This window comes from Dermacentor variabilis, unplaced genomic scaffold, assembly GCF_050947875.1.
Source record: "Dermacentor variabilis isolate Ectoservices unplaced genomic scaffold, ASM5094787v1 scaffold_14, whole genome shotgun sequence".
In the NCBI taxonomy this organism is placed as follows: domain Eukaryota; kingdom Metazoa; phylum Arthropoda; class Arachnida; order Ixodida; family Ixodidae; genus Dermacentor; species Dermacentor variabilis.
This window is the reverse complement of record NW_027460302.1, coordinates 8,446,740-8,518,828: the sequence shown is the minus strand read 5'-3', so window position 1 is coordinate 8,518,828 and position 72,089 is coordinate 8,446,740. Positions and strand designations below refer to the sequence as shown.

Genomic DNA, 72,089 nt, shown 5'->3' with positions numbered 1-72,089 from the left:
GCTGACTTTCGATTTAGTTCACTTAACACCCTCCGGATTTCGGATGTGCTGAAGGGTTGGTCGAGTTCAGGTTGAGCGGCTCCCCTGTATTCTGATTGAAGTGGCTGGTCCTGCTCATTTCTAACTGGTAGGTATTTGTCAATTAGTTGTTTGGTTACTGTTTCGATGGGCTGATCCTTAAGGGCTATGTGTATAGCTCGGGCAAGGCTGTGTCTCTGGTTGGATTTAGTGCCTTTTTCATCCAGCAGATGCTTGATCAAGTTCCACGCCTTGCCGTTCCTTATTTGCCCATCGATTGCCTCACAGAACTCGTCCCACTGTTGCTGGCAGAGGGTGTTACAGTATTGTTCGATTTGTTTATTAAGTTCTGCGATTCTTTTCCTCAATCTACGATTTAGTCTTTGGGCCCGCCACCTTCGGGTTATGGCTTCCTTGGCTTCTATTAAGTGGGATACGCATTGAATATATGTTGCTTCACAGCTTAAAGCGTTATGGCTCTTACGTTTGTGCATGCAGCCGTTTTACCTCTACAAATATTTCTGTGCTGCCACATGGTCCGACATCGCACACGGCCATGAAACACTTAAAATTATTCTCCGTGATATACCTGAAGCACTGGTCAATCTTAAAGATACACAAGCTGTCTTCAATGTTTTCGACAACCTGGCCATGTCATCAGCAGCGAATGTCGCATTGGTGCTACTATTTTCTCTTCCATTGGAAATACTAACTGCGGATTTTTCGGTGCGACAGGCCGCTCGTCACTGGGATGGGTGAGAACGGTTTTTCTCCTGCCAGCACAGCTTTGTTATAACTTCAGATGATTTCGTGAGGTCTCCGTTTGCCATTAGTGCATTAGCATGCATTCGCGCGCACGTGCCTACGAAACGTATGGGGAACTACCAAGAAAAATGTCGCGCAAGATGTGGCCAAATCGAAAGGGCCGAGTGTGCGCCGTTTGTAAACTCGAATAAAAGCTGATATGGTTACTCGAGAGGTTAAGAGAAAAATGGCACAGGTCACTCCCTGCTGGTAGGCTTTCGTGTGCATCTGGCCGTCTGTGTGCGTTACGACCTCTCACATCACCATGAAAGGCGCAGTGGAAACCGGAACACTTCGGGCGCTTGTCATGGTCGGGCGAGCTACACTTGCTCGACATCGGCAAACACGAAATTGGCGACACGCTGCTACCGGCGGTCGTTGTCATCTGAATCACATAGGCTGGAAGCAAGTTTCCATGGTAATTTGCCCTAACGTCCGGTTGCCATCGCCCTCAACGGAGCGCTTTAAGAACGATTCAACAATGAAAACGTGCAAGCATATGCTGCAACAAAACTGCAAAATGGCGCTATGCTTTTGATGGCTTCGACTTTGGATCATTTTGCACCCTCATTACACATGCCCTACTTTCGGTTTTCTTAAATTGCGCTGGCAAAAAATTGTTTTGCACACTGATAATTTTACATCCCGTACACAATGTTCACGATGGAAACAGCCATGAATTTGAAAATGCGCCATCAGGTGTAGGCTACGTTCGCCTTGCGGAAGCAAAATTTGCTCGTCCGAGTGTGGTTACGTCTGAAATGTGCGTCGTTGAGCTTTTGGGGCGTCCTCGAAGTGTGACAAAGACGCGGTGTATTTGCGCTTAGTTCCTGCCGTAAACCAGCTTAAACGGCGTGATCTGTGTTGTTTCTTGCACCGCCGTGTTGTAAGCGAAGGTTACATACGGGAGGACTGCGTCCCAAGTCTTGTGCTCGACATCGACGTACATTGCTAGCATGTTGGCGAGGCACTTGTTCAGGCGTTCCGTGAGACCATTCGTCTGCGATGGTAGGCAGTTGTCCTCCTGCGACTTGTCTGGCTGTATTGCAGAATGGCTTGCGTGAGTTCTGCTGCAAAAGCCGTTCCTCTGTCGGTGATGAGGACTTCCAGAGCACCATGTCGCAGCAGAATGTTCTCGACGAAAAAATTCGCCACTTCGGCTGCGCTGCCTTTCGGCAGAGCTTTAGTTTCAGCGAAGCGGGTGAGATAGTCCGTCGCCATAACGATCCACTAATTTCCGGTTGTTGACGTCGGAAACGGCCCCAACAAATCCATCCCAATCTGCTGGAATGGTCGACGAGGAGGTTCGATCGGCTGTAGTAATCCTGCTGGCCTTTTCGGTGGTGTCTTGCGTCGCTGGCAGTCTCGGCATGTCTTGACGTAACGGGCGACGTCGGCGGTCAGACGCGGCCAGTAATACCTTTCCTGTATCCTCGACAGCGTCCGGGAGAATCCGAGGTGCCCAGCGGTTGGATCGTCGTGTAGGGCGTGCAGTACTTCTGGACGCAGCGCTGACGGTACAACAAGAAGGTAGCTGGCGCGGACTGGTGAGAAGTTCTTCACGAGCAGGTTGTTTTGTAGCATGAACGAAGACAACCCGCGCTTAAATTCCCTAGGGACAACGTCGGTGTTCCCTTCCAAATACTCGACGAGGCCTTTTAGCTCCGGGTTTGCTCGCTGCTGCTTAGTGAAGTCTTCCACGCTTATTATTCCAAGGAAGGTGTCGTCGTCCTCGTCGTCTTGCGGCGGGGGATCGACGGGGGCGCGTGATAAGCAGTCGGCGTCAGAGTGTTTTCTTCCAGACTTGTATATTACGGTGACGTCATATTCTTGCAGTCTGAGGCTCCACCGCCCCAGCCGTCCTGAAGGGTCTTTTAGGTTAGCTAGCCAACACAACGCGTGATGGTCGCTGACGACTTTGAATGGCCTGCCATAGAGGTAAGGGCGGAATTTTGCTGTAGCCCAAATGTTGGCGAGGCATTCCTTTTCAGTCGTAAAATAATTGCCTTCCGCTTTTGACAGCGACCGGCTAGCATAACATATCACCCGTTCAAGTCCGTCTTTCCTCTGGACTAGGACGGCACCGAGACCTAGGCTACTGGCGTCAGTGTGGATTTCAGTATCGGCGTCCTCGTCGAAGTGTGCAAGTACCGGCGGCGACTGCATGCGTTGTTTGAGTTCTTGAAATGCGTCGGCCTGCGGCGTTTCCCACTTGAACTCTACATCACATTTCGTTAGATGAATTAGCGGCTCCGCGATGCGTGAAAAGTCCTTGACAAACCGCCTATAGTAGCCACACATGCCAAGGAATCTGCGCGCTGCCTTCTTGTCGATTGGCTGCGGGAACATTGCGATGGCAGCTGTCCTCTGCGGGTCGGGGCGTACTCCGGAATTGCGTACACCAGATTTGCCGATGACGTGGCCTAGGAACAGAAGCTCATCGTAAGCGAATCGACACTTTTCCGGCTTCAGAGTGAGCCCTGATGACTTGATGACCTCTAATACTGTCGCAAGTCGCTTAAGGTGATCGTCGAAATTTCCGGCGAAGACGACGACGTCATCCAAGTAAACAAGACAGGTCTGCCACTTCAATCCTGCTGAAACCGTGTCCATCATGCGCTGGAACGTTGCAGGCGCTGAGCACAGTCCAAATGGCATAACCTTGAACTCACAGAGGCCGTCTGGCGTGATGAAGGCGGTCTTTTCGTACTGTCATGCCCCGCCGACCAAAACAACCCCCGGCGCCGCAAATCATGCTCGATTTTGTCTAGAATGTCCTTTTCACGCCCGAAAAGACCTTTTAGCGCGAACTTTACGCAATCGGGCTGGATTTCGCGGCAACGCCCATGCACCGGAAGTCACATATTCTGGCGCCAAGGAGTTCCATCCGAGCACAAAGTTTCAGAGGCGTTTGGATGGCGAGCGGGCTCGTCGCGGCATTTCGCGGAGGCCGCAGAATCTATAGGGAGCGCTTGGATTTAAATTATGAAAGTTTATGGGTATAAAGTTTCATAACAAGGAATCTTGCTGTCCGTGCTGCCAAACTTGGCAGCACGGACAGCAAGGTTATACAATTCAAACGGAAAAGAATAATAAAACTATTTCAACCTGAAGAAAAGCAGAAGTTTCACAATGCGCTCAAGCCGCTGTCCACGCTGCCAAGTGACCCGCGTAGCCGTCCGAGCGCCCTTTTATCCCGTGCAAGCACCAGGAAAGAGGCCACGTGGTCCACGTGGTCAGATGAAGGGCTGAGAGCAATGATTAAAATGACTTATATAACGGTATTTTGCTTATATTTCTTGAGTATCCTTTGTACGAAAGCATGTTGCTGTACTAAATTATACCCTTAGCGTACGTGTAAGTGGTTGTACGAGTTACAAAGGCAAGTTTCTGAAGAATGAATGTTGTAAGAATGTTTAAAGAACAGTGTTTCATGAGAATGTTATAAATGTACTTGTCTTTTTTTCGATTGGTGAATATGTGCGCACTTCTTTCTTTTTCTCTCTCTCTCTCTGATTGACAAATTAACAGGAAGTTTTTTGTATGAGTGTGTGTATATTCATATATGTACTCTGAATGTATGTATCAATCTGTGCCTGTTGCCAAGAAAAGGGGCAAGGACCTAGTCAAGCTGCTGTTTTGCAGCTTTTTGTTCTTGCCCTAGTGTTCTTTTTCTGCTGTAAAAAAGGAATGCTGAAATAAAAAATGAAAGTTCTCATAAACTTTTGATGCGAAAGGCGCATTGACATTTCCAAAGTCGGGCTTTACATGTTGAATTCCGGAACTATGCGAGTTTAATGTTGGGGCGCTATAACGTAAAGCTATTCCAAACATTTCTATTCCTAAATTCAGTAATCAGTCCTCTGCGATTGGACAAATACTTTTTTGAACCACCCCCACTTCACCTGTCTCTCACGCGACGTCACGAAAAGCGCATAGGTCCCCATCTGATATGGCGTGTACACAATGATATTCATGATTTGAGCGAAGAAAAAAAATAGTTATTTCTGATTCGACGCCTTTTCTCCATTACCCCTTGGCTACCCGTCAAAAGTTTTCGGGCTGCACGCACTTCACCTGTCTCTCACGCGACGTAACAAAACTGCAAAAACTCACCGCGTCAAAGTGACGTGTACGCATTAAAGGTGCATTATATGCCGAACAAAACTGAATTTTCTTCTGAATAGCAGCAGGCTGCCCCGTTCCGAAATGAATAAAAGATGGCTCCTGCCGATCCCTCAGGCACTGGATTCGCACCTGTCGGAGAGCACGGGTTTATGTGCGAGTAATAAAGGTTTGTGCGTATCCGTGTAACGTTTTTGTGCACTCTCGGCACGTTTACGACCTCGTTCTGCCCACTATTCTTTGCTGACGATCCGTTTTAGCCTCATTGTTAAGCTTCCGTTGCATGCCGCAGCTATTGTCGACGAGCCACCGCAAGCTAAGTAATGGAGAGCGGACCAATCGCAGATGTCGGCACCACCCTCTTCGCCGGTTATCGATTTTCAGTGCAGTGGCTCGGCCCCATCGAATCCCTCTCCACTTCAGCGTGCTCCTCGCCTCTTGTGAGCCAATTAGATAAGTCAAGCTGCTCGATGTAGGCAATGTTATTCGTTTTTCAAACAAAGAAAAGTGACCTCCTATCAACGAGGAGAGCGTTTGATTGGTCTGTTCAGACAACCCTGTGGTTGACCGCCCGCTGCTTGCGTCGACGGTTACGCAAATTTGACGTCAGGAAATTGGAATAAAATCATATTGCGATAGTTTTACATTATAAGGTCCTCGTTATAAACATATGACGCCAAAGGTGCATTGACTTTTCTAAAGTCGTACATCGGACCATACAACGAGACAAGTAAAATCAACACACTATCAGACAAGCTGACAAAGCACGCGGCGAGGTCCGATGAGACGAAGCGTTGTGGTGGATCATTTGTGCTGTCATGCCACAGAAAAGAATATCAGCATTTATTTTCATATGCGCCAAAGCATCCATGTCAAGACACTAAAGGATACAGTGAGCCTCTTCAATTTTCTTGTTCTCGCTACGCGCGTGCTGCCAGAGCTAGCCTGAGCGCATGCGTTTTTCTCGTGTTACCCTGACCACCAGCAACATGTTTATTTGCCTTGTTTGAAGCACCATATATAGTGACTTTTTCTTAGATACGTATATTTATTAGAGACTTATACGTATATTTAAATATCTTGTTGAGAGGTTTTGTGTATATGGGCAGTGAACAATGTTTCCAGTGACACTTTTTTGCCCTTTATCAAGCTGTTGCTTCGTATTTGCATATTCCATTGTATCTTGGCATTTCTAATGTATGAAGGCGAGCTAACTGAAAGTAACGTCACCCACCCTGCGCAATAATGGCTCGGTTCATGATCTGCGAGGCATGCACGTGGCACAGAGGCATCTCTTCTTTACAAAAGTGACACGCAGGAGTGAGGATCAAGGTTCTTTAATGCTCTCATACACTGGGTTGAACATGTTTGTGTGACATAGTGGACACTCCAAAAGTTGAACAGCGTGGTGTCATGAGGTTTTTGACAGATGAAGATGTTTCCCAAAAATAAGTTAGTCGCCGTATGGCTGCAGTGCACTTGGAACATTGCATTTCATTGGTCACTGTGAAGCATTGGAGTAAACGGTTCATAAAGGACGTGAAAGTTGAAAAGACAATCCAAGACCATGCACGTCATAGCCACCGTGCAACCACCCTCAACACAATTGCAAAGGCTGCCTGGACAACAACGGAGGATAAGCATCGATGAATTGGCAGGGCTTGTGAAGATCAGTCACGATTCGGGCCAAACCTTAATTCATGAACATCTCGGTTATCGCTCTCGTGTGCGCAATGGATTCCCAAGATTTTGAACTGCCGCCAGAAGGCGGAGAGATTCGGCGCTCTTGACTCATCCAATCCGGTATCACGATAAGGGTGAGCACCTTTTGTCTGCAATAGTGACCGGGGACGAATCATGGTGCCAGTACTACGAGCCTGAAACACGACAGCAAAGCTTACAGTGGAAAGATTTGAATTCATTGCCCCCAAGAAAAGCAAATGTCGTCATTTCCGCCGGCAAGGCGTTGACTTTTTTTTCGATCGTCAGGGGCCATGGTATCGAATTTGCTAAACCTGGAGAGGCTATTAATCGTTTCCGATATAGTGAAACGGTGGATCGGCTGCTTGTCGCAATCAAGAACAAACGACGTGGAAAACTTGGGAATGGAGTCATCTTGGGCCACGACAATGCCCGTCCCCACGTCGCTGATGTGGTTAATACGAAACTGGCAAAGTTCAAGTGGGAAACGCTTCAAAATCCGCCATACATCCCAGTCTTGTCGCCTTGCAACTTCCACATTTTGGAGCATTTGAAAAAAAAAAACAGCTTAAGGGAATTAAATTCGTGTCAGACGATGACGTGAAAAAGTCAGTTACAGACTTTTTTGAAACAGCAACCCAAGGAGTTCTATCAGACGGGAATCACGCAACTCGTTAGTCAGCGGGACAAATGTCTAAATGCTCATGGAGACTACTTTTGAATAAAGTACCCCGTTTGTCATATATTTGTATTGGCCCACTTTCATTTGACTCGCCCTCACATATTTTGCAGAACTTCTGCTTTCTATATGTGCTCTCTATTGCGACTATAATTTCGGAACAATTACTCACATACACGAGCGGTGGCAGCTGCTCCTGCGCAATACATTCTAACAAAGGACAGCGTCAGTGAGATTTTTCCCTGGTCGTTGCATACGTACGAAAATGTAAACAAGGTTCTTGAATGTCAGCGAGAGAGAGAGAGAGAGAGAGAGAGAGAGAGAGATGTAAATGTGAGAAAGGCAGGGAGGCTAACAAAGTTTTCTTTTTCAAATATTTGTCCTCAACTTGTTCATTTCATGACCTTTGCATTTTTCATATCAGCGCCATGCACTGCTTCGCTGCTTTCAACTGACATAGTTTTAAAGTTCGTGTGATATTTGCTTCTTTAATATACAGAAAACGTAGAAGCATTGATATCAGTTATTACGGGCACAATTTTTGAGACTTACGAGTATATTCTTATATGAAAAATTAATATTTTACTTGTCTTGACAGTGCGTAGCATTCAAGAATTCGTTTGCAATATCTTTGGCAATGGCAACGCGGCTGTTAATAATGTTTAATGTATTTCATCCCTCGATAATTTCTATAAGGAGGAGGCCGAGCTGCAAAGTGAGCCCCCCCCCCTCCCCCCGAACGAAATTTCTGGTTACGCCACTGCGGCTAGGTAATCGGCGATGTCACGTGGGCGCTCGCCAAGCTGTGGACGCGGCGCGTCGACGGCGAACCCTCTCAGACCCAAGTCGCGGTATGGGCATCGGCGGTACACATGGCCGGCTTCTCCGCAGTGATAGCAGAGCGGGCGGTGGTCGGGGGCTCGCCAAGTGTCCGTCTTCCTCGCGTAGGTGCGCTGGGCGACGGGTGGGCGTGCTGGTGGCGGCGGCGGCGGCGGAATCGTGGCGTTACAGGGCCCTGGCGCGGTCGCGGAGGGGTGCCTTGACGGCGTGCGACGGCGGCGTAGGTCATCGCTTCCGGCTGGGGCTGCGGTAATTCTGGTTGCACCTCAGGAACTCCAAGCGATCGGTGCACCTCTTCTTTCATGATGTCGGCGATCGAGGCCACTTGAAGCTGCGATGAAGGCAAGACCTTGCGGAGTTCTTCGCGCACAATGGCCCTGATGGCCTCGCGCAGATCGTCCGTGGCCAGTGATTGAATTCCTCCGTGGTGGGTAGAGCTTGTACGGCGGTTGAATTGCCGGTTCCGCATTTCGAGTGTCTTTTCGATGCTGGTAGCTTCGCGTAGGAACTCTTCTACGGTCTTCGGTGGGCTTCATATCATTGCGCCGAAAAGTTCTTGCTTCACACCACGCATGAGAAGGCGGACTTCCTTCTCCTCGGGCATATCTGGGTCGGCGTGGCGGAACAGGCGGTTCATTTCTTCCGTGAAGATGGAAACGTTCTCGTTAGGCAGCTGCACTCGGGCATCCAGCATGGCTTCGGCCCTTTCCTTGCGCACGACGCTCGTAAAGGTGCGCAGGAAGCCGCTACGGAGGAGGTCCCATGTTGTCAAGGTCGACTCCTGGTTCTCAAACCACGTTCTGGCGGCATCTTCTAAGGCAAAGTATACATGCCGCAGCTTGTCGTCGGACTCCCAGTTGTTAAAAGTAGCGATTCGTTGGTAAGTCTCCAGCCAGGATTCTGGGTCTTCAGTCGCTGCTCCATGTAAGGTCGGTGGGTCCCGAGGTTGTTCTAGGATACCGGGGGACGCTGGGACAGCCATTGGGCTTGTTTTGACCACGATCTTCTTTGTCGACTCAGGTAGATGTCCGTCCTCTGCGGGCAGTCCTTGCAGTCTGCGGCTAGCAGGCTGGTCTTGGGCGATGTTGGTTTTGTTCTCGGGCTTCGGGCTTGGATCGTGGCTTTGCGGGGCCATTCGATACATGAACGCACTAGCAGCTCCACCAGATGTCACGTGGTGGTGACATTGAAGAACACAGTAGCAATACTGTGCACGACAAAACTAACTTTTATTGGGCAAACATGTGCCCACAAAACAGGCTACACTTATAGCACAGCGATAGCGGCGAACACGGTCGGCGATCGTCGAAAATCTGATCAACGGGTCAAGCGCGTCGGCTTTTATACGTCCATCGTCGAATGTTCCAGACTAATCATTGGGACCCGCGTGCCTTCCACAAAGTTCTACACCATTCGCGTCGCGCACACATGCAATCAATTTTCACAAGGTTCGGTCACAGACAGCGGATGGAACCATCGATAACATTCCAGAAACTTCGGATACATGCAGGCGCGTCCCGCGCTGTGCTTTAACATTTGTTAGGCGGCGAAACGTGGTCGCCCGATAAAGATAACTACACGTTTCAATAGCGTGTATTGTCTCGCAGATTTCCATCGCCTTATCAACCTTCTTGAGTTCCTGAATAGCCGCTAAAGAATCAGTGAATGTATCTAGTTGCTTGATGGTAGGCAGTTTAGATGTCGAATCTTGCACAGCGTCGTGGATGGCTTGAAGTCCCATTACTAGAGCGCTGGCTTCCGTAGATAAATAGCGCTGGTGGCCGCTGATGAAATTATGAGTAGTACTCAGGAATGATGTCCTTCCGCCGTCTGGGAGAATGGCCGCATCCGTATAGACATTGCAGGTGTTAGCGCAAACTCTATACGGATGTTGCCATTCTACCAGACAGCATCAGTATAGACTTGTACACTTATATCCGTTAGAACTATACTTACAGTCGGCATTGTTGAGTGCGTGTACTGAACTTAACTTGTTCTTGCGGTGCTCTGTTTAATATCCAGTCCTTTTTGTTTTTAGCTTTACTTGTGATCAGAACCCAGTGCCAGGTTTTCCTTAGCGCAGGAAACCAGCTATCTCTTAAGCGTGTGAGATATCAAGAAACATGGTCAAGGAAACCAATATTTAGAGTTCAATGTCATTGCGGAACATGAGAAGGACGAATGAGTGAGACACGGCATTACAACCACGATGTAAACCCAGAGGGTCTGCTTAAGCCAGAAGCAAGCATAAAGTGGAAGAAATTATCTGGTATTTCTTCTCCTACATTATAATCTTTCAATTGCCAAGACTTATCTCGAGATACAAATCACTCGCGACCTTCCACGACGACTGCTCGCATGCCATGGCGAGTCAGTTGAGTCATGGAGAAGGGTTGACGATTATTTTGTGGCTCTACTCTCACAAAAAGGGGTCTCTAAAATAAAAAAAAGAAAGTCAAGTTGCTGTGACTCAGTTTTGACCACCTTTGTTTTCTTAGAGTGTGCAGAGCTGCGTATCGTACACGCCTATCTTCCTATTATCAAATATGCTAGGCGGAAGAACCTTGGTGCGGACGGGATAATCTTAGAAGAAGGAGAATCTTGGTGCCGTAGCCCACTCCGATGACGTTGAGTGTAGCGAGGCTGAAGGTGCGTTATTCCAAAAAAAAGAAGGCGTTCGGAAGTGGCTGTAGATGTTATGCACGTTGTACATAAAATATTACGGCGGCACTTACATAAGGTTTGAAGAATCGGCCTTCAATATCAACAAAATAATGCTGTAGGAGGCAGCACATCTTTGGAGCAGTTCGTAATAATACAAGTGGACAAGCATATACGCAAGCTTCAGCGTTGGCCGCATCATTGCTCTTGACTATAAAAAAGCCAACATGGGAGTTTTCATAGGATGCTAAATAGCAACAAGTTCATGGATATCGCCCTGTTTACATATTTAATGTGTGCTACAACATATCGTGCAACAAAGATGCATACGATATGCATGCATTTCTGATGCAACTACGTGAAACAAGTTTACCCAGAGATGAAGTACGCAACTACACAGTATTTGAAACTGTGACTCGTCATGCAAGGGTAAAATTATGGAGAACACAGCTAAATATTATCGCGATTGTGAAAAACAATATATAAGTTGAGATTGCAGTTATACCGAAAAGGGACTGTGAAACGAAATTGATAAGTCGGCAATAGTTGCAGAGCTGCGAGACTACTTTCAATCCGATGCAAGCAATGTTAAGGTCAGTCATCAACTTTGTGTCTAATCAACCTTTATTGTTGTTTCTTATTTGCATCCTACACGGTTCGCCCACTCCCGCGGAACATGAACCCCGCGCACCATCAACCCAGAAAGGCTGGCACGCGGATCGTTCATCCTGCGCGAAATACTGGATAAGAAGATCCTAGCCTGTTTCGTGGACGCGGCACAGTAGCCGGCCAGCAAGGCTTTCGTTGCTACCACGATCAATAAGCAAGGTCAAGTCACAAACGCTCTCACAGTCAACACCCACAAGTCCGAGATAGCAGAACAGGTCGCCATCGCACTCGCGTTCACAGACCCGCCCACCACCCACGTCTACAGCGACTCACGATCGGCCGTCAAAGGCTTTCAGAAAGGAGCAGTTGCAAGCCAAGCATTACAAATAATAATATATCCGCACCACTGCAGCATCACACCATCTGCTGGTTCCCGGCACACCTCGGAGAGATCGAGGACGCCCCTCGCAATCTCAATGAGATGGCTCACAGGAGCGCGCGAGACCTAACCCTCGGCGAGGCCACCTATTCTGGTCGTGACCATCCCAGCGAGAATCGGGACCCTCCCTCCACATACAACGAGATCACAAAGCACTTCTATCTAGACCGCATAATATACAGCACACCTCACAATAAGCTCACCAGGCCTCAAGCCCTCACGTTCAGAATGCTTCAAACGCGTACCCCACGCAGAACAGACTACATCACTACATGACTGACCTATACAAAACATTATATTGCGAAAATTGCCATAGCACAATAGACGTACATCACTTGCTCTAGCCGTGTGGTCGGACCCACGCAAACAAGGTTCAAGACTCACCCAGGCTACAAGAAGCATTGCGCAGCACAGACCAGGCGGAGCAGCTCTGGGCTGTCCAGCGAGCCCACGATGCGGCCAAGGAGTTACAACTACCGGTCCAAACGTGGGAGTAGCCCGCTCTACGGGACCTTGCGCCCCGTAGCTCGCAGGACCTTTCATTAAAGTTATTCCATCCATCCATCAATTTGCATCGTTTTTGTCTACTGCCTCCATGAAAACGAGAAGGGAGAGCACAGGACATACGCACGGCTGTTAGGAAGGCAAATCGGGGGACACTGGCCGGGTTCCTTATATTCATGAAATAGTCAAGTTAAATGTCGAGCTCTGTAGTCTCAAAAGAAAGTGTCATTCTGTTTGTGTTCGATGTGCTAATGCGATCTGCATATAGTAATATCAGTCAATGGCGTGCCGCTCTTGATGAGCTACTTCTTCAGAGGTTTTTTATTCTTTCCGTTGAATGCAACGGAGAATAAAAGGATAACTTTTATGTGAACGTGTAATAAGGAAAAAAAATCATAAGTGAATGTTCGAAGACATTGTACGCATACAGTGACAACCGATACAAGACTATGGAAAAGGTATCTCCCGAACAACACTGTCGCTGGCATCGAAGATTCAATGCACATACCAGGGTCCGCCATTCACAAATCTTCCCGAGGTCTGAAAGCCCGCCTTCGTTTTCGCAGTGTGCATTTCTTTTTAAAATGCCGTTTAAGGACAAAATCACCTCAATAGAGAAACTCAAGTGGCATATGTTAATAGAGCTTTGGTCAATATTCAGCATTGCACTCTCTCGCTGCACTGCAGGTAGATACATCAGGAACCTGAACGAAGCTGCCTGGGATATGTACCAATGGTACGGGCCCGCCGTAGGGGAGCAACTTCCTGGAAGACGCATCCTCGTCCATCTCTTCAGCGCGGATGACATTCGGACTTTGTACCAGGAGGAGGGAAGGACACCATACCGCATGGGAGCACTGCCGTTCAAGCTGTACCATAAAGACAGGAAGGAGTACTTTGCAAACGCTGTCACCCTCAATGCGTGAGAATATTCGCTGATGCCTCGCAATTCTCTCTGGAGCATTAATAGTGCATTGAGATTTGAACATGTTGAGATTGTTATGCTAAGATTATAACACAATAACTTACCAGCCGGCCAGTTTTCTAGGATAGTATAAAAAAAGCAAAATGGTAATGGATAAAAGCTGGAGTGTTAACTCGCGCAAAAAACAATAGGAACAAAGATTTTTTGGCTTCTACAATATAATGTTGTTCCACTGCGCTTAGGCCATTACAGTGAGTAAAGTGCCGCACCTGAAGCAATTCCAATAACTTCAAGTACTAAAAGATTATGTTCTAAAAGTATGCGATTATTTCTTAGACAAATGAATGTCTCAAGCAATATATGTGTGTTGAAGGGCCCAATTAACAAATAATTCCGAGCGACGGGCCAGTTGCAAGGAAGTCATAGCGCTACCATGTGCGAGGGTGCTACAACCTAGCTACTTTTCACGATAATGTTTCCTTTCTTTCTGGAGTCGCTGTTGCGTTTTCCTTCCGCAGAGCTTTATTAAAACACTGGTATTACGCTAGCAAGGCGAAGCAGCTCGAAAAGAGCCGTACCTAAACGGTTCCTGATTTCCTTTAGTAATGGTCAACTATACCCACCAGGTTGCCAGCATGCTTGGACACTTTCCCCGACATGCAGAAGTTCATACCTGCCTGCCACATAGAAGCGGAACCGCGAAAAAAAGCTCAAAGTTGGAAACCAGTGCGGTCACGGTTGCAGCTGCGACCGAACCGGCGGTGCGCGGTAGCGCGATGATTGTAATGACGATGATTGCCGTGATTGCGCGACGATGAGCAACGCAGTTTCCTTGCGAGACTGCGTTGTTTTACGAAGCATACGTAGCTGTGTGCGTTATTATTGAGTAGTCTATGTAGCGCCGTGCTGCTTTACTATTAATTGTCTTGGCAAACTAACACCGAAGAAATTTACATATTCTTTCGAAAATTAAACAACCTGTAATAAAACCTAATTCGCATGTTGAAGTTTATAACGAGGAATGGATTGCAGTAATTATTCGCTGCACTGTAGAGTAAGGAGTCCAGATCACACGTTTAGAAAGGGTAGCCTATAACCTATCGCGAAAGATTGTCAACAGCAACAATGCACCAATAACTTCACTGTAGTCTGCTTTAATTTGTTAATATTTAGTGAGAACTCTAGTAATTTGTTGTGCTGCCGCAACCATCGACAGCAAGCCGTGGCACAGAGAATTGGTTAAATATATAAAATGCATGTTTATTATCGCAAAAAACTGACACAGGTTAAACCTGTGTCATTTTGTTGCGCTAGTAAGCATACAACAAAACAGAAACCGACTTCCTGAACCTATTGCCCTTACGAAATCCAATGAGGCAGCGCCGCGTCTCCTGGCGTTCGAGCGTAGGCACCATCCAGTGAACAGGCGGCGCCTGTGAGCAAACAGCGGTGCCGTGCTGCCCAGCGCCGCCTGTGGCGAGCGGTGCTTCACTGGGAAGGTGGGAAGACCGCGAGATTTAAACTTCGTCCACATGTCACCAAAACCCGCACGTATAGCCGTGAATCACCGTTTTTTTTTGGGGGGGGGGGGGGGAACGTGAAGGTGCAAGCGTGGTCCTCGGTGATGTCGCAAATACTTTTTGTGGGTTTAGGCATAATAAAGGAAATGGAGAGTACTTTCATGTGGCTGCGTTAACCAGCGGAGACAAGCAGCACGCTACTTCACGTGTTCTCACCGCGAAAGAAGTGGCCGGCCTATGTGTATACGTGATGTACCGTTCGCAGTAGGGAAAGCAACTGCACGAAGTCATCCTGCACGTGAGTAACGCCCACTGCGGCAATAACATCGAAGTCACTAAATTGGCACGCTGGAAACGTTGTGCTCGCTGAACCTATTAGAAATAGGTTCAGCGATTTTAAATCGACGCCTCGCTGTTGGCGATGTGTGCCTCACTTCGCTCCGGCGCGTTGCAAGCCGCGGCCTGTCATTTGATGCCCATGTCACATTGTTACTATAATATCACAATCTGAAACGGGTACAACTGCAGGGTCACTTGTGATCGCGATCGGTTCTGTGTGCTTTGTCGTCATCTGCCACGGCGCCAAACGGAAGCTCTTGCGGTTTTGAAGCAGTTGTAAGCAGACTGTCCTGGCTCACGGCTGAACACAAAAGCAGGACCTACTTGTCGACGTAATCAACATAACTACCAGTCGCTTTGCCAGGTAACTAAGTCAGACAAACGAGCCCTTATTCATCAGATTTTTTTATTCATCAGATTATTCCCGTCAGCTTGCCGCGCTTTGTAAACATCCGCAAAAAAAGCCCGGGGTTGTTCTGAGTATGACTTTCCATTGTGATTTTTTTTCTCCATTGACGAAATGATTAGAGCATATTATGGTCGATTCGTCTGGGACCCATTGGGAGCCGTCTGCAGCCGAGAAATGATATTAACCACGAGATCTGAATTTATATGGCATGAATGTTTGTTTTTCATCATGTACAATGATCGACGTTCATTATGCCATTTTCATAAGGTATGATTTCCCTTGCAAATTCGTTTGCTTGTATACGCGCTTTGCTTTTGCATTTCCTATTTGTAACTTCGCAAGAAAAATCGCACTGTGTGAAACTGCGCCTCTGACGCCAGCAACCGAAACGGGTATTGTCTATGAATTAGCGCTCGCCAGAATAAAATAAGCCTCCTTCGCATAAAATATTCCTCATCACACACGCTAGTGTTATCATGATCATACCAAATGCTAAGCCTACACTGAGCCATAGTCAAATCAGTAGGTCGTGACCAATGGATTTTAAGTGAGCCGCTGACCCGGTTATGACCGCAGGCGTCGCACAAGCTGCGAAACGCGCACGTGTAACCCGATTTACAAAACAAACCCTTCTCGCAAATATGATGATAGAAGCTGAGTTGCTTTACTCCCCTCACAGCTGCTATCTATTTCTTTCGCCGTTCTGGTTTGTAAGGCCCGATACGAAACATGTACCAATTTATCTCGGGCTGGCCTTCCTGGCTGTGAGTCTCTCATGCGGCAGTATCGCCGGTTCGACTTGTTCTTTTTTGCACTTCCGTAACGTCGACGCTTGCCTATGAAGCCTATGTCATGACACTGTCGGAAGACGCATCCGTAAAAAAAACGAAGAGGAGGGCTAATTAACAAAGCAAAACGTCGGAAAACCGTGGCCGACACGAAGTGCAGTGCGCCTGAAGTAATACGCGTCGAGCCGGCCGAGTCGCAGAGCCACCTTCCTAGAGCTGTCGTTTCTCTGTGGCAGATGGCGCCAGAGTAGCCGCAAACTCGACTGCACGGAGTCTATGGTGAAGATTAATTTCCTCTGCTGTCCGTGATGCGCAGACTTGTACTTAACTAATTACGTGTTATCAATTACCCTTCTCTGTAATTTAACGATTGCTTTGTTCATTCGGTAACGCTCACTGTAATTCAGTTACCTAATTTGACTAACGAAATACATGCAACCAGTTACATTTTTGACTAAGCAAGCTAAAACAGGCGACGCATCTTTGGGCACTTAAATTAGGCGGAAGTACAGTGCCCAAAAGGATGGAAGCATGCGCATGGGTTATCTCATTTCCATGCATAGCATCTGCAGCTACGCCTCGATCACCTGATCATGATAGCGTTGCAGATTTGCACACGTCGCTTGCAAGTCCGACCTCCGTGCATATACTCTAAAATAAATTTGTCTCTCTTCCCCTCTCTCTCTCGCTCTCTCTCTCTCTCTCATTCCTGGAGTTGCTTTTAAGCAGTCATGATAGGTGTTAACAACTGCTATGCAATTTTTCCCGCCAGTATGACTTGTGATATAAAAATAAGTTCATAGCCGTAAACCACATGTTTCTGTCTGCTTGACATATACGTGACTCACATAAATCATATTCTTGTCACTGTAAGACAGTATCTTAGGGCTGGATTATATGCAGCGTTCTCCTAAGATACATTACAGATTTGCGCCCCCCCCCTTTTTTTCAATGAACCTGATCGTTTGCTGGGGAGCAAAGGTCACCGGGAGGATGTCCACACGATATTGGCTGACAAATACAATCACCACGTCTATATAGCAATGATCCTTTGCGACGTTGAGGCTAGAGCGCCACCTATGGGTTAATTTTCTGGTTTTCACTCGTCCCATCAAGAGCGCCTTCCCCTTGCCCCAGCTAAAATGAAGCATCTGGTTCCATACAAAACCCGAACCAGAGCATCGTAGCATTGAGTAAGCAGAATGTTGTGAGCAAGGTGTTTGTACGTTACAACACAGCCCTTCTCTCCAGCGCCCACTTCAAACGAGATTTTAATGCCGCTTCCAAATGTCTTCAGGTGGAAAGATCGGAAAATTATGGCAGAAGATATTGAAAATCAATGCTTACTGCATATAGACAACGGTGAAGCGCTACAGATGGTACATTAAAGGAGCCAGGCCAGCTCTTTCTATTTACTGTAGTTGTGAAATGTTAATAAAATAGTGAAGAAAATGACGTGAAAGTGATCGGTTGCATCTTAGGAATTGGTGAATATCATTCATAGGGGCACTAGTTGGTAACCGTAATGAATAATATTTTTCAATGAAGTTGTAATTGTTATTGGTTACTGTTCTCGGCATAGTGTGCAAGCTTGGTAATGCGCTGCACTGATGACACAGAACTTTTGTTGGCGATTGCAAACAAAGCGCACGGAAGTGGTAGCGGCTTCCCGTAAACTAACTTATCACAGGAGCCAGCCAGGTCGCTTTTGAGTGTGGCTGCAATACCAAGAAAATCGAGTGGCAATTGGAGCGCCCACTCCTAAAGTGATTTATGTGCCATGAGCGAGAACTTAAGGTGTCACTGAAAATACTCAGGTCAATTGAACTCAGGGTGGTGCGCCGTGGTGCGGAGACGCGTTGTTCCGAGAAGCTTCACAAGGCCTGGGAAAAGGGCAGCGTCAAACTACCGACCGCAATCAGCCACAATCGTTGAGGGACTGCCAAACCGGGTGATCCATCTGGACACAAAGCCTCCTGAAAGTGTGGGCGCCGAGATGCCAGAGATTGGTATAGACTCTGGCCATTGTGCGTAGCGTTCAATACAAGTGAGTACGAAACAGCTGCCCTTAGAAAATGAAAGAGGGTCGACGACGTCCAAGTGCACAGTGTCAAAACGGGCATCTGGTGGAAGAAAAGGTATGGGACGAGGTATGGGGTGGTGCTTAATATTGAAGCGTCGATGCTTTGGTACGGCAAGCAGCAGAGAACACAGTTGCAAAATTGTGTGTTTATCCCAGTCAATACAAAGGAACTGGAAAGAATGAATGAATGAATATTTGATGTTTAATGGCGCAAGGGCCAGATGTGGCCAAAGAGCGCCATGCTAATGATTAATGAGTTCGCAGTGCCTGAGGGGTTCTATGATCTTAATGCGCCGTGGCTGTAAAGGGGCCTAAAAGAGTTGATGCAAATTCCATAAAATGTACGAGTAATAAAATTATGGGAATGACTATTGGCTTGTACTATGAACATTAATATGTATTGAGAAAGAATGATGCAATATATAAAATGCGCGATTGTCTGGATGTATAATATTGTCTATAGCACTACTGCCTCACCGGGGCCCTTGAAACGCAAGGGCCTAGAGGCATGTGCTATACAGAGAATCTATCCTAGCGATATTCTCTGGAAAGAGGATGCGCTAAGAAATGAATGGGCTTGTAACATGTAGTACAACATCTTTCAAGAAAGCGAGGACTGCTTTCGTCTCAAAAAGCGGTTCTACACCAAGAAGCATGGCCGTATGGAGAGGGACGTGATGGCTGTATGCAAAAGGAAAAAGTTTTCTCCTGTCTTTCTCGGCTTCCCGGCACTCCAGGAAGACATGGAGGACGGTCAGCCGGTCGCCACACCTACCACAGGTTGGAGGCTCGTTACCGGACAAGAGAAAGTTGTGAGTGCCAAATGTGTGTCGTATTCTCAGTCTACTGAATAGGACATCTGTTCTTCGTGTTTTCGTATTTGGGTGCCAAAAACCTAACTTCGGCCTAATTAGGTGAAGCTTATTACTCGTTTCAGCGTCCCACAAGCGTTGCCAGTGGCTTCGCAGTTTTTTTCTTAGCAAAGGCTTCATGTCTATGGCAGGGACAGCAGCAGAACGAATACCTTGCGATGCTATTGATTTGGGGATCTCATCGGCAAGCACATTTCCCTCGATTCCTCTATGGCCAGGAACCCAGCATATTACTACAGGCCTATGTGATAAGTAGGTGTTACATAAGAGTGAGTAGAGTTCATTAAAGACAGGATTCGTTTGCTTTTGAAATGAAATGAGTGCTTTTACAAGACTTAGCGAGTCTGTGCATATGATGGCTTTCTTAAGTTTCAGTTTATATGTTTGACTGCACTCAGTACTGCGTAGACTTCTGCAGTGAAGATTCTTGTTATGGGGTTCAACACGTCAGATTCAGTAAAAGAGGGACCGACAGCAGCGTAGGATACGCCAGCATGTGATTTGGACGCGTCTGTGTAAAATTCGGAGCAGGAGTACTTCAATTGAAGCTCACGGAAATGCATGGCAATTTCAAGCTCAGGCGCATGCGTTGTGATCTATACAAAGGATACGTCACATTCTATCACCTGCCACTGCCAGGGTGGTAATAACTTAGCTGCAGGCATTAGGCGATGTTCAAGAAGTGGGACGTCCATTTCTTCGCTAAGTTCTCTTACACGTATTGAGAAAGGTAATCTCAAAGACGGTCTATTACGAAAAAGTGTCTCACACGTCAATTCGTTAACGGCTGTGAAACACGGATGTTCCTTATTAGAACGAACTTTCAGAAAATAGGTAAAGCTGATGTATGTTCTCTGAGATTGGAGTGACCATTCATCTGACTCCACATACAGACTTTCAACAGGGCTTGTTCTAAATGTGCCAGTGGTCAGGCGGATTCCCAGATGGTGAACAGGGTCTAATATCTTTAGCGCGCTCGGGGCGGCAGAGTGATAAACTACTGCCCCATAATCTAATCTTGATCGAACTAGGCTTCTGTAAAGATTCAGTAAACACTTCCTGTCACTACCCCATGTTGTGTGGGATAGGATTTTAAGTAAGTTCAGTGTTTTTAGACATTTTGTTTTTACATATTTTATGTGTGGAATGAAACTAAGCTTGGAGTCAAGTATAATATAAGTATGTATAGGGCACGGCAGTACTACAAGAATGCAGACGTCTAACCCGCTGTCCTTCTTCATGCAGTTCACGGTCAGCATACTGCTTATCGGTGGGGATGCGCACACCGGGCCAGAGGTGATCTGCGGAACGCATATCAACAACACTGCTTTCCACGTGCCAGATTGCTCCTACCATCCGTGCTGGAAGAACTGGCCACGCGGTTCGACGACCGACGCGCCCTGCTGGACACATGACCGGCATCGAGCGCCATCTATACAACCGTCTATATATGGTCTTTCTTCGCTGCCGGGAGCCATTGGGCACGGCAGTACGACAAGAATGCAGACGTCTAACCCGCTATCCGCTAACCTATTTAGCGCATGAATACCAAGAATTTTACGAAACTGCCAACGAAAGTTCTGTCCACGTGAATGATCTCTGGCTTCATTTCAAGCGTATAGTATCGCACTGCATGCGTCATTACATACCGAAAAAAAGTAAAAAATCAAACAAGAAAAATCCTTGGATAACACGCGATATAATTCATGTCAAGCGCAGAATAAAAAGTTTGCGCCGTAAGATGAAAAAGAACGGTTCAAGTACACAAACAAAATCGCAACTCTCCCGCGCTGCCGACGAGCTCAAGTTAAAGGCCAAGCTTGCGAAGCATATATATTTCAATGAAACATTGCCTAACCTTATCAATCACAACCGTAATTGCTTCTGGAACTTTTTTCGCGCACGGCCCGCAACGACACTAGATCGTCCACGCGAGGAAAAACTGGCACTCGCTGATAAATTTAACCAACACTTTCAATCAGTCTTTACTAAAGATAACGACACAATTCCATATTTGCCACCGTCATCATTTCACACTATTGACACATTAACAATAAACGACTCCGGAATATTTAAGCAGTTACTTGAGTTAGACGTGAAGAAATCAAACGGTCCCGATAACATTCCCAACGAGTTCTTGAAAAGATATGCTGATTGTAACATTAAATATATTGGCCTTACTTACCGCAAGTCACTTTCGACGTCAGAGTTACCTGAAGACTGGAAAATTGCCAAAATTCTACCGATTCATAAGTCAGGCGATAGTAACCTGCCATCTAACTGCCGACCAATTTCGCTTACAAGCACATCATGTAAAATTTTGGAACACATTATTCCCGAACACTTAACCGCATATTTCGAAGAACATATTCTAGCAGATGTTCAACACGGTTTTAGAAGAGGCTTATCGACAGTCATTCAGCTAACAGAGGTTGTACACGATCTTGCTTTAAGTATCAATAATCATAATCAAACTGACCTACTTTTACTAGATTTCAGTAAAGCGTTTGATTGTGTGTGGCATACTAAACTAACTGCCAAAATCACAGCTGCGATTGGCAATGGACCCATTACTGCATGGTTAAAGAACTTTTTATCTCACCGATCCCAATTTGTCGTCATCGAAAACATCCCATCTGCTCCGGTGCCTGTCACATCAGGGGTCCCACAGGGCTCAGTAATAGGTCCGCTGTTATTTTTACTTTTTATCAATGACATTACAAATAACATTGATTGTAAAATCAAACTGTTTGCAGACACAGTTTACGCAACACAGAAACAGAACAGAAATACGCAATCAAGCAGCAAGCAATCAAGCAATACGCAAGCAGACACAGAAATACGCAATCACCAAGATAAAGTTCTGCTCAACAATGCACTAGCAAAAATAACCGAATGGTGTGATAACTGGCAAATGACCATTAACACAAACAAAACGGTTTGCATGACACTAACGAGAAAAAAGCACCCATCGTTTTTCCACTACACACTTAACGGCAGCCTCGTAACTAGAGTTTAACAGCATGGGTATCTTGGTTTAACAATAACGTCCGACCTTAACTGGACAGCATATATAAACAACATTACTTCTTGTGCATTACGAAAACGCTTCTTTCTGAAAAGGTGCCTGCGGTTGGCACCAACTAACGTCAAACTTTTAACTTACATTACATTTGTGAGACCTGTCCATGAGTATGCTAATGTCGTATGGTTCCCGTACACTAAAACAAACATATCTGAACTGGAAAGGATCCAGAGAAAGGCAATTAGGTTTATCCATCGAAAATACCGGCGCAGTGATTCCCCTACTCTTCTTCTAACACAGTCAGGGCTTGCAACTTTGGCTGTACGAGCAAAACGAGCTCGTCTAAAATTTCTGCATCAAATATTACACAGACGACTAAAAATAAATGCCTCTGCATACGTTACCTTTTCTCTATCCCGCATACTTCGTCATAATCATGCATATACACTAAACGAGTTCCTTGGTAATAACGATACTTTTCAGTCTTCCTTTTTCCCTCGTGTTGTTCGCGAGTGGAATAACGTAGATGCATCTGTAACTAACACAGTATCGCAGTCTGATTTTGGTAAGTTATTAGAGGATGAAATAGTTAATTAGGAAAGAATAGATCTTATGCATATATAATCGTCAGAACTCCCATTTTTTGAACTGTAGCTAAATATTTACCCCCTTTGTTTCTTTCTTTGTTTTTATAACACTGTAATAATCCTTACGTACATGTAACCTGAAGTGTACTCTTTCTGTGAGTTTCTCTTGTTATTCATATTATTAGTGTTGTAAAATTGTGCATTGAACCTGCTTTATGTATATCAATTTACATGTTTTCATGTTCTTACCATTCGGTATATAAATCATGCATTGCATGTATAATCATATGCCCACCTGCTATGGTCTCGATATGAGACTGGCAGTATTGTAAATAAATAAATAAATAATACCTAGAAATTTGTGCTCTTTGTTAAAAGGAATTTGCTGTCCGCCCAATTCTAGAAAGGGATCTGGGACCAGGCCTCTCTTTGTTGTGAAAAGAACACAAGAACTTTTGTGGGGGTTGATTTTAGATCCATTTTGGTCTGCCCGCATGGACACCTTGTTTAGGGCCTGCTGTAACTGTCTCTCGCAGACTGTGAGGTTGCAGGATTTGAAACCTATTTGTATATCGTCTACGTAGGCGGAGTAGAAAATAGCTGGTGGTAAAGATGCACGAAGCGTGTTCATCTTTAAGACAAAGAGCGTGCAGCTGAGTAAACCACCCTGGGGTACCCCAGTTTCCTGTATGAATGTACGCGACAGTGCAGGACCTATTTTCACTCGATATGTACGGTTCCCTAGGTAGCTCTCTATATTATTTAACATATTGCTGCGGATACCTAGCGCGGCAAGATCGCGCAGGATTCCGTACCGCCAGGTTGTGTCGTAAGCTTTTTCCATATCCAGAAATACAGATAAGAAAGATTGCTTGTGCACGAAGGCATCGCGAATGCTCGCTTCGATGCGCACAAGATGGTCGGTTGTAGATCGCCCTTCCCGAAAACCACACTGAAATGGGTCAAGCATTTTACTGGACTCTATGAGATGTACGAGACGGCGATTGATCATTTTTTCAAAAAGCTTACAGAGGCAGCTCGTAAGCGCTATAGGATGGTAGCTAGTAAGCAATGAAGTGTCATGCTTGACACTAGGTTTGGCAGTTTCTCATACTGCTTCTGATCGCGGAGCTCCAAGAGGAGATGACCGCTTGCCATCTTCGACGCCTTATATCCTGGACCAAAAATTTCAGTTAACGACATCGAAACAAGAAATGGTGAGACGGTTCGAACTAGTTTGCCTGGGTTTTCAGAGTGTACCACATGAAAACGGGGGAAGGTGTGGAATTGGCGTCCGAAAAATTGGAAAACATCTTCGGTGCGCCCTCTTTTCTGAGGGCGATCAGGTAGTGGAGGGAAGGAAGTGGCCATGTGTAGACGTGTAGTTTCGGCAGCAACGCTAGCCACGCACCATGGAGTTCAACAAGGGGACGCTGCAGGGCCTGAAAAACAGTGCCTGCAAACAGCTGTACGTCGCCACTATAACCAAATATGACATAACCAAGGTTGGCTACTCATACAAGGTTAACCCTTGCTGCCAGGAAGCTCGCAAGTAATAAAGAAATGAGAAGGAGACAGGAAAGGTGGAAAGTAAGGGAAAGACGAAGGTAGTAGGGAGGGAGAGACAGGAAAAGGCAACTACCGATTTCTTCCGGGTGGGTCAGTCTGGGGGTGCCGTCTACGTGAAGCCGAGGCCAAAAAGGTTTGTTGCCGCCGCCGGGGGGCCGTAAAGGTCCAAACACCCGGCATTGGCTCAACCCCCAGGATCCCCTTTTCCCGGGACACGGCTAAGCCGCGCACGGCTACGCGCGGGAGGGTCCAACCCTCGTGTGCTCGGGTACGTGGTGTCGCAACACACCAAACGTCTGCTTACGCAGACGCCCCTGCGGGGGAACTGGAAAGAAGACTCTTCGTTGCGCTGATTACAGGACGCGAGACACTCCTGACTACCTCGTAAAGCCGTCGGCACATTGATGCCGGAATGAAAAGTACAGGTGTACTGGTTGGAGTGTCGCAGACAACCGGTGTACCAGCTGCAGTCAGAACGACGTCCTCTTATTGCAGGAATGCTGAGAAAAGACAGAGTATACAAAGTTCAACGTCGTCCTACTGGTGGCTGCCTAGGAGGTCGACATCTTCAACGAAAGGCTCTTCCAGTGGCCTGGAAAGTGTATCTACACGAGTCGAGACATCAGCTGACCTGTTGACATGGCGTCGGTTGGCGTGATGGAATGCGGCTGTGAATTGCGAGATGTAGGAAAGGTGACGGATCTCTCATAGTGTTTAACAGGAGGCGGAGCGGCTCATGGCGTGCGCAAGGGCTTTGTGGACTGTAGGACTGTAAGCAGGTGACGCTTCAGGAAGTGATGAACGTGTAGCACATTGAGATAAACGATGGCGAAACACAGTGTAGCGAATCTGGCAGATTTCAGCTTCCTGGAGAAAAAGGGGAGCGAGTGCCACGCACCGTTGATAAACAGTTACAGGATGGAATTGAGAGCAGCTTTCGAGGCTACAGTTACAATGGCAGTGTGTTCGTAAACATTGGGATGCTTGAGCAGCTTGGTGGTGGCGATGCCAGACTGTGCACTTTTAAAAGCTTTTGCAGCCTCATCAGTGCACTGAAGCACTTCTTTGCTCTTGGAATCAAGCGGAGTGTCTAGAGGAGCCACATCTCGGGTACAGTCAGGAAGAAAATGTGCCCAGAAATTGACAAACCTGAGGAATTGCCGGAGCTTGGCAATGGTGGTTGGCCGTGGAAAGTATTCGATAACGCGAAACTTGGATGGCAGTGGTATGAGCCATTGGCGTCGGCCAGATGTCCAAAGAAGTCAAGGTCCGGACGACCGAATTCATTCTTGACGCCGTTGATACAACTCCTCGACTAGGAAGGCAAGAATATAACAACGGCAACTGTTCCAGACGTCCTCGAACTGAATTTGCAAAGAGGAGATCAGCAATGTATGCAAAAGTGAAAGTAGGGCTTCGGGTAACGGAATTAATGAACCGCCGAAACCGTTGGCCAGCGTATTCTCGGCCGCAGAGATTCGGCGAAATTCGAAAAGATCACATGGTTTCGTGACAGCGATACGTAGCCAGCGAAATGTGCGAAACCAGATCGATCTTAGAAAATATCTTCGCACCGTGCAGCACGACTGCGAAATGTTCGGGATTGGGTAGCGGTCGCGAAGTATCATGCTATTTATTGCGGCCGGTAATGATCATATGGGCGCCAGTTTCCAGTCTTCTGAGGCACAATGTAAAGTGGTGATGCCTAAATACTGAAATAAGAGCGGATGATGTTGAGTGCCAGGTATCGGTTCAAGCTACGCACGATCGATCTTGAGCTTTTCGGCAAGCAATCGACAGGAACGGAATTGGGCCAGGGGGTCGGAATTGAAAATGCGGAGGCATAAGTAATGCTGTTTGGATTGCATCCAATCCGGGAATCGCTCCAACCTGGGAAGCTCATGGAGCGGCTCAGCTAACGGCACTTCCACCAGAAGTGGGCGCGTTTGGTGATGTGGTGATGCAGTAACGTCGGGAACTGTCACCTTTGTAAGTTACTCAATGAGACGTCGGCTCTCTGCGACAGAAGGAGGCCGTAGTTGTGCAGGAAGTCTTCTTCCATAATGAAACGCCGGAAGTCAGCAACAAGAAAAATGCAGCGGAATGCTAATCTAAGGTTTAGGGTGATAGAGCGTGAGGATTACACTAGAATCCTGGTGCCGTGGACGGTTTGCAATGACCACACAGGTGTCGCTTGCAGTTGGAATATTGAGCCAAACTTGTGCTCACACCGGCTCCTGTGTCGTCAAGAAACTGTTGTCCTGTAACTCTGTCTGTTATTCAGAAAAGGCAGGTTGGGCCGGACCACTCGTCGCCGCTAGAGGTCGGCCGGCCTGTTTTTCTGCAACGAACAGGGTCGAAGGCGGTGGCGAGCGTCTTTTCCAAAATGCCGATGGAGGTTTAATGCAGGCATTGTTGGCGATGTTGCACGGATCTTGTCTGGGCGTCTCGACCCTCCGGAACTACGCCTGCGTGGACGACGAGATGGCATGTGACAGCGTTCCGCTGCACCTTCGTTGCGCTAGAGGCGATCACACGGGGAGTCAAGGAGATATTGTGCTGGTGAAGAGTACGTTGCGTGGTCCAATCGTACCGGGAGACAATGTATGGGTTCCGATAGCCTGCGTGGCTGTTTGTATTATTTTCTCAGCCAACGCGGCGGTCCCCGAGTTCTTCAGCCGACAAAAGCTGCAGCAAGCGAATGCCCTGGCAAGTGGGCGCGCGCTTCAAGAAGGTTACCTAGTGGTCGTTATACACTCTTAAGCAAAATTACACCCTTTTGCCACACAATAATAATCGTCACCTGTCTCGTTCGCACTTCCTTTCTTTAACGCGGCGAGCCCGGTACTTTCCAGTAACGAACGGCATGCACGTAATCAGCATGACATAGCATTCCCGACAGGAAAGTAGTGGCCGCGGCGTTTCCTAGAAAGGAAACGCTAGCAAGGCAGATGGCGATAATTGTTGTCTGGCAGAGATACACCCAAAAGGGTGTAACTTCGACTAAGAGTGTAGACGGTGGCAGACATTGGGATGCTGAACAAATCCGCCACTTTGTCAATAACAGCTGGTGGGAACACTGAAACAATGTAGTGCAACTATAACAGCGAAGCTGTTAGGGTCACTTGCCACAAGATCGTGTCCGTGTGTGAACAAAACCTATCGCCAGCAACATTGGATCCAGCGTCATCGTATTATTCCACAGCACGCTCCTTGGCGCCCCTCGGTGCTACCGCGCGAACGCGCTCGAGCAGTCGCTCCCCCATTTGTCGTCGTCGTTTACTAACGCGACATAAGGGCTTTAACGCGACAGCGTTAAGGAGCTCGTGTCGCAGAAAAGCCGGTGTCGTCGGTGTCGGCGTGAGCGGCGTTGGCCATGAGCGATAAATACCAGAAGGCACTTCGTAAATAAAAAAAACATCGTGCAAGATGGGCTGGTGGGAATCGAACCAGGGTCTCCGTAGTGTGAGACAGAAACGCTACCAGTCAGGCACGGATTCGTTCCTTCAAACATGAACAAAATCTCCTCTGGTGTATGCGGTGTTGCCTTAGAAACTTGCCGTACAAAGTTATACTGCGGTGTATATCGGTAATTATGACCATGTAACATACAGAAGTCGCAGTTTCACGAGTAGCGAAGTAAGTTTCCGCTACATTTCTTCTGCGCACACGCAGAGTCATCTTGGGCAAACACAGAAGACCCCCTCCCCGCTACGTACGGCGCTGCACCGACACCTGGCGCTCCACTCGCCCCATGATTAAAGCCCCTCCCATGATCGTCTCCGCCTTCATGGCGCGTCGGGCCCGGCTATCTGTGCCGATCGCGACGTTTGGCTGGCGTAGCGCGTTTGAGTAGGCGGTGCGAACGGGAAGGCGAAGCTTAAGCGTCCTCCAATTTTTTAATTCATTAATTAAATAATAATTTATTAGGACACACAACGACGTAACCCAGTTCACAGCGAATTACAGGGCAGCTGTTAAGGGCTTGTGAGGACCGATCCCGAAGGTAGCGAAATACCGGGCCCACCCGCGGCGGAGGTGATGTAGGCGTTAAGCACTCGCCATACATGGGCCGATCCCGAAGATGCGGCAATGCAGGGCCGACCCGCGGAGGATGTGAAGCAGACGTTAAGCACTGCCCATAGTGTGCCGATCCTGAAGATTGTGCAATGCCGTGCCGACCTGTGGCGGAGGTGCAGTTCGCCATTATGGCGCCCACATAACAGCTTCTTCGCTAATCTTTTTTTCACAGGGTGGGAGGTCACTGACTTTTTTTACTTGAGAACAGATGACAGCGATTTGAAATTGTAATTCAGCCTGAAAAAACCACGCCGAGGGATTTTCAACTCAATTCAGCTTTATTCAAGATCTGCCAGATGTCTGGAGCACGGACAAAAAGCGTGAAAAGGCTCGACTAGGTCCGTGCAACGTAGCCTGGCGTACAGTGGCATCAATTCCATACAAGCAGAGGAGGAAATCAGTGTGCAGGAAGTGCAAAAGATTCAGAAAGTACAAAATCGATGCAGACAGCAGGCACATATGTGCATAAGGAAAATTTATAAATATGCAAGAACATCGTGGGAAATTCACTGGATCAGAAACGAGATAAAAAAGTACAGAAAATAGAAGCAGTGCTTGCACAAAAAATAAAACAATGGAGAGTTATACATATATGCTAGTCACTAGTCGCCATCACAGCTACAGACAGTTTTCGCAGAGAACTAACAAACGAATTATAAACCTACTTCGAAACTGCGTCACTACCGCGTTGTCACCTACTGCTATCGTTCTTCCATTGCCTTTATTCCGTGTTTTCGTTTTTCCATTCTTGTTACTTGATTTTTAAGTCTTTCTTTTTGCTGTGTTACTTTTGTGCTCACTTACCTGTAGTTGCTGTATTTTGTTTGCGATCTAACTCTGTTCTTCACTTCTCCTTGTACTTATTTTATATGTACTGATGTATTAAGCGCCCTCCCCTCTAGAATGCTTTCTGTAAGCCCTAAGAGTAATAATAAATAAATAAATAAATAAATAAATAAATAAATAAATAAATAAATTGCGTAGCTGATTCAAAGAGATCAATTCTATATCCGTGCAATTTTGGCCAACTCATTTAACAAGGTTGTTATTGTGTACATTAACATTTGCTTACCATGGCTCATGCGGCGTCTATCAGCTTTCCATGTTTCGGTATATCGTGTTTTGTATGCAGGGGAATTTTTTCGCAACCATGCCAGTGATTTAGGAAGGTAATGTTTCTTGTTTGGTTCCCGCCTATGTTCTCGAAGTAGTCTAAAATTGTACATACATTGCACGTTAACAAGCTTAAGCTTGTTCAACATGTTTTTAAAGCTCCTTACCTAAGTCACACAGAGGACAAGTCCTATTGCACGCTTCTGAAGTGAAAGAGGTTTCTATATATTTTCTTTAGTTGTTGTTCCCCAACATAGTGCACCAGTGTTCAGCGTAGAAGAAACTAAAGCATTGTACAAAATATTGTTAATAGAAAGAGGGAACGTAAAGTAATGTCCACGCATGAGACGAATTAATTGGACAGTTTTTTTCGTTAGTCAGTTGATGTGAACATGCCAGGACGAATTATTGGAGAAAATCACGCCAAGCGCTTTAAAATTTTCTACAACTTATATTTCGAATTCGTTTAGCAGTAGTCGGAGGATTTCGCCGAATTTGTTTCGTGGATGAAACAAAACTGCCTTGGTTTTACTAATGTTTAGCTTTAATTCATTATTTGTAGCCCACAAGTGAATGCGATGAAGTGTTTTATTTGCGCGAAAAGATAGGCATACTACATCCGAGCCGGTAAAAAATAGGCTAGTATCGGCAGCGCTTAATATATACTTGGCGATATGATCAGTGTTAAGAATATCGTTAATGTAAAGAAGAAAAACAAACGGACCCAAAATGCTTCCCTGTGGAACACCTAAATTAACTGGTTTGAGTAAAGAAGAGTGACAATTAATCATGACAAACTACGACCGATGCTGTAGGTCCAATGAAATAAGTGGCAGAGCTTTCCCTCGAATGCCATAGTGCTCCATTTTTTGCATAAGTATGCTGTGTTTAGAATGACCGAATGCACTTGTGAAATCCAGTAAGATGCCAAGGACCAAGCCCTGACTTTCAAAAATGTGAATTATTATTACTTTTTTTTTTTGCATGAGCAAAGCCATCCCTGTAGATTTATCTTTCCTGAAGCCGTACTGCGAGTGAGCATGTTGTGGCGATGAGTAAATGAAACTAAACGCGTTAAAATTATCTTTCCAGACCTTTTGAAAAGACTTTTGCCGATTGCATTTTACGAGGAAATATCACACATGAAACACAATTGGTAATTATATGCGTTAAGCAATGTGCGATCAGGTCAATAGCGAATTTTACCTGTTTTATGTGCAGATGCATCGTATCTGTTGGTTTGCTGTTTTTTAAACTCATGTAGATTGTAATAACTTCCGATTCAGATACTGGCCGCAGAAACATTGTAGGCTCGCAGCGCAGCTGCATGCAATACAGGCTGTCACCTCCAGATGTTGATGGGAGATAAGAAAGAAAGGAATCATTAAATACGTTTGATGGTTTTGCTCCACGAATGTCCACGTTGTCCTTCAGTATCTTCCTAATAAGTTCCGTACTTCTGCCAAATATCGTATTCAGTTTGCGCCACATCTCCCCACAGCGTTGGCTCGAAGAAATTAAGCGGTTATAGCGGTACCTGCTTCTAGCACCATAAAGTTCTTTAGTGACATGATTTCTGTGTTGCTTGAAAGCACTAAGCGTAGGAGGACATGTAGTTTGAATGAATGTTTTGTATAGCTGCTCTCGTTTTCTAATCAGACGCAAAATGTCTGTAGTTATCCGTGGCTTACGGGCTTTCCTTCGTCGGGTAAATGTTTGTTGTGGAAAGCATGCATTGTAGATAGATGTAAACTTTTCTAAGAACCTGTCGTAGGCGATCTCCGGATTGCATTTACTCAAAACATCATCCCAGCTTACCTGTGCGATAAACTAACGAAAAGCGGTTAATGTGAGAGAGTAAATTGATCTGTAAAGGATGTGTGCTACAGGTGTGGAGTGGTCAATAAGTTTAGAAGATTGATTAACAGAAATAAATATTGGAAGATGGTCGCTGAGGCAGTAGTTTATGACATCCCTATTGCAAAATCCAGTGCACTGGGACCCAGTGCGCCTGATTATGGGCCCAGTAAATGCTGGCATGCTGGGACACTGGCACACTGGGGTACTGGGATGCCAGCGCACTGGGATGCCGGCACACTGGGACGCCGGCACACTGGGACGCCCGCACACTTGGACGTTGGTGTGCTCAGCCATGGCATTTTAGCAAAGGCACATGGCTTGCACCCGCATCATGACAATGTATGAGAAATGACATCAATTTCTGAGGAAGTTATTTATTTGAAAAAAAGATTAAAATAGGCCGCTTCATGCCACAGCTTTTGCGCGCTGGCCTAGCCGAGCGCTCTCCGCAAACAGATCCCGGATGGCTTTCCGAGCGTGCGCCCGCCGCTTGCCTCCGGGGATGTCGCTGGGAGTTTCCACAATAAGCTTTTCCACTACATCTGAAAAATGTATGCACCAGATTACATTTAAAACACACATGACAATCAAGTAACTATATTGAAGTCTACATGCAAGCAGCCTTTGTAAAAGGAATTCTGCAATAGACCGTGCAACAAATTAAATGTCCCTATATAAGGCTACTTTCACCAAACCTTCACATTAAGCATGCAAAGATGTTCGAACCCTTCTTGTCGCTTATGCAATACCAGCAGTGAGCTCAACCATTGGACATAATTCAGAAAATTTAGTCACGTAGCAGTTTGCAAATTCTGCAAGCTTCTGCAAAAAACACACTTTTGTAATACACTGTGCAAGCACACTCTTTGGCTGCGAAAGCATGGTTGCATTTGCTAATAAAATATCTGGTCTCCACATCATATAACCAGTATGCAAATAACTGTTCCAGCTATTGTAAAGAACACGTTCATAGATACTGCAGACACTAAAAGGGGGCATGAATTTGTGCAGTGTTACTTACTCATTATGGCAGTCACCTTATTAGGCGTCGCCTGCTGCTTTCCAATGGCGTCGGAATTTTTCCAGCTGGAATGGCCTGTCAACGAGCGAATCTTCAGCTCGCTCACTGTCCAAAAAAAACGTGCCATTTCCCTGGCCACTTTCATCTCGTGGCCAGCCTTCATAATGTATACCAGCTTGTTTTCAGGCATAGTTAAGCCTGGCCCAAGGTGTACCTACAAGCATGAAAAAGTATGAAAACAAAGCACATTGTAAAATTTTTCAGTCAGGCAATAACAAGGGAAAACACAGCAGGGTGATAATCTCTCATTGACAGACTTAATTGTTTTTCCTTAATAGGAAAAATTTAAGTTGTGGGCTTTTATTGTTCCAAAGCAACACTATGAGGGATGAGGGATGCTGCAGTGAGGGCCAAATGAATTCTTATCACCTGCGGTTCTCTTATGTTAGCAAACGCTCATCTATTTGCATTAAGATATCTTCCTCAGAATGCAGCTGCCACTACTCAGGTACGGAACCTGCAGCCTCATGTTCAAGAGCAGAACACCCCCATTAGCCATGAGCCACCGTGAAGGGTCCTAATAAAAAATGTTTTCTAAACACAATTTCAGGTTGTCGCACTACTAATCATGATTTCTTTATGGTAGTTTTGATAAAAATATGGCAAGTTTGCTGTGCATAGTTTCTATATTAATTTTAAGTGCTAGAAAAAAAATATCAGCTGTGAGTTACTTTGCATCATGGACCATAAGAACTATGGCGAGTTAGCGCAAATCGACATAAAAATAAGGGGAGGAAGAGGCAAGGTAAGCGCTAACTATCAAGTGTTTATTGGGGACACAGGTACATTAAATGTATACCAAAAACCTACGAACATGCATTTACAAGCACGCATTACAGCACCTACATAATATTCTTTCAATAAACTGACTCTCCAAGAGAAAGAAAGTAACTGATGTGTTGCTGATACATGAAGCCCCAAGTTTCCTGATGTGAAAAGCTTCTGTTAATTCACCTACAGCTGCATCCTTACTTTGACCTATAATCCTGATCTGGTCTAGCCATGGCTCACACTGATGTGCTTGGCAGCGGGCAGGCAAATGCGTCCTGTCTAAATTTACTCTTCAAAGACAGCTTGTGTTCCCATGCAGGCTCATTTACGCAGCGCCAGTCTGGCAAACGTTGCTCTTACCGCAGGTAGCGGTATTCTGTACGTCAGGAGCTTGATGTGGGTGAGCTGGTGTAACATTTGAAGAAAAACAGCTCTAGAGAGATGAGGACGAAAAGAACATGTATTCAGTTGGAAGTTTAGTGCTGTCCATTGTACATGTTCTTCTTTTCGTCCTCATCTCTCTAGAGCTGTCTTTCTTCAAATGTTACACCAGCTCACCCACATCAAGCTCCTGCTGTACAGAATACCGCTACCTTGCGGTAAGAGCAACGCCTGCCAGACTGGCGCTACGTAAACGAGCTTGCATGGGAACACGAGCTGTTTTTAAAGAGTAAATTTAGACAGGACGCATTTGCCTGCCCACTGCCAAGCACATCAGTGTGAGCCATGGCTAGACCACATCAGGATTATAGGTCGAAGTAAGGATGCAGCTGTAGGTGAATTAACAGAAGCCGTTCACATCAGGAAACTTGTAGCTTCATGTATCAGCAACACATCAGTTACCTTCTTTCTCTTGGAGAGTCAGTTTATTTTTAAAAAATTATGTGGGTGCTGTAATGCGCGCTTGTAAATGCATGTTCGTAGGTTTGTGGTATACATTCAATGTACCTGTGTCCCCAATAAACACTTGAGAGTTAGCGCTCACCTTGCCTCTTCCTCCTCTTATTTTTATGCCGATTTGCGCTAACTGGCCATAGTTCTTATGGTTTGTAATACAGTATGAACCGACTAGACCAGCAACAAATGTAAGTGTGTTAGTTTCATGTTTACTTTGCAAGAAAATTTGCTCAGTGTGCATGAATTTGCTTTTCAATGCACCTTGAGAAACATGCAGAGTGCTTACACAAGACAACTGGCCAGCCAAAACACAACGAACAAAAATGTCAGTAAAAATAGAAATATAACCACAGTGAGCATCAGGCATAAATGTACATCTAAGCAAAGCTTAGAAACTACTAACTCGAAAAAGGTGACATGCATTGCTCCTCATACGTAAAACAAATAACCATGCCATAGCACTTACTACTAGGCAATTATTAAAAATATGAAACAATTAAATATAAAAAATCAAAGCACAGCATAAAGGAAGTGTCTAAGTCAAACTTACATTCCCATCTACCACTTCAAACAGCTTGGGCTCTTGAGGTGCGGAGCTTGATGCAGCAAGAGAACTGTCATCTGAAGAGGCAAATAATATTGTCACTGAATGTCCCACAAGAAAAAGTCAGCAATATTGAAGCAAATGTGAAGCACAATTAAAGCAGCAAACAGGTTACCCTAGATAAACATGCATTAATGGGACACTAATTATGCAATAGGTGGAATATTAGTTGAAAAATTAAGGTCAAAGTTCTAGTTTTCGGATTTCATGCTGCCGCCAGACTGGCAGTGTGACATCATTAATTTCGAAGCATACATTTTTGTTTTTCATATTTGGGCTTCGTTGCCTAACTGCCAGAAGCTTGCCATTTTCAATGCTTGGCTCCTTTAAAACACAATGTAGCCGATTTTTACCCACAAACAATTAACCATTGGGCTTAGCAGACACTCTGGTGCAGGAACTTTAAGGCATCATCGCTCACCTTCTCTTTTGCACATTTTCTGGCTTATCGAAATTAAGCCGTCTTCTGGAAGTAACCGAGGGCTTTTTGGGATTGTGGAAGAGTAATTTAGTAATGCAGGTGAAACCATTTTTATGTTAACTGTGGCTTAAAGGATGTATCAACAGAAAACTGGCAAACTTTGAAGCAGCTGGTAAAAAACAAAATGACTTTCTCCTCCTCCTAGATGAGATATGTTGAATTTTCTACAATAACGATCATTCAAACACAGTTTAAGCAAGTTATTCCACATACCAATATCAGCCTGGTCTGTCCTCCCCAGGTCCAGAAGCTCATCTTCCAGTGCATGGCTGTAACTGGCACCTGCAAATCACAATATTGCATCACAATTTCTAGTTTCATAAGCAATTTGGACTTTTTGCATAACTATGCCAGCAAAACATCATGCAATTGTCTGAACACATCTTTAATGAACTTCACAAAGCACCATGTAAATGAGTGCGGCAAATTAGTTCTAGGGAAGCCTGTGAGTTGGAGGAAAGTCTACAAGATGAAAAAATTGTCACTGACCTCAAGAACAACGACTTGGTCAGGCACGCACAAACAACGACAAAGTGAGGGGTAGGCAACACAAGCGCTTGTGTTTTCTACTCCTCACTTTGTCCTTGTTTGTGCATGCTTGACCGTGATCTGCTATGTCATCGACCTGACTGTAGCATGAAGCTATAAAGGAAACCCATACGAGTTTCTCAGAAAGAAAGCTTTGCAGTTGAAGAAAATCCCGGACAAGGACGAATTTTTCAACTGCAAAGCTCTGTTTAAGAAGCTCGTACGCGTTTCCTTTGTAGCTTCATACTACAGTCGAGTGGATGACAATTTTCCCCTTATACTATCAACAACACATACACAACTACTTTTCACTACTGCAATGAAGTCATAAAAGTAATCGTCAAGGATAACTGGGGGTGTAGCATATATATAAAGTTCTCTTTAAACCATAACATTTTGTTATAAAAGTGCATGAGTGTATCGACACACTACTTTTGTGGAGTTTCTAGATGAGGCAGACATACTTTGCTGTGAATAATGCACTTCAGAAAACTTATCAAAAATTCATGAAATTTGTTTAGAACCTTGAGGGCAGCAGTTTGTAGGGCAAATTTGGATGCAGTGACAACTTAATACAGCTACATTTTTTTTACATTGAGAATCATACTGAATTCTAGATACTTATCAAATTTGAATGCTTCATCAAGGCGATAATGGAACAAACACAGCGGGAGTACAGAAAAGGCAGCCTTATTTGCCGATGCACACAAACTTGAGTCTACGTGCCTTGTGCCTGCCATGCCTCACAAGGAATGGCGGTTTGCATCTACAATAGACGTGCGCCAGCGCCTGCTCGCACATAGATGTCTCAGCAGGCATCATTTCATATTGCTATCGACAGTGCTTCAAAATTCTTAAATATTTACCAAAGTAACTGTTTTAAATTTAGGGATGTAAAGTCCATGCGAGGAGGAAAGAAAAAGCACTTCCTCACGTGAACATTACCGTATAGTGCGAAATATAAGTCGACGTTTTTTCCAAAAAAATATTACTCAAAGGTCGCCCCTTGACTTATTATATATATATATATATATATATATATATATATATATATATATATATATATATATATATAAATATATATATATATATACACCGGCCCTTGGCACAACCTGAATAGTCATCTGGAAACATGTAGAAGCGCAGACTTTTCGGCATCCACATTTTTATCGCCTCCATGGTGACCGATGCGGCCCAACATTGACGCGGCCTATGCAGTTGGATCGACACCATCTTCCCTTTTTGTGCAGCAATCGTTCCTAGCATTGCTAATTTGCCGACAACCCACAAAATAAGTACTAGTACTCGACGTCAGATCACCACAGCATTTTAAAAAAAAGTGATCGAATATGCTGAAATGCATGGGAGCATGTCCGCCCAGCGGCACTTTGGCATTTTGGAAAAAAGCATCCAGTACTGGTGAACGCAGAAAGTCAAGCTGTCTGCCTGCAATGTGCGGAAGATGACCTTTCGCGGGTGTCACGCGGTGCACCTGGAGCTCAAAGACAAGGGGGCAGATTTCATCCACGAGCATCGTGCCAGATCCTTGCCAGTGACAGCAGAACTCATCCGCATCGAAGCTATCGAGATCACTTGAGAATCCGGACTGTCCAAGGAACAATTCAAAGGCTCCATTTACTGGGTTCGTCGCTTCACGCGACGCAAGGAATTCGCACTTCGACGGTGCACATCCATATGCCAGAAGATGCCGAGGCATACGAGGACAAGCTGGTCGAAGTCCAGCAGTATGTTTTCTGTCTCTGGCAGCAGCATGGGGACAGATCAGCAACGCGGACGAAACGCCGGTGTGGTTCGACATGCCGTCGTCCACCACAATGTGCAAACACGGCGCGAAGGATGTCAAGCTTCTTTCAACGAGGAATGAGCATTCGCGCTTCACGGTGATGCTCGCATGTGATGCAGACGGCAGAAAGCTGCCCCCATACATAATCTTCAAGAGGAAGACGCTCCCGAAAGAGGCTTTGCCACGGGATGTTGTCATTTGCGTGAGCGAAAAGGGCTATATGGACGAGGCCCTCATGCTCAATTGGATCAAGACCCTCTGGAATCGGCGACCCGGTGCACTCCTGCAGTGTCCGAGCATGCTCGTCTTGGTTGCCTTTCGCAAGCACTTGATCACAGGTGTGAAGCAGGCACTCCGCAACGGGAGGACAGAGTGCGCCGTCCTTCCGGGAGGTATGGCATCAGCACTTCAGCCACTGGACGTCGTGCTTAACATGCCCTTTAAAGACCGTGTTCGTGAACAGTATAATCAGTAGATGGCCGGCGCCAACGCGACGACCCCAACCAGCCGGCTCTCGCCACTGTGTCCACGTGAGTGTTGCAGGCTTGGCGCTCGCTGCCCGACGATATGGTGGTGCGGGCATTGAAGAGGTGTTGCATTAGCAACTCCTTGGATCGCACCAAGGAATACATGTTGTGGGTCGCAGCCAGTGAGAAGCAGTCTACGGACGAGAGTTCAGACAGCTCGAACGAATAAGCAGATGACTGGTCTAACGGCACCAGTAAATAAACGAAGTTTTGTGCCTTATAGTTTTTATGTTGACTTCTTCGCTTCAATGCAAGGGGGTCGACCAATGTTTCGCCCTAACCTATATTCCACATAATATGGTAATCAGCCTCCCTGAGAATTGATTTTAGCAAGGTGCTTGGCTAATATGGCAATTTAAGGCAGCCCGAGCACTAATATTTCCCTGCAACAGATCTCCATGCTCGCACGAGCCTTCAACACATACGAGCTATTCCGCATTATCTACGCATACTCAAGCTGCACGCAGCTTGAGTATGCGAAGGCACGCAGACTCAAGCTTGCATGCATTGTGTGGTTGGCAACTTCAGACATAAGTATAAGAAATTAGTCTTGCTTGGGTGCTGGTTATTGCACAGCACACATATCTAGCCAATCAGCACACAAATTAGCCAATCAAAGCTGAAATTTAGGCAAGTTTGTGAGAATGCATATTTGACTTCAAGCGCAAAAAAACAGGGCGGGGGGAAGAAAGGAAGAACAGACGGGATGAGCACTTGTCCTATGTGGTTTTCCTTTCTTCTGTCCCTATTTATTTGCACTTGAAGTATGCACATACTTTAGACACATTTATAACAAACTGCAGGATGCACACAAATGTGGTCATTATATCGAATATTTAAATATTCTGAAAGATGTATGTCTTTGCTTATTGCAAATTGTCAACTATGCCAGTGGACTGTAAAGCAAAATGAGAAGAAATGTTCTCCAATAACTGTACAAAACAGCAATGCATGCAGTGCAGCATTATATTTACTGTTAATAGCACATTTCTATTGCAGTAGTGTAAAATGTCCAATCTTATTAAATCTGAAAGGCAGTGCAACTTCCCAATGCAACTTAGGAGTACTTCAGCAGATCGGTTTACAGAAAGATAATAAAAAAAACATTGCCTAAGCAACATACCCACAAAATAAATTATATATGTAAAAATTACCTTAATATGGCAACAGACTTCAACTTGTAGTACTTTTTGATATTGTTCCCAATACACTAGATAAATGAATGTGGTAAATCAGTTCTGGGGAAGCCTGCAAGTTTATAGAGCACGACTCTGCAGAAAGAATTTCCACTATCATGCAAATTCTTTTTGAGGGAACTGCAAGCGTCACGTCATTGTTAGGCCAGAGAAGGTTCTTGTCCAGCTGAATAACTCCTTGACACGTGCTAGAAACTGCCAAATGGAACAAACATGGGCAAGTTATGGTTGCAGCATTTTATATGCTTTAAATATATTTCAATGACGATTTGAGCAATGCACAGGGTCATCCATTCTTAGCACGCACACAGCGCAGCATGGCCGTGCGCCACGGACCGCCAGCACGAACGGCTTGGCCGCCCATCGAAGCAAAGCGGCGCAGGTGCACAGGGGCTTGGAGGTAGGGCTTCATGTCCTGTGTAGTATTCTAAAGCATGGTAAGCTCCCTCGCTTCAGCAGACGACGCAATGCCCCACCTCCAAGCCCCTGTGCGCTTGCTCCACTTAGTTTTGATGCGCGGCCAAGTGGTGCACGCTGACGCTTTGCGCAGCGCGGTCACGCTGCGCCGTGTTCATACCAAGAGTGGACGACCCTGTACATATTACAATGATTATAATTAGGGTTCTGTACGTTTGGTGTAAGATGAAATGAAGAGAAAAGTATGGCATACTTTCTGGAGAACAAGAACTGAAAGCAAGGAATACTGATTATGGACAGTGTTGTGCTGGTTTAAGATAGTGTGAAATTTGTCAACAGTCTCCAAAAAATAGTGTTTTGATTTAGAATGGCCTTCTTTCCTAGTCAGATGTGCAAAAGGGCTAGTTGTATAATCCCAGTTCACAGCTAACAAAAATATAGTGCAGCCCATTTAACATTTCATAAACAAAATGTATGCACATATCCCATGGAATGAAACTTCACAAATACCATAAAAAGTGTGTAAAGACACACTCGTAATGAGTATTACAAGGGTTCACTTGCCTTCCACTGAACCCTCCGCCAACACTTCGTATGACTGTGGTGGACCACCTAAAACAAAAATATAGCAGTATGAGAAACATTCTGCTGTACCTCCTGCATGATCTTTATCTGGACGAAAAAGAACAAAACAAAGCAAATCCTGCAAAAAAAGTCTTAAATTTCACATAAAACTTCTACTAGGGGTGCTTGAAGCATTACAAAAGATGCTGCCAGAGGAACTATCATCTGTAATTGACTTAATTAAGTAAATATTCACAAATCACTCTAACACCCTTGGAAGTCATCATTACATTAGTTATTTGCAGCAATGCAGATATTTCTGTACAATCAGCCAAACAATTGACAACAAGCGAGTGCTGCCCGATGATAACTGCTTTGTTCCAAACTCACGTGGAGCTTTCGCATAGGCATGGAAAGGTTAAAAATTTTGTGCAAGTATATGAAATGCTGCAAATTCACTGACTGGCATGCAGCTCTCACCAAACATTTGTGGCAGTAGGCTAAAACTTTGCAAGTTGGTCCAGTGCTTTGTAATGGACAATGTAGAAAAAGTAAAGAGACGAATGACTATAACCACAGGGGTAGCATCCACTTCAGAGAACAGCTCAGCAGACAAATGTTGTGATGGCACCAATTAAGTGTGCGTGCACCTACACTAGATTTTTCTTTGCACTGCACCGCAGCAAAAGCATGGATCATTAAAATGGCAAGCATTCACCCGATGTTGTTATCTGACTGATTGTACTTAGTAAGTCCAGTAAAAAGGTGCTGGCTCCCCGTAACCGAGAGTAGATGTAAGCATGAACCAGCTACCGGCAAATCAGATGGGTTGGAGTAATTACGACGATTACTCACAGCCATCTGAGGCGTGCCGGTCACTGTCGGCCTGGTCACTCAGCACGTTGCCAGCCCTTGCAGGAGGCGGCACAAAACCCGTGCCACGGAAATCATAGAACACTAGCCATGAAAAGAGCACAAGCAACCCTGTTTCAGCGCAAACGATGACAATCAAGTGTATGGTGCACTGTATCTGCCTTTTTGAACATCGCTATTATGACAATGAAGTGTATGGTGCACTGTATCTGCCTTTTTGAACATCGCTATTCGAAATGATAAATTAAACTTCAGCGTACAAGAAGTTACAGCTTGATCGAGTGGTATTATGAACAAACATTAGGAAGAAGTCAGAAGCAATATTTTTAAAGGGCAGTAATTAGCATATGTAATGTGGTCCTGTACAAGAGGTTGGGGACCAGAGACCATAAGTTTAGACTGGGGCGAAACTGAGTTTCGACTGAAGCGAATTCTGGCATTGTTTCGTTTCTCGAAACAGTGTGTTGGTTGTGCAGTTAACTCGACCCTATCATTGAATGCCAGTGAGCCATTGCAATGTTGTTGGCTCTTGAAAAGCGCGCCACTGTTCCAGCAGTTTATTTTCCTTTTTTTCCTCGCTGTGCGTGACACCACCTAGGGACAACGCAGAGAAACTAATAGTTACAAATTGTAGTATTCTGCAAGCAGATGACAAACGAGTGAAGTAGACTTCTGGGGAGTTCACCACTTGCAGATTGGCTGCTCTCTCCGCCCCGTTATCGCAAATTCTGCATACTGCCACTTTGTGACGTTGCAGCGACCAAACAGAATGCGTATCGAACAAAGATCTTCGATCGCGCACCATATGTTCTCGTTTCATTCTTGCCCCATTCTCGTCTCATTCTCATCTTGAGTGCCCGGATAACAGCTCGATTTTGGCTCAAGGTCTCTTGAAGGTCGCGGACAACGGGAGCTAACAGCATTTTATGCTTTAAAAAATGTCTACAAGGAAGCTGTTCCAAAGTGGTCAAGACAAACCACTCACACCTTTTCCAAGGCAATGTAATAACTAGGTGCACCTGTACATATCAACAATGAAGACAATATCATAGCAATTAATTCTAGTACCTGTGCGTTGCAAGAATAAGATAAATACACTGCCAACAACATGCAACATTTTGTTACATCTTGTGCGTATGTTAGAGTAACATCTTCCCATACGTCGAAGTTAAATAGTATTTCTCGCTGAATATCTGTCACATGAAGCCACACAGATGTAAATTACTTGCAATCAACTAAGCGGTCAAACGTTTCGTGAAGTTATCATGCGAAAAAAAAGTAAATTTTATGAAGTTATTTAGGTTAAATAAAAAGCAAATTTTTTAACGTATTCTTAACAATTGCAGCTTAAAGGGCCCCTCACCAAGTCCAATCGATAATTTTCTTTGTGCACTGCAAGTAGCGGGGCGCCTAGGGAAGGGCTCACTGCCAACGTAAGCACTCTCTCCTTCTGCTATGTCTGATGCCCACAGGTGACTTTTGTTACCTGCCAACTCCCTCACTGGAGCCAAGGGACCTTGTCCCATTTACGTCACAAGCACTGCCTCCATTTTTTTCCCCTTCCACTTTTCGCTGTGTGGCATACTACCAGTGGCAGCATTGCGCTAGGCAAAATACCAAGGTCATAAGCCATAATTGGTGACGTTGCAGGCAGTGCATCTTACATAGAGGCATTTGTGCATGTAACCTTGACTCTGTCGCTGGAAGCAGAGCTCACCTGAAAAAAAGGGCATGCAAGCTTTTCTGTGACGTTTATGCTGTTACACCGTGTAGCTTTCAATATTTTGCAGACAGTTTCCACAGAGTGATCTATGCGTCACACTTGTCTGTTCAAAATGCCTAACCCTTGTGAGGGGCCCTTTAAAGAATGCCACGTCTGGAACAGGAAAACCAAGTGAGAGAGAGCTGATGAGCAAACCTGGGGATACATCTGGCACCAAGATTTCATCAACAACCTCTTTTGCGATTGTGGCTGTCTGGGCAGTGGGAGCAATTTCTGCATGAAAAGCAATTACTGTTATAAAACACCAGCTAAGAAAATAGCATTAAAAAACAAGGAAAAGCCAGACATTCTTTTGCCAATGGCTGCAAATAATGCACAACATGGTGCAGCAAAATCCTTATATGTGCTCGTGCCTGTGAACATAGCTGTGGCTAAGATGCATACGTGGCTCCTGTGCCACTCATGGTGCTTACAATAATGAAGAACAGAAGCTCCCACCTTCCAAAGCTGTATGCTCCGAACACAGATAATGAGCCCCGCAGTCATGCATTCAGTGTACACAGTATACTTTTGATAAGCCTTACATAACCTGCAATGTTGATTTAGCTGCTACATGCACATATACCACAATATTGCAAGAAGTGAGGTAATATTGGGCCAGGAAGTGACAGCATGTCAGGTATAAATGATCGGCCATGAACTCAGTTTGGAAAATCAGGTGCACACTATGAGCCTACCACAACTTAAAAGAGTACTGGTACAATACTTTTGCATCCTGTTTTCCATGCTTCATTAGATAACTGCTGAACTGAGAAACATAGTATGGCAAAAGAATTCCCTAAAAGCACAAAGAATTGCTAATTATATCCTCTTCCAATGCTATGATCAGTTGGCCTAAGGTTTTTTTACAAGGGTTCCTCTACATGTCACGCATATCAGAGGCAATGCTCACATGGTATCACAAGCTGCTGACATACAAATGAGCCTGATGATTCAGTGTTCAAAAGCCACAAAATAACCGTGTTGCCGCAAGCTGGAAGCACACCACGTGGCCTATTCTTTCCACTTGTTCACATTCAACATGTAATAATAAAAGCTTGGCCCTCTACTGTCTCTTAGAATGTGCAGTGCCCTTTGCCCTTGAGGCCTTCGGTAACTTATTCCTCGTCGTCTAAAGCTTTCTCACCTGGAAAAGCTTTCACAACTCTATAACATTGTGCTTTTACCACTGCACCATACCACTCATCAGTGATAACACATGCACATAACCACAATTTGCACATGTAGTGAAGCTAGGAGGAATGAAAGAATTGGAAGAGAGCACCATAGGATAAAATTGCAGCCAAAAAAAGTTGACTCAACAAGTGATCTCGTCAAGACAGTTTTTACTGTCTTTCACTGCCGCACTAACTGCACTCTTCTGAAAATAAAATGAGTGTGATAGTAACTGCACTGTTGCACAATGGCTATTAAATGCACAAGCCAGCATAAGCTAACCAAGTTGCATAAGCATGTTGCAAAGAAGTAATCACAGGGCAGTTACCAAAGCCCCCAAACACATGTACAGGCACCGACAAAAGTGGTAAACTCCACACAACGGGAGCCGCAGCAACGGCAAACTGCATCGCAACGCCATCTACAGGCAGCATCTGGGATCGAGACAGCCAATAGGTGCCCTTTATTATCTGCAGGCATGTAGCTTGACTCGTTTCAATGTTTCGTGCTTCAGCTCGCCAAAATACCGAGCGACGCCGCTGAAGTATACCACTTTTGTCGGCGCCTGTATGTTCACAGTATACTTTTGATAAGCCTTACATAACCTGCAATGTTGATTTAGCTGCTACATGCACATATACCACAATATTGCAAGAAGTGAGGTAATATTGGGCCAGGAAGTGACAGCATGTCAGGTATAAATGATCGGCCATGAACTCAGTTTGGAAAATCAGGTGCACACTATGAGCCTACCACAACTTAAAAGAGTACTGGTACAATACTTTTGCATCCTGTTTTCCATGCTTCATTAGATAACTGCTGAACTGAGAAACATAGTATGGCAAAAGAATTCCCTAAAAGCACAAAGAATTGCTAATTATATCCTCTTCCAATGCTATGATCAGTTGGCCTAAGGTTTTTTTACAAGGGTTCCTCTACATGTCACGCATATCAGAGGCAATGCTCACATGGTATCACAAGCTGCTGACATACAAATGAGCCTGATGATTCAGTGTTCAAAAGCCACAAAATAACCGTGTTGCCGCAAGCTGGAAGCACACCACGTGGCCTATTCTTTCCACTTGTTCACATTCAACATGTAATAATAAAAGCTTGGCCCTCTACTGTCTCTTAGAATGTGCAGTGCCCTTTGCCCTTGAGGCCTTCGGTAACTTATTCCTCGTCGTCTAAAGCTTTCTCACCTGGAAAAGCTTTCACAACTCTATAACATTGTGCTTTTACCACTGCACCATACCACTCATCAGTGATAACACATGCACATAACCACAATTTGCACATGTAGTGAAGCTAGGAGGAATGAAAGAATTGGAAGAGAGCACCATAGGATAAAATTGCAGCCAAAAAAAGTTGACTCAACAAGTGATCTCGTCAAGACAGTTTTTACTGTCTTTCACTGCCGCACTAACTGCACTCTTCTGAAAATAAAATGAGTGTGATAGTAACTGCACTGTTGCACAATGGCTATTAAATGCACAAGCCAGCATAAGCTAACCAAGTTGCATAAGCATGTTGCAAAGAAGTAATCACAGGGCAGTTACCAAAGCCCCCAAACACATGTACAGGCACCGACAAAAGTGGTAAACTCCACACAACGGGAGCCGCAGCAACGGCAAACTGCATCGCAACGCCATCTACAGGCAGCATCTGGGATCGAGACAGCCAATAGGTGCCCTTTATTATCTGCAGGCATGTAGCTTGACTCGTTTCAATGTTTCGTGCTTCAGCTCGCCAAAATACCGAGCGACGCCGCTGAAGTATACCACTTTTGTCGGCGCCTGTATGTTGATTAGGACCTACCACGAGCCAAGCATACAATGCCAAGTCTGCTGAGCGCAGGGTCATGCGGTAGGCCAAGAGAAAGAAAGGGAAGGGTATGGATCCAAGAATAATTGGTTTACAAAGGCCAGCTATGCAATGTGACATTTCCTCCTAGTTTATTTCCTTTCTCTGTGTAGAGAAGCCCTTGCAAACGAATGGTATGCAAATAAGCTGTACTCTATATGGTACCAATCTAAATTCATTGCATTAAAAGGTGGTATAATTCATGATTTATTGCATGTTTGAGAAACTGAGGCCTTATTATAGGGTTGGCAGCTTTAAGAATAGATTTTTAATAATTGTGTCAGTGCACCTTTAAGACAAAACATAGAAGCTTCTGTATTATACTTGGCTCATAAATATGCACCCATTTATTGATTGTATGACACTCTACAGTGCATGCCTATGTAGCTGCACGTATGTTTCTTACTTGGTTTGTCTCTATTCACTCTCCTTTTGATCCCCAGCTTTTACTGCTTTCATTGAATACTGAAACATGTTATCGCTGTTGCGTGGCACTTATTAGGCATTCTCAGCTTCTGTGTTAAAAAATAATGAATTTAAGGAGCTCACTTCAAAAAGTCCTGCTACACGAACATGAGTTAGAATTGTATAAGCGCACTGAAATTGAGGACTAGCAATTGCACAGACAAGCGCTAACTTCAACATTTAAGGCTTTATTGGTTGGCTGCAGCAGGCATAATAAAATGCACTTTGTAAACTAGAGATCGTGTTGTGCATCATACTGCACTTTCATGCGGAAAGTTCTAGGTAGGCCATATGGAACACTGCCTAAAAGACAAACTGAGAAACCACAGCAACAACATAAGAAAGCATGCGGTGGTTGGTTGGCTCTGTTGCAAGACATGTGGCAGTGAGCCGTTGTTTAACAAAGGCTTTGATGTGCCGAGACACAGAGATGGACTCACTAGGCTGGTCATTGAAGTAGCCCGAACAGCAAGCCTAATGATAAATGCGTGAGCATGCCTTCGCTTGCTTTGTCAAGAACTGTTTTTTCTGAACGCGATTTTGATTGGGCATTGCATTTTTGTTTGCAAGTGAGCATGCTTTGCATGCCTGTATGTGCATCTGTTTCCAATAAAGTGACTCTTGAAGTCTGTGTTTGTGTCCACTAATCTGTTCTCGGTCATTTCACATACCAGCAAACGTCAACACTCATCACAAACACGAGCTTACAACTTACCAATCTTGTTGAGGAGGGCATCCGTCAGCCTTCTTGACCGCTCTCGCTCCTCTTCCAACAGCCGAGCAAGCTCCTCTTTCTCAGCTTCTATATTTTGTAGTTCTTTTTCAAGGTCCTCAATTCTTGCTTCCATCTTCTTCCACTCAATTTCATGGGAAGCTCTTTTATCTTTCTTGCTTTTAGTGCGATTTTCCACAGATTCTTTGCTCTCATCTTCAAAGTCTTGAAACTGCAATAATACATGACACCATGAACCTTGGAAGAATGACGAGACTTCTCAAGAGCAAACTATGAATAATACTTGAACTGCGCTATGAACAATACAATAACGATACAAACTATGAAGAAGTCACTTAGTTGCATGCGTATGCAAGCCAATAATTTACTACCAGAAATCAGAACCAGACATCACCAAGTTATCTCTGATTAGCAGCGTTAACCAGAATCAAAGGAAATATGTGCTGCAATAAAAATCCATAAATGTGTATTAGCCAATCGACAGTACACTTGTGGCAAACCATGCAACACCTGTACTGGTATTAAATGAGACAGGCCAACATGAGCCAGCCATAAAGGTGTGTAAAATTTCACCCATCCACATGTTGTGGCATTACTTTTCAAAAAATGAAGCACCAACGGTAACGGCACACTAATAAGGAACAAAAAGACACGAAGCGCCTTGTCCTGTCTTTCCGTTTCTTCTTAGTGTGCCGTTACCGTTGGTGCTTCATTTTTTTATAGCTATGCACCAACTAGCCTCACAACTTGTTTTACTGCAATTACTTTTCAATGCAGTGTGTCACTTCTGAGGTCACAAAGGAAGCCACACACTAAAAATACCAGTATATACCAGTCAGGTAAAATGATGGTAATAATGACATCTTGCAATGGCAGGTTGTCTTGATTAAGATAATGTTCCATGCATGACCACCTATAAAGCACCAAGTAGGATTTTGTACTAGCCACGGAAATCAAGGCAACAGTTTATCTTATGACGTACTTTGGCAATATTTGTGCAATGCAAGTGATGCGTATTTTTATTTTTATTTTCCCACAAAGTTTTTGCCATTACCTCTGCACACCACATACAATTCTTTATTTGCACATGCTAATGCAAGTGGCATTTAGTGAATATTTCTAGTTTTAACAATCCCTTGTATGGTTTACTGATGAACAGGTGAAACTAACATTAAATATTGCATACTGCTCTTTTTTTATGTGTGCAGTCTCGTGTATGCTAGTCGTGTCCAGTTGAATATAGTGCTATGTTGTGCTGCCAGAAGGCCAAATTACACAGACCTGTATATTGAATGAAAATGTGCAGAAAGAAAAGACTACTAATAACAAAGTAAAAGGCACAATCACAGCCCCCTCATCACATCACAGACATGATAATGAAGCCGCAAGGTAAACTGCTACTTTAAGCTTTAACCAAAATATTGCTTCAGCATCGCCATCAGGTTTGAATGTTGACAGCAATAACGAGTAGCTGGGCTCAAATAAATATTGCTTACCAGTTCCGAGTTCTCAGACTGCTTGAATGCTTTAAGTATGTTGCCAAGTTCCTTCCTGGCAGCTTCTCGCTTCCTTTTCCTCTCTTCTCTCTTGGAGAGCCCTTCATCAGCCTTAACCATAAAAAAGGCATGCAAGATAAAACTCAACACATCTCCTCAACAACATTTATGCAGGCATCAAGATCTAATTCTTCATATTTGCAGGGACTCTCCCAGCAGCCAACACTGACCACTGCAACAAAAGTGTGTGTGGTTGAATGAGAGGAAACAGGGGAACTGACTTTTTTTTTAGCAGCCCCACAGAGATGGTAAAGCTGAAGAAATCAGGAGGGAAATTAACTGCGCTTTTAGGTGGATAAATAAATAAGAAAATGGCACATGTAGTGCAATAAGGCTTTCAGTGTGGCACTAATCATAGCCGGCCAGCTTTTATTTCCTATTCCCCTTTTGTTATGTTTGGGTTTGACTTTAACATTGCCCTGACCAGGCTAGATGTCACTTAACTTTTGATTTCATCCAGGCCTCTTTCTATGCATTGCAAAAGCACTTGCCACCATTAAGGTAGCAGCTGCACATTCTGAAACAGTTCTACTGCTACACTCTACAAGGTCAATAAAGCACCACATCATGGCCTCCAAAGCCATGTTTTTCCAACTACGTATCATACAATTATGCAGTAAAGCAGTGATTTGGGCTTGTTGGTAAGACATCGTGAGGCATATAGCGCGTTAAAAAGCGCCTGTGTGTGTCACGTCTCACTTTTGTCCTTGTCTTTTTAACGCGCTATATGCCTCACAATTATGCAGCATTTTTACAAATGTATAAGGTCTGCCTTATAATCAGGGCGTTATCACCAACAGCATTGCAACACTTAGAAAAAATAAATAACAACAAATTATTAGCACAAGTAGACAACTGCACAAGCCACTGAATGCACAAAAGGAAGCTAGAACCCCCTATGAACATACTATCATCAAATGAAACGCAAACAGTGAAGCGCGTAACCAAAGCATAATTGAAGGTATAATGTGTACCATCCAGTCAGCACCAGTGACACGCACACACATCCAGTTTGACCGCACTGCACAATGATGCTCCACCTATAATGCAATATTTTTGTTTCTGTTCTGGTTCTCTTTCATTTGAAAGCAAGAAAAGATGATGCTGCTGTTCACATTTCAATTGACACCGATAGGACATACAGTTTCGTCGCACTGTGATAATGCTCGCCCTATACTGCAATATTTCAGCTTCCATTGCTTCTTATTTTTGTTTTCTTGCATTCAAGTAAAAGAGAACCAGAACACAAACGAAAATATTGCAGCACAGGGAGAGCATCCTTGTGCAGTGCTGTCAACAGGATCTGCACTCCTGTCAATGGTGATGAGTGGATGGTGCGCACTACACCTTCCATTATGGTTTGGCCATGCGCTCCAATCTTCACGTCTTATTTGACGCCAAGAGTACATCACAAATACTCAAGTTTCACCAAGAAGGCTAGAGCGATGGCTTGATGCAAATGGTATGCTTAAAGTAAGCAGTAATGGTCTGCCAAGCTGCACTTCTGCTCTCAATTTTGCAGATAATTGTGGGTGCTAATAGTAATAATTATTATTATAACAGCAATAATAATAATAATAATCATGAACAATAATATGCGCAGGTGCACACCTCACTAGCAAATTATTTGTGGTCCAAAGCAGTGCTTTTGAACGTTTTCAGTGTATAATTATACTAGCAGGCCACAGCACGATACACCAATCTTTCATCCCTTGAAAAGTTCTCCTGAACAACACAAAGTACCACAAGATGGTGCTGCAGTGCAGTATTTATTTTACTGCTGAACTGAACTTTGATAACTCAGCAATAAACTACAGCAGCTGCACCTGTTTTGCTATGTAAGCTTTAACTGAGGAGCAAAGTAACGCTCGTAAGAAACCCAGTAGGTTGACGATATAGAAAACTAAGGGCCTATTTCATTCCCATATGGTCCCCAAAGTATGTGTGAAAAAAAAACAAGACTACAACTGTGCCAATCATGCAAACAGAGTGGGTGCACAGCATATCTTCAGTGAAACACTGAAGCTCAGGTGGTCACTTGGTCACTGTCAACCTCACAAGAGCAGATACGGTGACCCATCAACCCCATTATGCAACATGTGCGACCTGACAGACCAAGACCAGGCAGCCAGCCAACCAGGAAGAAAGACTAGTGGGATGTAGTTACCAGGAATTCCGCACAAATGACATAGAAGCCCTTAAGGTATACGCAGCTTGAATAAGATAGGAGGAGTACAATGTATGCACATTCTTCAGTGCCTCAACCTGATAATTGCAATATTCATGTGTAACCAAACTTTGAAGAAAAAGAAACAAAGACCTTTCTGCCACACAATACATGTGCATGTGTGGTAGAGAGGTCTTATGCACATTCCCAAGGAGCCAGGTAGCAGCCAAAATCATAGCCTTGTTACTAAACTGTTTGTGCAAAGACAAAGACAGGCCAGCAAGCATGACCTCAGCAATCACTATCTGCAACTATGCACTCTGACTGTGCCACACTGCAGTGCAGGGGCATTTCTTTTACCACAGCATTCACATCTGCGACGAGGCAAACCATGCAATAGTGAGGATGGTACAATGACCCACACATGAATCAAATATAGCTAAAAACCGAAAAAGCTTAATGTGCAAGATGCACTCAAGTCATATATATATTCCATTAGGTGTTGTTTTACCACTGGCATAATCAACCAAAACTAATGTACGCGTTCACACAGCACATTGTAAAATATAATTGAAAAAATCTTACCAAGTTGCCTTTGTGCAGCTTTCCCAATATCACTCTGGGAAATGAGTGTCGCGAGTTCTTCAATTTGCACAGAAGGTCCTCAAGGGTGTCTGACAATGATTAAAACAGAACTCAAATGAAAGAAGGCAAACTATAAGAACAGCACGGTGGGCCACGTGTTTAGACCCCTACTCTAGGTGCAAATGGCCTGCGGCGGCGACGCGTCGGCTTACCCGCGAGTGCAGTGACGTTGGCCGGGTAAAAGTTCTCGCCTCTTCCATCTTCGTCCGCCCAATACGCCATGACAACGGCGTCCTTTTTGAAGTCACTTGTGCTTTGTGGCTCGAAATCTCTTATACGTGTCACAGGCAGCGCTGCCCGCTCCTTATCTTCTGTGTACTGTACACATGCAAACATTGTCTCGTACCAATTGGCACCGATCGTCGTGCAGGCGGAGTTTCGAGACACACAAGGAAGGCTCGTTCACGACCGACAAACTATCAGCACCAACAACGGTTCCCGCGGATATAATTATAGTTTACTATAAATATAAAATAGATATAATAAAACAGCTACTTGTAAAATCACAGATCACCTATGCAAAATGTCTCACTACAGCGTCTATTACAAAGCCCTACCATACATACAGACCTAGTCTAAAGGACACGGCCGCCCATGGTGGTAGATAAGTTTAGATGGCGCCAGTAACGAGTTTTTTTTCTCCCCCGATGTTAATTGATTTTCTTCTTTACGGTGGTAAGGTGAGTGTTGCAGATGTTTATTTCTCGTATAAAGTGACAAGCGTAGCCACTGAAATTTCAGTTTTTTTTTGTTCATCGGTTTTATTCTCGTGCTTCGTCCACGACCGATGAGTACACCACACGGGGACGAAAGTGCGTCTGTATGCTGCGCTACAAATAAACGGCTTGTTTATATCACTATATATACTCGTTTACAAAAGGCTTAAGCAGGTGTCATTAATTTACATCTAAGAAAATGTTTTTCAGTGCCCGGCCTAATCGTTAAAGCGACTGCACAACTAATTTTCATGGTAACCTTTTTTTTAGTGCAATGGAAAGCTTACCGGATCTAATCATGAAGTAGTAGCATAGAATAAAGGTAGTAATGATGTGGAAAACGCCGTGGAAAAATTTGTTATCATAATTTTTCGATTTGCAGTGACGATGAAGTCGTTCACCGGAAGCATGCTGAAGACTGCGATAGGCGAGCGCGATAGCGCGTATAGGGCGGCACTAGTTGGAGGCAGACAAGTGCAGCCGTAGATGTTAGAACGTATTCATCTCTCGAAGACCTGAGCGAGCTGGAACAGAGGATCTTAGCTCGCATGCGTGCTCACAATTTACATCCTTACGAAGTAGCACCCAAACGTCATATTTCGATGCACGAAAGCTGCAACGGAAACGAGGAATCCGACTTAGACGAAAGACCACTGTCCGCGCCGTTTTCGTAACGCAGTTTTCACTCTAACTCAACCCAGGTCAGATCACAGCTCATAATATTCTTACACCATGGTCAGATCTAAGAGGGTTGTCACCTCTTGTACATTATGTTGCACTTTGCCTTCAACCATTTTTGAATTTCAATCAGACGCGATTGCGTAAAATATTTACCACGTGTATCAATTATATGCCAGCGGAAATGTATGAACGTTGAGTATTCGTAGACTTGTCATCAGCGTTCGACAAAATAAACATTCATTTCATCTATACCGACGTGTCGCTATATATGTATACATATGACAAAAGCAAGAGAACCGGATGCTGCGTCAGTTCAACATACCAGGGATAGAGTGTCTCCGTACCACACGATTATGTAACATAGGTAAAGCGGTATACCGGTACGCTTTACCTTATGTTGACATAATCAGCATCAGCATTTGTTGTAGAATATATATTCCACAACAACAAACACGGCTTTGTACACGTAGTACAATTGTACTACGTGGACAAAGCCGTGTTGCAGAGAGCATGCAGCTTGTCGTTAAGGACAAGCTGCATGCTCTCGGCAATAAAGCGTATATGTATATACATAACCCTCAAGACAACCTGTTTGGTGTACTTTAATTGTGATATTTTCACATTTATTAGAAACACGTACGATCGAATATACAGGCCTAGCTGTAGTCGAACGCCTTTATAACGAAGTGCATGCGGTCACCTCGTGGCACCATGCAGCTCACAATAGAACCGCGGAACAGAATTATTCCTTCGTTATATAACTGTCGATATATAATAATATTGGCGAACTGGAAGCACAGAATCGTTTACAGACGCTATCTCTTTACCGAATACGTACGTACAGTAAACGCCACTGCACGCGGTCGCGGCGATGGAGTCTCCCGAACCGGCTTCTTGCATGAAAGGTAGGCAGTCGCTGAGCGCAATTAAGCTATGTGAAATATGTTCATATAGCGGACTGTCGTGTAAACAAATGGCGCATAACAGAATGAAGTCTCAATGCAGCGATCGCACTGTATATGTTTATTGGTATTCTCATGCAGCGGGCAATTTCCCGCTGCTTCTCTTTCGTAATCCAGTGCGTTAATTCATAAAACAAACACCGTATACGCCTTTTTTAAATATGCTTCTTACCGATCCTATTCCATTCCAAAAAAAAAAATTAAATGGTGTGTTTTACGTGCCAAAACCACTTTTACGAGACACGCCGTAGTGGAGGCGCGACTCCGGAAATTTCGACCACATGGGGATCTTGGGATCCTTAACGTGCACCTAAATCTAAGTGTATATATATATATATATATATATATATATATATATATATATATATATATATATATACACACACGCCGGGCAGCGATTGCGGGCGAGGGTCTCAGTGCGCGTTTTCTTCTGCTCACCGAATATCGCAGACCCGGCGCCGTAGCAGAAATCTTCGTTGTGTCTGTGCTTGCTGCATACCCGAGTTGTAGCCGATGGCTGTCTGCCCGTTCTAAGTTTCGTGGGCCAAGATTCACGCAGCTTTTTGTCCTCCGGCTACGTGTGAATAAGGCTGGCACCGGGCTCCGTTGCGTACGTCCGGCAATGCGGCACCGAGCAGTAGCCTACCATACTGCACGCCTCGAAAGGTATAGCCACTACCGATTATAGTGATTTCAGATGTTGTCAAGCAGACACCCAAGACGGGAAAGCCTCCCCACTTAATGAGAACTGCAGCGCAAGTGGGACTTAAACTTTCGTTTTCAGGTCGCTTTGGCGCTTCCGAAGCAGCCAACGCGGCCACCGTGTCCACGTGATCCTTCATGTCACGTCATGCATGCCGACGGTGGCGCCAGATTTTCCAGGGGTGGAGCTCGCCCCCAATATACAGGATTAAGCCGATGGGGTTAATCCGAAGGCCTTATACTGTGGTTGGTGCATTCAGTGATAGCTGCGGCCACGACCAGCGACTGATCTTGACCTCCTGTTCTGCGACTCTAATTAGGCGCTGCCGAATTGAGGGTCGATCTAGTCTTCGATTAATGGTTAGTAGCTTGTTCACTGTTCGATTAATGATCAGTTAATTATTCTATGTAGCAGCAGTTTTGCACACATTACGTGTGTTTTATCGCTCAGATTGCGCCGATTGCCGACGTTCCGTCGAAAAGGGCGCGAAAGAGCTACTTGCACCATAGCAAGGAACTCGGCGTGCCGAAAACGACTTTTTACAGACGTTGGAAAGAAGGCGAGGAGAACGCGGATTGTTCCAGCGCACCGAGCAGCGCAGAGCCGTCTACGTGCGGGGATGACGCACCGCCTTCCTGCACCGGCGACGATCTGTCCCGCGAACCCTCACCCGTCTCGTCTGAAGAAAGCTGCATGTTTCGCGAGGAAGCAGAAGACTGCGACGACTCAGTTGAGAGTGGATCGCCGCCGCCTTTTATCGAAGAGGAAATATTGGCCACTACATTTGCTGCACTCAGCTCGGAAACGCTGCCAAACCTTGGTACGTCCAAGGCAGGAGCTGCTGCTATGGCCATGTCATATGCAGTTACGCATGGCTTGACGTGGACAGCGTTGGGCGATCTGGCTGCGCTGGTGAACAGCATCGCAGGAGCTGACGTGTTGCCACGCAACAAGTACGCATTTAGAAAGCTGTGGTCAACAAAGAAAAGCGGCTTAGTTACCTATTGGTACCTTTGTGATGTTTGTCAGGCTGTGTTGACAGTGGAAAACGGCAACACACTATGTACTGTCTGTGGCACCAAAGAAAATGTCACCAAGGTGCATGCAAAAGGGTCATTTTTTGTGACTTTGGACACAGCAAGTCAGCTTTGCCTTCTCATTGACAGGACAAAGGAAAGCCTGGAAGAAGGGTTGTTGAAGAGAAGCCAGCGATGTGATGCTGTCACTGACATAACAAGTGCTGCTTGCTTTCATGAGCTTAGCAAAGCTGAGAACTTGACTTATGATGACTTGACTCTGACCATCAACACAGATGGAAGTCCAGTTTTCAAGTCCTCCAAGACATCAGTGTGGCCTCTGCAAATTGTGGTGAATGAGCTACCACCTGCCACACGACTTCAAATTCCTGTTCTGACAGCACTATGGTTTGGGAGAACCCACCCAAATATGCAGACATTTCTTGCAAAGTTTGTTGAGCAGGTAAAAAGTATGAAGCCCATATCATGGAAGACTGCATCATCTGTACACCAATCTAGAGTATTTGTGCTGTGCTGTGCTGTGGATGCACCTGCACGTGCTGCCGTTCTGAACATGATTCAGTTCAACGGTCTGCATGGCTGCCCTCGGTGCCTCACGATGGCAACGCATAGAGAAGGTAAGAAATGTGCTGATATCTCCAAACAGTTTTTATAATTGCAGTATTATATAGTGTAATTATTGTAATTGAGTGGTGTCTCTTGTATGCACGGAACAGTCTTCTTATTTTAATATTTTCAGTCTAGAATACTGGTGTAGAAGATGTAGCTGCACACAAGAATGCCGACTATCAAGACAGATATTGCTCCTCATATCACCCAAAGACTTGGGAAGCAAGGGCAACTTTCAACACACAGCATGCTCTATGTGGGATCTTGAGAATATTTGTGCAAGTAATTAAATTCGAAAATATTCACTGGGAAGTCTGTTATGTGCAAAAACCTGGCTTAGCTTGACTGTGGATGAAGTGATAGACATGCTACGTTTCTTAAAACGTGTGGCAAAACATGCCACATGAGTGTGCATGCAGCAACACATGCAAGGCACTTGCCATTAAGGCAAAAGTACAGCAGTAGAGATACTGTGACTTTCCAGTTTTCTGTGCCATGTGTTACTTTAACTGACCACGTCTGTGAGGAAAATTTGGAAAGCCAGTGTCAAAAATAAACATACCTCGACAAAACTCATTTCTGTCAAGCTCACTGTAAAAGTGCTCATAGGTTCATTAGCTAATTTTGTGCATATGAGGACAAGCATCTGTCGTCCCTGTTACCACATTTTTGCAGTTTTTTTATCCATGCAGGTAACAAGATCATACCAATCTAATTTTTAACACGAAAAGAAAAAAGACAACAGTACTACTTTCTTTTTTCTTTTTACATTAAGTACATACTGTTATGAGATTGTTAGAGGTGATGGTTTCTTGTTATGGTAGAAGCAAGTATTCTGTAGCCAACCGTCCTGAATTCAGCGATACAGTCTCTATTTCTGAGTAAATGTCCCAAGTTGTGACTTGATCCAGTTTCGATAACCAAATGTCCCAACTTTGATTTTTTCTGCTTAACAATAGAATGGCGATCCCCTTCCATTCCAACTTTGTCCACTCATCGACAGTTGGCAACCCTATATGAACAAGTTTGCAACAAATAAATATGGACAGCTGCCAAGAGTCTTTGTGATAATGTTTGTGTTCACACAGCTGCATTACATAAGCAGCTTACATAAGCCTTACGATGCTGCGGCTTCATGTAGCCACTAAAGGCAAATTGCATTATGTTGTTGCTGAAAACAGTTGCACTCTGGTGCATCTTGAAGTACTGTGACTGTATTGGTGGCAAGCACACCAGCATGCTTTGCAAAGACTCGCAATCAGGTGTCACTTGGTTGAGGCTGCCGCCATAGCTGGCACAGTCGCCAATGTTACGATTGTAGAAAACAAGAAAACACAGGGTGGTGAAGAAAACCCACAGCAGCAGGCTCATAAAAATCAAGAAGTTGAAAAGCAATGAAGTGATTCTTTTTAACATTTTACTATAAACAAATACAATTGTATGGTTTAAAAAATAACAAATGTCATCATTCCCTACTGTTAAGTCACAGTCACTTAAATTAGTAGTAATGCCCTGCCCTCTCTAACTTCTGAACTCTACAGCATAACAGTTTTTGTCATAAACTGTGTGCATGTACGTACAAGTTCCTTTAAATTTGTAGTTTGCACCAGATAACGTAGCAAGGTCAGGTACATTTTCATAATTGGAAAGTGTGGTGTCTCTCTGCAACTACATTTTGGATTGTGGATGCATAGCCTGCAGGCACAGTGTGGTTTTGTGGGCAAAACTTGTTAATATTTTGGTTGTCACCATATATAGTTTATGTAGTGCAGTGCCTTTGTAAAAGTGTACAAGCAAGCTTTCCATTTCATTATTTTCAGGTGGCATGCGCTACATTGACCAGCCGGCTGAGGAAAGGACACATAGTCAAGTAATCAGAGACATGCATATTGCATACATCACAGAAAACACAGTGAATGGTTTCAAGGGCCCATAAGCTTTAATGAGCCTTAAAGGTAAGCATGCAGCGGCATTGTTTTATGCTTTTATGTGGTGGTGTGTTAAACAACCAGCTGAAACAGTCTTAAGAAGGAAGGGAAACCAGCTTATGAAGACTTAAAGAGCCCATAAACGTCTAACATTTTTTTACACTTTTAAACAAATATGCTCGTCGCTTGGAGAATGCTGTGACCATAACCACCAGTGAATGCTGCAGCCCTATGTGCTGCAGGAAACGCCACTAATTCAAAAAACAATCCTGTACTGCTCTCCTGCCCTATCCGCTGCTGCCTTTGTGCACCACCACCACGCATCAACAGGGTGCTCCAGGAGGTGTCGGCAGGGCTAAAAACTCTTGATTGGTCAGTAGTCGAGGAACGACAGTGCCAACTTGGCAAGAGCTGACTGTGTATTCTGAGAATGGAGGGATGCTTGCCCACTGTGCTCAACCGAACCTTTTATGAAGCTTCTATTCAGTGAGTTTCACGCTGATCATGATTAGGGGTGGACAATGGAGGACCCTTTTTTCTGGGCTGCAGATTCGAGATGTAGCTTTCACTAGACTGCGTAGTGTTGGTGAGTATGTGACAAGGGGCAGATAGTGCAAATGGGGAGAGTAGCAAATGAGAGCAAGAAACAGTAGTAGTTGCATTTTCATTGTTCAAACGCCTGTAGCTTTGCTATTACTGCACCACTTTAAAAATATTCTTGCCGCCACGTGTTCATATTCCAGCAACAGCGGAGATCAATTGCAACAAATGATTGAGGACCTTAACTGAGCAAGTGCAAGAGTGTGGTTAAAGTTTTGTATGCAGAAGAAAAATGCAGTGTTTAATAGCCTGGCAAAGAAAACAAGAATTCATGATCGCTCGTCAGCCTCTAGAGTTTGTACGGGAGTACGTTTACCTAGGTCAATTACTCACAGGAGACTCTTACCATGAGAACGAAGCTTACAAAAGAATAAAAATAGGTCAGAGTGCTTACGACAGGCATTACCAAATCCTGACTAGGAGCTTAACACTGTTGTTGAAAAGAAAAGGGTACAATCATAGCATTCTACCGGTGCTAACATATGGGGCAGAAACTTGTAGGTCAACCAAGAAGCTCGAGAACAAGTTACCGTCTGCACAAAGAGCAATGGAACAATAAATGTTGGGCGAAATGTTAAGAGACAGGGAGAGAGCGGTGTGAATCAGAGAACAAAGGGGGTTTCCAATATCATAGCTAACATTAAGAGAAAAAGATGGAGTTGGGCAGACCAAGTAATGCGTAGTGTAGATCACCAGTGAACACTAGAGTTACAGAATGGGTGCTATGGGAAGGGAAGCGCTGTCAATGATGGCAGAAAATGAGGTGATATGATGAAATTAAAAAAATTTGCAGGTGCAAGTTTGAATCAGCTAGTGCGAGACAGGGGTAATAGGAGATCCTTCGTCTTGCAGTGGACAAAAAAATAGGCTGATGATGTTCATAATGGACTAGTGCTCATCAGCCACTATGTAACTCAATTTCCGAGCTCATGGTTGTTAAGGAGCTCTTTAAGCAGGTAGCTGTTCCCTGCTCCATATTTATCATAGTGCAGGCGGCAGGGAGGTAGTACTCTGTATACAGCCTAACACCTGATATCAGGCGGAGACCTATGGTGCAGGGCACTTGCCTGGTTTCTTTCTGGTAGGAGCATTATCGTCGGGTGACTTCAATCAGTAAGTGTGTGTGTTTTGAATGTAATTTTTCAGATTTCAACCTTGTCAAGGGAGTCAGCGTCGAATACATGCACTGTGTTCTGCTAGGAGTCACAAGGCAGATAAGCGAGGCCTTGTTTAGTACAACTAACTGTTCTGAACGGTATTACGTCGGTATGTATATTTCAAACTTTGTTTCATGCTTCTTATACTTGCAATATTCAAGCAAGGCTTCAACTGTAGCAAACACTTACAGAAGGTGCTTCTGTGAGGCAAGGAGTTTGATACAGGACATGTTGAATGATTAAACAAACCAAAGCAGAATGCAGCAGGTTTAATCAACCAACTATATAAATCAGATGTATGAATGGTGAACAGAGAAGCAACGTTATCAAGACAGGCAGAAAACAAATGAGTATGATGATAGAAAAGTGAATAAAAGATTGTAATTTGCGAGAAGAGTGCCATTTGTAAACAAATGTGTTCTGTGGCATTCTTAAGTGATAATGTAGCATAGAATGATTAATGACGATGAGCAGTTACTTCTGCAGTAATATAGCTTGTGCTTTTGCATATTATGGTTTTTAATACTGAATTACGTAACTGCAGCATACAAATTGTTCTTATCCAGTAGGGAAGTTTCTAGGGACTGTTAAAGGGGGGGGAGGGTCATGTTCTAGTGTACACAGATTATGAAGATTGTAGATGTGCTGATTTCAGTGACTTTGCTCTGTATACTTTTCATCTATCTCTGTTCATCTTGCTTGAATGGCTTGATGATGCCACTTAAGTGTGTATATTAATTGCTTCTTGCATAGCAGCATCTGCAACAACTGCAATGTAGCAGTGCAGATATGCAACACTAGCATATTGTAATGGTTAGTTATCATTTTTGCAAGCAAAAAAAAGAAACAAAGAAAAAACAAAACATGGAAGGCTATAACACAGACATTTGCTCAAATCATCAGCATGCACATGGCTAAGAACTAGGACCAAGCATCAGCTGTTATTTGCACATTTCTGCAAGTGTGTGCTTTGGAGGGAAGGTCAAGACCTGTTGAAGGATATGGACAGAGGGGAGGGAGTGATAAATAAAGCAACAGACGCTGAAAGTAGTTACTGGTGGCTGATGGACTATCCTGTGTTAGTTGTAAGGAACAATTACGAGACTAGGTTTTGTAGAAACTAATTGGGTACAGCAGCGTCTTGTGCAGCAAGAAAGGTATAACCGTTACATGTTCCTGCTGCACTGTGGCTTGCCTGTGCCTCAAACACAAAGGTGGATCAGTTGCGAACTAACAGGCTGGGAGCTATCCCCCATAAAGGCACACAAGCGCCATAGCTGATCTTTACGAGAGACTTCCGACATGTCAGCAATTACAAAAAGTGTTAATTGTGTGCCATAAGCAAGAGATAATTCAACACACATGTTAAAATGGACTAGAAGTAGAGAACGCTTGCAAAGCTATGTTATACAGTGCCTAGTAGGTTACAAGACAGAAATGCCCTACTAACACAGTGGTTATGACACTCGGCTGCTCAACAGGCAGTCATAGGTTCAATCGTAGCCATGGTAACCATGTTTCAATGCTGCTGTGCTTTGGAAAAGCCAAAGTACATGCTACAGAACCTCAGGTAGTCTAAATTCTGAGCTCTCCACAACACTAACCCTCGCAGCACGTGTGCAGCTTTATGATGTTAACCACACAATTTTACGCTGAACGTAAGCACAAGTGTGGAATAGGTTTTGAGGATGAAGGCTGTAGCTTTCGTGGAGAGTAATCTTTAAAGGTATAGACTGATGGGTTAGTTGGTATTGCATCGTGTCCAGTCTAGTGGAAAGGGGGCACACACTGTACCATATTCCAGTCTTTTCTCTCGCCATGTGTTTGCACTACAGCGTACATGTTGAATCTATAATTGCTTGTACCTCTCTTGGTGCTGTGTGTTGTTACAAAATTTGTGAGGTTGCTTTAAAAGGTGTGACCACCGTATAAATCACTTGGTTATGACAAAAATAATTTCAGCGACCCTTTTAACTATTGCTGTATTATGGCACATATTAGAAGAATAGTATTAGGTGAGTAGCATGTGTGAGGTGACTGGAAAAGCCCACGGAGAGTAGCACGAGGTTGTTTATTAATTTTTGGCATCATCACAGTACACTGTATGCAATATGCATGCTTATTTAAAATATGTAAAAAAATGTGATGAGGTGGCTGTGAGGAGGAAGCATTGCTATGCTCTTAGTGCTTCATGCCACGTTAAGTCCGTACAGATTACTTTAAATGTATTGATAAGGAAGTGCTGCCTGATACGCTGCAAAGTTTCGTATAGTTGACGCACCAAATACAACAATGAAGAGCTCTGCTCACCAGTGCACACACCTTCACAAATCAGACCAAAACCAATGTAATTGAGTCTAGATATGACTGGAAGTACTTCTTTTTTGCCATTTTCAGTAACTTGCATGCTTTAAGCATATGTTACTCTGACTGACGTGCCATGGATTTCATTCTTCGGGTTTAATTTTACTGTATTGGAGAGACATCTTGGTCCCTTAAAATGCTCTGTATAATTAATCATTGTGCCGTTTTTATGTCTGCAGGCAGCCCATCATCTGTGAGAGAAGTTAATAACCGCTTGTTAAGCATTCAACCTCCTCACTGCATCACACGTCTACCCCGTTGCATCGATGACAGGGCTCATTGGAAGGCTTCAGAATGGAAGCACTGGCTTCTTTTCTACGCCCTGCCATGCCTTGATGGCCTGATCCCCCATGAGTACTGGCGTCACCTCGTAAAGCTGTCAGAGGCTGTACATATTCTGCTTAGAGAAGAGATATCTACTCAGCAGATAGACCATGCAGGTAAAGTACTGCACAAATGTAGGTTAAGTATCCACGTCATAGCTCACTATAATTGCTTGTAATCTTTGTTCAGAAATTATGTGTTGGGAGTGGCACAGTAAGTATTGGTTGTTTGTTGATTTATCAGTCATATTCAATAACTAATAACTAGAAATTGCGGAAGTACTCAGGTTAAACAGAAAACAAGGCTCACCTCCGTAAACATCTGTTCTTTTCACTCGTACTGCAAATGCTGTGGAAATGTACTTAAAATGTGGAATTTTGGCAACAAGTACATATATGTGTGAATCTGTTACCCAAGATAACATTATAGACAAAAATCTGAAGTTCATTCTTGAAAGCAACTGGCTTCGCTCACCTTTGTTTTGGGTATTATTTATTGCACTCTAAAATGTATGTTCTACACCTCCACACTGCAATTTGTAAAATCATGTAAGCCCCCTTCTCCTAAATTTTATTATTGTGGAAAGCTAGCGTACTTCAACAGTTGCTGATAAAGGATTAGTGACACAGTATGAGAAACATGGACTGAAAGGGGTGTGTATAGATGCAACTATGTGCACTTCAACACCCAGCTTTGTCCATGCACAGATTAGAGCTTATGTAATCATATGTGTCTGTATGTCTTTACTTTGCAATTACTTATGCATCTTTAGTAAATTGCATTATTTGGCCCACCAAATGTGAAAGTTTCTTGGTGTAAAACGGCTTATGTGCATTCAACTTGGGTGCATTAAGATTGAGTTTTGTCTTGGCAAAATTTTCAATAAGCACGTTATAATAATGCGCCGGCCATCTACTGATTATACTGTTCACGAACACGGTCTTTAAAGGGCATGTTAAGCACGACGTCCAGTGGCTGAAGTGCTGATGTCATACCTCCCGGAAGGACGGCGAACTCTGTCCTCCCGTTGCGGAGTGCCTGCTTCACACCTGTGATCAAGTGCTTGCGAAAGGCAACCAAGACGAGCATGCTCGGACACTGCAGGAGTGCACCGGGTCGCCGATTCCAGAGGGTCTTGATCCAATTGAGCATGAGGGCCTCGTCCATATAGCCCTTTTCGCTCACGCAAATGACAACATCCCGTGGCAAAGCCTCTTTCGGGAGCGTCTTCCTCTTGAAGATTATGTATGGGGGCAGCTTTCTGCCGTCTGCATCACATGCGAGCATCACCGTGAAGCGCGAATGCTCATTCCTCGTTGAAAGAAGCTTGACATCCTTCGCGCCGTGTTTGCACATTGTGGTGGACGACGGCATGTCGAACCACACCGGCGTTTCGTCCGCGTTGCTGATCTGTCCCCATGCTGCTGCCAGAGACAGATAACATACTGCTGGACTTCGACCAGCTTGTCCTCGTATGCCTCGGCATCTTCTGGCATATGGATGTGCACCGTCGAAGTGCGAATTCCTTGCGTCGCGTGAAGCGACGAACCCAGTAAATGGAGCCTTTGAATTGTTCCTTGGACAGTCCGGATTCTCAAGTGATCTCGATAGCTTTGATGCGGATGAGTTCTGCTGTCACTGGCAAGGATCTGGCACGATGCTCGTGGATGAAATCTGCCCCCTTGTCTTTGAGCTCCAGGTGCACCGCGTGACACCCGCGAAAGGACATCTTCCGCACATTGCAGGCAGACAGCTTGACTTTCTGCGTTCACCAGTACTGGATGCTTTTTTCCAAAATGCCAAAGTGCCGCTGGGCGGACATGCTCCCATGCATTTCAGCATATTCGATCACTTTTTTTTAAAATGCTGTGGTGATCTGACGTCGAGTACTAGTACTTATTTTGTGGGTTGTCGGCAAATTAGCAATGCTAGGAACGATTGCTGCACAAGAAGGGAAGATGGTGTCGATCCAACTGCATAGGCCGCGTCAATGTTGGGCCGCATCGGTCACCATGGAGGCGATAAAAATGTGGATGCCGAAAAGTCTGCGCTTCTACATGTTTCCAGATGACTATTCAGGTTGTGCCAAGGGCCGGTATATATATATATATATGTATATATATATATATATATATATATATATATAATAAGTCAAGGGGCGACCTTTGAGTAGTATTTTTTTGGAAAAAACGTCGACTTATATTTCGCACTATACGGTAATGTTCACATGAGGAAGTGCTTTTTCTTTCCTCCTCGCATGGACTTTACATCCCTAAATTTAAAACAGTTACTTTGATAAATATTTAAGAATTTTGAAGCACTGTCGATAGCAATATGAAATGATGCCTGCTGAGACATCTATGTGCGAGCAGGCGCTGGCGCACGTCTATTGTAGATGCAAACCGCCATTCCTTGTGAGGCATGGCAGGCACAAGGCACGTAGACTCAAGTTTGTGTGCATCGGCAAATAAGGCTGCCTTTTCTGTACTCCCGCTGTGTTTGTTCCATTATCGCCTTGATGAAGCATTCAAATTTTATAAGTATCTAGAATTCAGTATAATTCTCAATGTAAAAAAATGTAGCTGTATTAAGTTGTCACTGCATCCAAATTTGCCCTACAAACTGCTGCCCTCAAGGTTCTAAACAAATTTCATGAATTTTTGATAAGTTTTCTGAAGTGCATTATTCACAGCAAAGTATGTCTGCCTCATCTAGAAACTCCACAAAAGTAGTGTGTCGATACACTCATGCACTTTTATAACAAAATGTTATGGTTTAAAGAGAACTTTATATATATGCTACACCCCCAGTTATCCTTGACGATTACTTTTATGACTTCATTGCAGTAGTGAAAAGTAGTTGTGTATGTGTTGTTGATAGTATAAGGGGAAAATTGTCATCCACTCGACTGTAGTATGAAGCTACAAAGGAAACGCGTACGAGCTTCTTAAACAGAGCTTTGCAGTTGAAAAATTCGTCCTTGTCCGGGATTTTCTTCAACTGCAAAGCTTTCTTTCTGAGAAACTCGTATGGGTTTCCTTTATAGCTTCATGCTACAGTCAGGTCGATGACATAGCAGATCACGGTCAAGCATGCACAAACAAGGACAAAGTGAGGAGTAGAAAACACAAGCGCTTGTGTTGCCTACCCCTCACTTTGTCGTTGTTTGTGCGTGCCTGACCAAGTCGTTGCTCTTGAGGTCAGTGACAATTTTTTCATCTTGTAGACTTTCCTCCAACTCACAGGCTTCCCTAGAACTAATTTGCCGCACTCATTTACATGGTGCTTTGTGAAGTTCATTAAAGATGTGTTCAGACAATTGCATGATGTTTTGCTGGCATAGTTATGCAAAAAGTCCAAATTGCTTATGAAACTAGAAATTGTGATGCAATATTGTGATTTGCAGGTGCCAGTTACAGCCATGCACTGGAAGATGAGCTTCTGGACCTGGGGAGGACAGACCAGGCTGATATTGGTATGTGGAATAACTTGCTTAAACTGTGTTTGAATGATCGTTATTGTAGAAAATTCAACATATCTCATCTAGGAGGAGGAGAAAGTCATTTTGTTTTTTACCAGCTGCTTCAAAGTTTGCCAGTTTTCTGTTGATACATCCTTTAAGCCACAGTTAACATAAAAATGGTTTCACCTGCATTACTAAATTACTCTTCCACAATACCAAAAAGGCCCTCGGTTACTTCCAGAAGACGGCTTAATTTCGATAAGCCAGAAAATGTGCAAAAGAGAAGGTGAGCGATGATGCCTTAAAGTTCCTGCACCAGAGTGTCTGCTAAGCCCAATGGTTAATTGTTTGTGGGTAAAAATCGGCTACATTGTGTTTTAAAGGAGCCAAGCATTGAAAATGGCAAGCTTCTGGCAGTTAGGCAACGAAGCCCAAATATGAAAAACAAAAATGTATGCTTCGAAATTAATGATGTCACACTGCCAGTCTGGCGGCAGCATGAAATCCGAAAACTAGAACTTTGACCTTAATTTTTCAACTAATATTCCACCTATTGCATAATTAGTGTCCCATTAATGCATGTTTATCTAGGGTAACCTGTTTGCTGCTTTAATTGTGCTTCACATTTGCTTCAATATTGCTGACTTTTTCTTGTGGGACATTCAGTGACAATATTATTTGCCTCTTCAGATGACAGTTCTCTTGCTGCATCAAGCTCCGCACCTCAAGAGCCCAAGCTGTTTGAAGTGGTAGATGGGAATGTAAGTTTGACTTAGACACTTCCTTTATGCTGTGCTTTGATTTTTTATATTTAATTGTTTCATATTTTTAATAATTGCCTAGTAGTAAGTGCTATGGCATGGTTATTTGTTTTACGTATGAGGAGCAATGCATGTCACCTTTTTCGAGTTAGTAGTTTCTAAGCTTTGCTTAGATGTACATTTATGCCTGATGCTCACTGTGGTTATATTTCTATTTTTTACTGACATTTTTGTTCGTTGTGTTTTGGCTGGCCAGTTGTCTTGTGTAAGCACTCTGCATGTTTCTCAAGGTGCATTGAAAAGCAAATTCATGCACACTGAGCAAATTTTCTTGCAAAGTAAACATGAAACTAACACACTTACATTTGTTGCTGGTCTAGTCGGTTCATACTGTATTACAAACCATAAGAACTATGGCCAGTTAGCGCAAATCGGCATAAAAATAAGGGGAGGAAGAGGCAAGGTGAGCGCTAACTCTCAAGTGTTTATTGGGGACACAGGTACATTGAATGTATACCACAAACCTACGAACATGCATTTACAAGCGCGCATTACAGCACCCACATAATTTTTTAAAAATAAACTGACTCTCCAAGAGAAAGAAGGTAACTGATGTGTTGCTGATACATGAAGCTGCAAGTTTCCTGATGTGAACGGCTTCTGTTAATTCACCTACAGCTGCATCCTTACTTCGACCTATAATCCTGATGTGGTCTAGCCATGGCTCACACTGATGTGCTTGGCAGTGGGCAGGCAAATGCGTCCTGTCTAAATTTACTCTTTAAAAACAGCTCGTGTTCCCATGCAAGCTCGTTTACGTAGCGCCAGTCTGGCAGACGTTGCTCTTACCGCAAGGTAGCGGTATTCTGTACAGCAGGAGCTTGATGTGGGTGAGCTGGTGTAACATTTGAAGAAAGACAGCTCTAGAGAGATGAGGACGAAAAGAAGAACATGTACAATGGACAGGCACTAAACTTCCAACTGAATACATGTTCTTTTCGTCCTCATCTCTCTAGAGCTGTTTTTCTTCAAATGTTACACCAGCTCACCCACATCAAGCTCCTGACGTACAGAATACCGCTACCTGCGGTAAGAGCAACGTTTGCCAGACTGGCGCTGCGTAAATGAGCCTGCATGGGAACACAAGCTGTCTTTGAAGAGTAAATTTAGACAGGACGCATTTGCCTGCCCGCTGCCAAGCACATCAGTGTGAGCCATGGCTAGACCAGATCAGGATTATAGGTCAAAGTAAGGATGCAGCTGTAGGTGAATTAACAGAAGCTTTTCACATCAGGAAACTTGGGGCTTCATGTATCAGCAACACATCAGTTACTTTCTTTCTCTTGGAGAGTCAGTTTATTGAAAAAATATTATGTAGGTGCTGTAATGCGTGCTTGTAAATGCATGTTCGTAGGTTTTTGGTATACATTTAATGTACCTGTGTCCCCAATAAACACTTGATAGTTAGCGCTTACCTTGCCTCTTCCTCCCCTTATTTTTATGTCGATTTGCGCTAACTCGCCATAGTTCTTATGGTCCATGATGCAAAGTAACTCACAGCTGATATTTTTTTCTAGCACTTAAAATTAATATAGAAACTATGCACAGCAAACTTGCCATATTTTTATCAAAACTACTATAAAGAAATCATGATTAGTAGGGCAACATCCTGAAATTGTGTTTAGAAAACATTTTTTATTAGGACCCTTCACGGTGGCTCATGGCTAATGGGGGTGTTCTGCTCTTGAACATGAGGCTGCAGGTTCCGTACCTGAGTAGTGGCAGCTGCATTCTGAGGAAGATATCTTAATGCAAATAGATGAGCGTTTGCTAACATAAGAGAACCGCAGGTGATAAGAATTCATTTGGCCCTCACTGCAGCATCCCTCATCCCTCATAGTGTTGCTTTGGAACAATAAAAGCCCACAACTTAAATTTTTCCTATTAAGGAAAAACAATTAAGTCTGTCAATGAGAGATTATCACCCTGCTGTGTTTTCCCTTGTTATTGCCTGACTGAAAAATTTTGCAATGTGCTTTGTTTTCATACTTTTTCATGCTTGTAGGTACACCTTGGGCCAGGCTTAACTATGCCTGAAAACAAGCTGGCGTACATTATGAAGGCTGGCCACGAGATGAAAGTGGCCAGGGAAATGGCACGTTTTTTTTGGACAGTGAGCGAGCTGAAGATTTGCTCGTTGACAGGCCATTCCAGCTGGAAAAATTCCGACGCCATTGGAAAGCAGCAGGCGACGCCTAATAAGGTGACTGCCATAATGAGTAAGTAACACTGCACAAATTCATGCCCCCTTTTAGTGTCTGCAGTATCTATGAACGTGTTCTTTACAATAGCTGGAACAGTTATTTGCATACTGGTTATATGATGTGGAGACCAGATATTTTATTAGCAAATGCAACCATGCTTTCGCAGCCAAAGAGTGTGCTTGCACAGTGTATTACAAAAGTGTGGTTTTTGCAGAAGCTTGCAGAATTTGCAAACTGCTACGTGACTAAATTTTCTGAATTATGTCCAATGGTTGAGCTCACTGCTGGTATTGCATAAGCGACAAGAAGGGTTCGAACATCTTTGCATGCTTAATGTGAAGGTTTGGTGAAAGTAGCCTTATATAGGGACATTTAATTTGTTGCACGGTCTATTGCAGAATTCCTTTTACAAAGGCTGCTTGCATGTAGACTTCAATATAGTTACTTGATTGTCATGTGTGTTTTAAATGTAATCTGGTGCATACATTTTTCAGATGTAGTGGAAAAGCTTATTGTGGAAACTCCCAGCGACATCCCCGGAGGCAAGCGGCGGGCGCACGCTCGGAAAGCCATCCGGGATCTGTTTGCGGAGAGCGCTCGGCTAGGCCAGCGCGCAAAAGCTGTGGCATGAAGCGGCCTATTTTAATCTTTTTTTCAAATAAATAACTTCCTCAGAAATTGATGTCATTTCTCATACATTGTCATGATGCGGGTGCAAGCCATGTGCCTTTGCTAAAATGCCATGGCTGAGCACACCAACGTCCAAGTGTGCGGGCGTCCCAGTGTGCCGGCGTCCCAGTGTGCCGGCATCCCAGTGCGCTGGCATCCCAGTACCCCAGTGTGCCAGTGTCCCAGCATGCCAGCATTTACTGGGCCCATAATCAGGCGCACTGGGTCCCAGTGCACTGGATTTTGCAATAGGGATGTCATAAACTACTGCCTCAGCGACCATCTTCCAATATTTATTTCTGTTAATCAATCTTCTAAACTTATTGACCACTCCACACCTGTAGCACACATCCTTTACAGATCAATTTACTCTCTCACATTAACCGCTTTTCGTTAGTTTATCGCACAGGTAAGCTGGGATGATGTTTTGAGTAAATGCAATCCGGAGATCGCCTACGACAGGTTCTTAGAAAAGTTTACATCTATCTACAATGCATGCTTTCCACAACAAACATTTACCCGACCAAGGAAAGCCCGTAAGCCACGGATAACTACAGACATTTTGCGTCTGATTAGAAAACGAGAGCAGCTATACAAAACATTCATTCAAACTACATGTCCTCCTACGCTTAGTGCTTTCAAGCAACACAGAAATCATGTCACTAAGGAACTTTATGGTGCTAGAAGCAGGTACCACTATAGCCGCTTAATTTCTTCGAGCCAACGCTGTGGGGAGATGTGGCGCAAACTGAATACGATATTTGGCAGAAGTACTGAACTTATTAGGAAGATACTGAAGGACAACGTGGACATTCGTGGAGCAAAACCATCAAACGTATTTAATGATTCCTTTCTTTCTTATCTCCCATCAGCATCTGGAGGTGACAGCCTGTATTGCATGCAGCTGCGCTGCGAGCCTACAATGTTTCTGCGGCCAGTATCTGAATCGGAAGTTATTACAATCTACATGAGTTTAAAAAACAGCAAACCAACAGATACGATGCATCTGCACATAAAACAGGTAAAATTCGCTATTGACCTGATCGCACATTGCTTAACGCATATAATTACCAATTGTGTTTCATGTGTGATATTTCCTCGTAAAATGCAATCGGCAAAAGTCTTTTCAAAAGGTCTGGAAAGATAATTTTAACGCGTTTAATTTCATTTACTCATCGCCACAGCATGCTCACTCGCAGTACGGCTTCAGGAAAGATAAATCTACAGGGATGGCTTTGCTCATGCAAAAAAGGAATAATAATAATTCAAATTTTTGAAAGTCAGGGCTTGGTCCTTGGCATCTTACTGGATTTCACAAATGCATTCGGTCATTCTAAACACAGCATACTTGTGCAATAAATGGAGCACTATGGCATTCGAGGGAAAGCTCTGCCACTTATTTCATTGGACCTACAGCATCGGTCGTAGTTTGTCATGATTAATTGTCACTCTTCTTTACTCAAACCAGTTAATTTAGGTGTTCCACAGGGAAGCATTTTGGGTCCGTTTGTTTTTCTTCTTTACATTAACGATATTCTTAACACTGATCATATCGCCAAGTATATATTAAACGCTGCCGATACCAGCCTATTTTTTACCGGCTCGGATGTAGTATGCCTATCTTTTCGCACAAATAAAACACTTCATCGCATTCACTTGTGGGCTACAAATAATGAATTAAAGCTAAACATTAGTAAAACCAAGGCAGTTTTGTTTCATCCACGAAACAAATTCGGCGAAATCCCCCGACTACTGCTAAACGAATTCGAAATATAAGTTGTAGAAAATTTTAAAGCGCTTGGCGTGATTTTCTCCAATAATTCGTCCTGGCATGTTCACATCAACTGACTAACGAAAAAATCTTTCCAATTAATTCGTCTCATGCGTGGACATTGCTTTACGTTCCCTCTTTCTATTAACAATATTTTGTACAATGCTTTAGTTTCTTCTACGCTGAACACTGGTGCACTATGTTGGGGAACAACAACTAAAGAAAATATATAGAAACCTCTTTCACTTCAGAAGCGTGCAATAGGACTTGTCCTCTGTGTGACTTAGGTAAGGAGCTTTAAAAACATGTTGAACAAGCTTAAGCTTGTTAACGTGCAATGTATGTACAATTTTAGACTACTTCGAGAACATAGGCGGGAACCAAACAAGAAACATTACCTTCCTAAATCACTGGCAAGGT

The 72,089-nt window shown here is 44.3% G+C and overlaps 1 protein-coding gene and 1 pseudogene across 1 annotated transcript; one reads left to right on the top strand and one right to left on the bottom strand.

Moving 5' to 3' along the window:
• Positions 1-31,915: 31,915 nt before the first annotated feature.
• Positions 31,916-32,959, bottom strand: LOC142567687 (uncharacterized). Its single transcript, XM_075677856.1, has 2 exons — positions 32,572-32,959; positions 31,916-32,092 (listed from the first exon to the last, which is right to left on the bottom strand). The coding sequence occupies exons 1-2, from the start codon at positions 32,759-32,761 to the stop codon at positions 31,956-31,958; spliced, it is 327 nt and encodes a 108-aa protein (XP_075533971.1). The 5' UTR covers positions 32,762-32,959; the 3' UTR covers positions 31,916-31,955.
• A 22,456-nt stretch (positions 32,960-55,415) lies between these two features.
• Positions 55,416-67,667, top strand: LOC142567771 (uncharacterized; annotated as a pseudogene).
• Positions 67,668-72,089: the final 4,422 nt, after the last annotated feature.

What these genes read in the sequence shown, in the direction of transcription:
- LOC142567687 (XM_075677856.1), bottom strand. Translation starts at nt 32,761, where the DNA reads ATGCCTGAAAACAAGCTGGTATACATTATGAAGGCTGGCCACGAGATG. An exon ending in TAAGGTGACTGCCATAATGA is followed by an intron (nt 32,093 to 32,571) that starts GTAAGTAACACT and finishes TACATTTTTCAG; the next exon opens with ATGTAGTGGAAAAGCTTATT.